Source organism: Aythya ferina, assembly GCF_964211825.1.
Source record: "Aythya ferina genome assembly, chromosome: 12".
Taxonomy (NCBI): domain Eukaryota; kingdom Metazoa; phylum Chordata; class Aves; order Anseriformes; family Anatidae; genus Aythya; species Aythya ferina.
The window spans coordinates 2,697,407-2,768,171 of NC_140308.1; the positions used below are offsets into that span (position 1 = coordinate 2,697,407).

Here is a 70,765-nt window from a genome sequence, read left to right on the forward strand (position 1 = left end):
CAGCCTCACCATCAGAGGGGTCGTTCGTTTTGCTCTTTCCACGAAGCCTGGAGAAATTTGGCATTCCCGAGGCTGCTGACCAGGTTCGGCATCTTCCGAAGTCCCGGTGGGGCAGAGCAGAGGCGGGATGTTCAAACCACTCCTGCCCCGCACCAAACCCCAGGAGGCAGCTCGCCTCTCCCACTCTCATTCAGCCCAGCTCTGGTGGAGGCGATGCGGTCGCTGCAGCCGCTGTGCTGCTTGCTGGCTGCCTGGACCCCCACCGTGCGCACGGGAACGTGTTTAATTGAGTTAGCAGTTAATGAAGCATCCTTTCACATCCCATGCTTTTATTTCGCAGCCTTATTCAGTAGATTCGGGGAAACCTTACTGCACCAGACAAGCTGCAGGGATGGGGAGAGTGTTTTTTTTTTTTTTTTTTTTGCCATCTGAGTATGACAATGAATGAGGGATGCGTTTCCTTTCTGCTGCCATTATTCATGACATTGGTCTCTTTTTTGTGTTGCTTTATTTTTTTTGCCATTTTTTGGCTCAGGAGGCTGCAGCACAGGGCGAGGCATTGACCCTTCTGCTTCTGCTTCTGCTCCTGCCTCGTCCTCGCGCCTGCACCGGCCCCGTGGCAGCGATAAGCCCCATCCCCAGGGATAAGCCATAAAAAATGAGAGAACTGGGTCAGAGATGAATCCAGCCCTCGGGGATTTGCAAAAGCGCTGGAAATCTCACCAGGCTGGGCTGCATCTCATGAGATTTCTGACACTTCCCACTTCTGGCTGGGCCAGAAATACCACAAGAACAACGCTGCGTCATCACTCTCGGCGCTGGCTGCTCTTCCCACACTCCCGGCATGGATCGTCCCTGCGAGCATCCCTCGGGCACCGTGAGCATCCCTTGGGCGCAGCCCCCAGCACCCCGGGCTGCCCGCCGCCCCTTCTCTTCCTTCGAGACCCATGCGCCGAGCAGGAAGGTATTTTTGGCCGAGAAATCAAATGAGTCATCTGTGGATCCGAAGAACTATTTCGGGAGGGGAAGGAGGCGCAGTCCCATGCCGTCGCCTGCAGCGGCTCCTCCAGCAGCCCCGGCTGGGCGGCTGCAGAAGGGACATTGCACTCCCAGCCTGCCCAGTCTCCCCAGATTTGGAGCCCCCGACGGCCAGGGAGGTTGTGCAATCCCACTGCACACATTTCAGCTCGGTCCTTACCCTTTCCGCCCTCCGGCCGGGTTTGTTATGCAGAGGAAGCTTGTTAGGAGCCTTGACAAACAGACAGGAAACCAAATCTTTCGCTGTGCGTACACATTGTCTGCCGGGGGCTAATTTTGAACAGAAAAAAAAAAAAACAACACACCAAAAACTAATTTATTTCTTTTATTTATAAATCCCGAGCCTTTCGCTTTGAAGGCAGACGCACACTCTTGTTTTGCTAGGAAGTGCACAGGGCAAGGGGAAGAGCAGCCTGGAGTGGCCGTACAAAATCCGGGCTCTGGCGTTGCTGCGGGGTCACGCCAGGCTCGGATGTCCCGTGGGACATCATGGGATGTCATCGGGCAGCACCAGGACAGCACAGAAAGGTGGTGCTGAAATGGTGCAGACGCCAGGGCTCAAGTTTGGATCTGCTTGAAGATTCTGGAGGTGGAGACCACACCAAGGACCTCACGGGCAACCCAAAGTGGTGGTGGTGTGAAGATGATGCTGGGCACGGACCCACATCACCTGCCCGAGCCCTAAATGCCCTTGGGGGGTTGTGTGATGGGGATGTGGCGCCTCCAGACCGCGGCCACCTGTGTGCCATGGTGGTGAGGTCTGGTGGCCACCAGGTCAACACCTGGGGACATCACCACTGGCCAAAGTCCATCACGGCTGCAAAGTCACTCAGGTTCCCCGTGGTGCCAAGGCCCTGGGGGCTTTGAGACACTCAGGAAGATCAGGGGCTCCTTTGGAGATGCTTTTTTTGTTTGTTTTCCCTGTGCTGGTGGGTATTTCCAGAGCAAGGTAGTGTGCCACGGGCAGGCAGATTATTAGTCACCGCAGCAGACTTTAAAAAGTGAAAACGCGAAGTTGAAAGCAAACGAACCTGCGGCAACTTCCCAAATCCCACCCGAAAAGGAGCAAAACTCACCTAAAAAGGCATAAAAATAAAAAAAGTAAAAGCTCCAGCATCACTATTTTTGTTGTTGTTGTTGTTTTTGGAGAAACGCCATGCTTTATTCCGAGAAAGGGGAAGCGCCGGGGCCATCGGATCTGCGGGGCTCTGCATCCCCAGCCTGATCCCCCACGTCCTTGCCCCCAGAAATTAAAAATGGGGCTGAGCCCCAGCACCCCGGTGGTGCAGAATGAGACATGTTGGTGATGGAGAGGAAGAGAAATGTCCCCTTAATCCCCTCCCTTGCCCCAGTAGGGTTTTGCATGGACGGAGCTGAGCACGGGGCTGCTCCATCACTGCACAGTGATGTCCCACCGCCCCGCTTGGTCTCAGCTGCGCCCAAAGTCCCCCTCCAGCCGTGGTGGCTCTTTTCTTTATTTAACCCTCCCTGGGCGCAGGATCGAGGAGCCACTTCCACATTTCCCCCCACCCCAGGCAGGGCTGAAAAGCCCTGGAGCCGTTTCTGCCGCTCTTGCCTGGCCGGCCTCGCTGCAGATGCTCAAACCACACTGCGTGCCTTCGCCCATCCCGGCCCCGGCAGCTGGACACGGCTAAAAATACCGCCCGGCCGCAGGGTTTCCATTCGCCTAGCCAGGGTCCTGCAGCTGGGACCGAGAGGACAGGCTAAAAATAAGGGCACGGCGCGAGTTTCGGCAGGTGCCCCGCCGTGAGCTGAAACTCGGTCCGGGCAAACGGAAGGGCTGAGCCTGTCGAGGGGCTGATTTCTGCTTGGGGAGGCTCAACGGGAGAAATAGGGGAGCCTGGGTGGTTCTCGTGCATGGATTTATTAGGGCCATCACTGCTACCTCCTTGCATCACCAGTGTTTGCAATTTGGGGCTCACGGCCAGGCCAACGAGCTGCCTTATTGGGGAGCAGAGTTGCTAAATCTGTGCCGTACCCACAAATCTCTCATTGGGGGTGAAAACCTCGGGGTCTGGCCCCTTTGTTGCAGCCCTGCAGCATTTCCCAGCTCTTTGCCTCATGCACCAGGTGCAGGCTGGTGACTGTATAACATCCCCCCATAACTGCGTGCATGTTTTAAGAGCATCCTTGCAACCCAGCTGAGCCCCGTCCCACCTGAGAGGATGCTCCAGCCCAGCAGCCCTTTATCAATTTGGTGGAACATCTCTCTGCTATTTCCAGCCGGGAACACGAGCTGGTGGCATGCCTGAAGCTGTGTGGTCACGGATGGGTCCCCTCTGCTCGCCACCGAGCCCGGGGGGAGCCCATCACTGCGCTGTCCCCCTGCCTTGCACAAGCCCCGCTCCTTCTCTTTCCTCACGCCGGGTGAAATCAGAGCTGTTATTTCAAAGAGCAGCTTGTGATTTATCGCTGTAATCTCAACCACAAGTTGAGCTGGCAGGAGTTAGGGGAGCCACGAGGAATAAGCGAAGGGTTAGCTATTTATTTCTGCATCCTCTATGCTCTTGAGGTTTTTATTTCTTCAAGACAAGAGCAAGGAAATATGGGTTTCTGCTGAGTAAAGAGGAGAAAATTACAAGGAAAAAAAAAAATGCCCGGGATTTGTGCTGAAGCAGCTCGCATTGGGCAGTTTCTGTGCATGTTGTGTTTTTTTTTTTTTTTTTATTTAAAAAAAAAGCAGCTTTCTGAACTCTGAGAAGCAAGGTCATCGTGGGAAGCAGAGGCACCGGCCCCTTCTTGGCAGAGAAATGCCCTGGGAACGAGCGCGGGGCTGTGCTGGTGGGATCAGGAGCAGATTTAGGGGCTTGCCTTCTCCCTTCCTCCCCTCTCTACTGCCCCATAAGTTACTTTTATGGCTCTCAGCTGTGAGCCTACCGCAGCCGTTTTGGGAAAGCACAGCTTTGCGCTGATGTTAATGGGTCTTTAAATCAAGGGCGCAGCTGAAGGGGGGAATTTGCCAAATCTCTCCTTGCTTCTCCTTCCAGGAAGGGCTGGGCTGTGGGTCTGCAGCCCAGTGTGGCCGAAATTGAGAAAGCTCACGTGCAGGTCAGAAAATCCCAAACACCGGCAGCCTGTGAAGTGACAGTGTTGTCATCTTGGTTATTACTACCGTTATTTATTTTGGTCTTTATTTAAGACTTGAAATTCTATTTTCCCCGGTTTTTCTTTGCTTGGTGGAGCCCCGGAGGTTTATTTTATGCTGAACGTCAGTGATAGACACGTTATCTCATGTGATGTCAGAGCCTGGAGATGCAATAACCCCCCAAATTTCCCAGCACGGGAGCTGGTAGAGCCCTTTGCACGCAGGGCTCTGAGCTCCTGACCTGCTCAGAAGAAAACCCATCGCTTCCTGGCTCCTTTTCCTTATCTTACAGAAGGGAAGGACATTTTCCAGGCCTGCTGCAGACCGCGGAGGAGGCAGACAGCATTTTAACCCAGGCTGAGGAAATGACAAAGCACTAACTCCCTTGCAAGGTACTGGAATAGTTTTCATTAAATGCAATCTTTGCAGCAGCCCTGCAGTTATTTTCCGAGCCAAAAAATAAAGAAGAGAAAAAAAAAAAAAGTTGCTCTTTCTTGGCCTTTCTGGTTTGCTAATCTACTTTGACATTTATTAACAATTATTTATTTCCTTCCCCGTTGGCTGTTTGTGGTGCAATTTTTCAACCAAATAGGCATTACTCAATAATAACCTCTGCAGAAGGCAATTATGAAATGCGAAGGAGTGCATTGCAGGGGCTGGGGAGAGGGATCGGGGGCCCCTTCTCCTGCACGAAATCTCCTCTTTTGGCACCGACAGAGCCACAGAGGCAGGGTCCGGCCAGGTTTGGTGCCCTGCAGAGCTCAGTCCTTGTCACCATCCCTTCTGCAAAGGGCACGGGGGCTTCTCCCTGTTATCTGCTGCATTGCATGGAGCAGGATGAGAAAGGCAGGGTTAGAAAAACCTATTTATTTTATTTTTATTTATTTATTTTTTTTTGGCGTCTCCTGGGTAATAATTCTCTTTCTCCCCCTTGGGTTTGTTGATGAGGAAGGCTGTAAGAAAACAGGACTCTTCTTCCTTAATGAAAACTCTCCGTGCTGGGAGACTCCCACGAGTTCCCAGAAAGCCACGAGGTAAGGCAGAAATGAAAACCAAGCCCGGGCATCACCCAGCGCAGCTTGGCAGGAGTGTTCCCCATTTCGCCCAGCCGCGGGGCAGAGCTGCTCGCCTGCCCTGCAAATTCCCTCCCCCCGCACCCCTGATGGTGACTTTCCTTAGAAAAGATTTCATACAGCCCCTTGCATGCAACAAGCCACAGGTTGAGGGGGGGAAATAAAAAGCTTTTTGTTGAAATATTTGGGTTTGCTAGGAAATAAAGCTGGCATTTGCACGCGGCGCCACCACCACGCACCTTTCCCAGTGGGTGCTGATGGGGATTTTGGGCATGTTGCTGGGGACCATGCTGGGGGCAACGTTCTGGATGATGCTGGGGGCAATGTTGGCCCATCTCATCCCACCCAGCTGGGGAAAAAGATGCAAAACCCATCCCAGAAGCAGCCAGGGTGGGGGGAAGGCAGGAAGCAGCCAGCGAGGGGTGCGAGCACAGCGTGCGCTGCTCGAGGGCGGGGGACAGCCCACTCCTGGTTCTGCTTCGCTGCAGCTCTCACCTAAAATAATCAGCCCCGCTGCAGTATTTTTTGCTGGTTTGGGCAACTTCATTTTCATTTTCCGAGCCATTTCCTGGCGGGGACCCACGCCAGAGCTGTGCACGGTGGCGGTGCTGGGTTATTCAGCACCAGGCGCTGCAGAGCTGCAATTTGGGCTGGTTTTGCTGCTTTCACCCATTTCCCTATGCCAGATCTGTCAGATCCATACAGGCTGGAGATGGAGCACCGCGCTGCTTGCTCAGCACTATGAATTCTTACACCGTGCATGCTGTGGGACCAGCATGGCTGATGCGTATCCAGCAATAGCACGGCGCCAATTATGTAATAAAATCCCTCTGGGTTATGATAAGCTTGTTAAATTATCTGCGCTCCGGCAGACAATATGCCCAAACCTTCTGCAGGCACCACATGCTCTGTGAGACGAGCTGGAGCTCACCCACGAGCAATCCCACGGAGCTGCAGCGATGCGCACGAGCCCTCGAGGACTGCGGGGCCATTCCCTGTTCCTTTCTCTCCATATGCCACGGATCCTATAATCCCCAGGGCAGCACACGTACTGAGCCAACCCCTGTTTATATTCCAATTTTCTCTGCGCTATAAAGGTCTGAGAACATTTCCCTTTGGATTTGTGGATTCTTTTAAATTGTCCTCCCCAAACAACTCTTTGCATCAGACAAAGTGCGAGCATTTGAGCCAGGCATCCTACAGATAGCCTAGGATTCATTTCACCATTATGAATTTTTCTAATTTCTTACCAGATTCAAAAGGTCTTAATCTTAATATTGCTTCAAGTCAGAGCTGAGATACGAGTAGCTTGTTTAGTGCCTGGATTTCTTTCTAGCCAATTATTTTTAGTAACTGCCGTTGAAAAATGTGCTTTTCTGCCTGTACAAAATATAATAAGAGGAAAAGGTGGCTTTTTAGCAAGCCAAGGCAATCCCTGAAATTAGGAATGTCAAATCCTGCTGGAAGGTGTGCCTGGGGAAAATACCCAAATGCTGTGGCTTGGAAAGTGAGCAGTGGAAACATTTGTGCGTATGAACAGGAAGAATCCACAGCCATCGAAAGGCTTCGTGGTGTTAATTAGGGCAGATTGACTAAAAACTGTGTCCGGCAGGAGCTTCGCTCCGCTCACAGGGCTGGTCGGGGGCCGGGACTGAGTCAGTGTGAGAGCCACGTGCTGCAAGGCTAGAGGAAAAAGAGTAAAGGTTAGAGGAAAAAGAGCATTTAACGGCAGGTGGGATTTTCCACGGCGCTGGGTGATGGAGCAGCGGGGCTGCCAGCATTTAATGGGGACCTGGCTGCCTTTTCCCATGCAGGGATGGCACCAGCACCATCTGCAGCTCCTGGAGGATGCTCGGTGGGGTGGGAGCCGCGCAGACCTTGCTGGGGTTGCTCTCCCAAGGGCATCTCAGGAAATTTGGAAATACAAACATGGATGGAAAAGCCACTGCTGGGTGAAGGAGCCGGCATCCTTGGAAGGTGGAAAATAGAGAGGGTGGAAACCCAGCCTCCTCTGTCCTACAAGGGGTCTGGCCGTGCCAGGGGTGCGCACCTTGGCACGGCAGCGAGGAGCCCTGCCTCGGGGTGCTCGGCGCTTCGGAGAAAGTTTGAGGGCCGTGCAAACCACTTCCTCAAAATTGTGACTGCTCTGTCACCATTGGAAGTGATGAAGGCCCCTGCAAAAAATAGATGCGTGCACCGGTTGTTACTGGGGGAAACACAGGGAAAGCGGGGCCGGGGCCTGCCTGCCTGGAGAGGATGGTGCCCCCAGGTCCCCACGTGTGGCTCCATCTCCTTTGGGTATCTTGACCCGTTCCTGAGCTCTAATTAAGGAGCTGCATCCTCCTGATGCACTTGGGATAAAGAAATAGGAAGGGTCCATACATCCCTGTGCCATCAGTGCATTTGGGGCACACGAGGCTGGCTGCTGGCTGCTCTAGCAGTGCCTCCCTTAGCCCTAGTGCTGCCCTGCCTCTTGCTCTGAACCTCAGCATGTCCCTTATCATGCTCTTTCCATGGGTTTAATTTGCTATCATAAATTCAGGTGGCTTTGACAACCTCGCCAGCGAGAAGAGCGTGCAGCCCTGGCTGGGTCTTACGGAGCTGCTGCCTTCTGCAGGGAGAGACGGGGAGCTGGGGCAGTGCACGAGGGAGCATCTCTAGCACCCTGCTCTCATGGCCAGGAGCTGGAGAAAGCAAATCCCCACTGCCTCTTGCTGCATTTCTTTGCAATGGTGTTTTTGGGACCCATCGCTGCCTGCCATCCAGGAGTGTGCTGGAGCTCCCCTCCAGCAAACCCGGTCCCGTGTACAAAGGACACAAACGGCAGGCGCTTTGGGCTCGGCCACAGCGGGTAAAAGCCAAAGGAAACCCAGCTGCACCTTGGTCCTTGGAGCAACCCTTCCCTGCCCTCTGTGCCCAATGTGCTCGGGGAAGGAGGTGGCTTTTCTCCACGGGCACACAGGTTGGGGTGCCGGGGCAGGAGCACGGCTGCAAAGGTGGCTGGCATCTCCCCAGAGGAACAGAGAGCACTCTGCATTTAGGAAGTTAAAGGGGTTCCCTAAAGGAGTGGCCTGAGAGCAAGAAGAAGGACAGAGTGGTGAAAGCTTGGGGCAGAGCTGCAGGGGCTTGGGGCACCTCTGTCCCCGCTGTCCCCAGGGCCAGGAGGAGCGTGGCCAAGGCACCCGGGGCTGCCGGCACCCAGGTCATGCCGAGCCACATGATCTGTGGGGTCGGAGCAGCGACAACAACAGGAACAATCTGTGGGAGAGGAACTTAGGATGAGCCCAACTTCCCTAAAAGTATAAAAAGACCCCGGGGCCGCAAAGGCATCAACTGCACGTCCCCTCCTCCCCTCCGCTTGCTGCCGCCTCGCAGCCCTGACGGTTGGAGCCGGCGCTGTCCCGGCGTTGTGCAATCTCTCTTCTCTGCTCTTGGCATTGGCTCGCCCCGCTGCTCGCCTTCCCTCCCCGAAAAGGAAACGCAACCGCACCGATGTGCGAGCGCCCGTGGCCAGGGAGCAAACGGCTCACGCAAAAAGGAGGGAGCGAGCCTGCTAAAAAAAAACCCAAATCCCATTAAAGAGCGTCAGGGAAGGGAGCTGTGAGGGGTACCTCTGCTTCCCATCAAAAGGTACTCAGGCAGCTCAAGGCAGGAGTGGAGCCAATTAATTCTGCCTGCTGAAAAGTCAAGCAGGTTTTTGGCACCTTGCTGGTTAGGCAATTGCTTGCAGCAGGTTTTCCTGCGGTGAGCGCTCTTTTTTTGTAGAGAAATCCTCCCCCCCCCCTCCAGGTAGTGAACCAGGGAAATGACAGCCTGGAAAGACCAAAAAATCCTGTCCTTTGAAAAATGGAAAAGCGATTTTGCTCTGCTGCTGGGTGGAGATGAGAGGGAGAGGAGAACGGGGAGGGGTAGCGCATCCGAGCACCTGCAGCATGAGCCGTGAGCTGCTCCAAGAGGGAGAATTTCCTTTTGGCTGCAGAAGGAAGGGCTGGGAAATGCTCCTGGCTGGGTTGCTGCAAGCCCCGTGCTTGTGTGTGGAGTTTTTCCTCCGTTGGCAAGAGAGGTGCAGCCCTCGGGAGCTCACCTCGCTGCCCTCCCTCTTGCTCAGAAGCAAGAAGGGAGCAGCTGAGGTCCCTCGGGCACCGTGCCTGCAGGGTGACGGCTCTGCCAAAGACCGTGCATTGGCACCAGGTTTGCATTTTACCCTTGAGAGAAAAATCTTTCTCTGAGCAGGCAATAACGAGGTGAAAAACCTTGATTGTGAATTCTAGCTTACATCTGGCGGCGAGAAAACTGGTCCTTGCCATGGAGGCAAAGTGATGAGAGCAGGGAGGAGAAAACCTCAAAACGTGAGTGTGATTTCAAACCGTAGCCCACGGCCACAGGCGAGGCAGCTGTGGCTTGTGTGTTACAACACTCCTGCTCCTCCTGGTGAGTCACTCGAGCCAGGAGCAGAGATTCCAGGAATTTGGGTTTTTAACTGATAGGAAAGGGAGAAGAAGCAGGCAGAGGCTTAAAAATGACCTAAAAATACCATTTAGAGGTGGACATCTGCTACAAAAATTTGAGTGGGGAGGTCCCCAGCGTTCGGGCTGCTCTCCTCCAAGTGCCACCTTGGGAGAGGTCCCAGGACCGAAAAGGAAAGTGAAAGGTGGCAGCCGTGCCCCTTTCCCCCTGAGCGATACATTTTGCCCTGGCCAGCTTGCAAAGAGCAATCGACTGGAAAGGAAACTTCATCTCCTGGTGGCGGTGCCAGGACGGGGACACCCCGAGCTGCCCCACGTGCTGCTGCGTGACCGTCCTCCTCCCGGAGCCCCCTGCCTGCATCTGGACCCGTCCCAGCTGCCGGGGGCCCCCGGGGGATGTGGGGTTTGCCCAGAAGTATGAGCAGGCATTCATAAAACTACCGGGAGGTGGGGGTTGTGAAAACCCAGCACTTTTTTTTTTTTTTTTTTTTTTTTTTTTTCATTTTTTCATCTAACAAATGACCTTTTTCTTTCCTTTTATTTTCACTTTCAATCTCTCGCCTTCCAGAGGTCAAGTGCTTTAAAAAAAAAAACAAACTTGGCAGAACTAAAGAGGCAGGATTAATCCCCCTAATTACTTTATCTTCCTGGCCACCACGTCATCTTCCTCTTGCCAAGGTCAGTAATTTTCCTAAACCATCCTATTCCAAAATAACACAAGTCAGCCTCCGGAGAGCCCACAAAACCGGAGTTAAAAAGCACAACCTTTGCACGAACACCCTCATGTCTCCTCGCTGTTGTCTCTCCGTTCGGAGAATCTTCACAGTTCTTGTTTTTTAAAAAAAGGAAGAGCGAGTCTGATGTAAGGGCAGGACTCTGGGAGCTGGAGATTTATGGGGGAAAAAATAACGAGTATCATACAACCCCTGGTAAAGAAACCACCTTGCTAACAGCCCTGCGGTGAGCATCCGTCACTTTGCTGCTTGAACATGGCTCGTTTCATAGGGTTATACCCAGCTGGGGCAAGGAGCAGGCCATAAACCCACCAGCTATACGTGCTGCTCTCATTAATTAGCCTGCCCGCCGCCCTGATTAATTAACCCCTGCAGTAGGATGTGGTGCCTCTTATCAGGGCTCGCTGGAAGCACATCCTCCCCTCTGCAGTTAAACAGTAACGAGCTGCCTGGGCAGTGGATTTCCAGGAATCTGACGAGCTAAGGTCATCCCGAGGGATGTGGCACAGGGCTTCTGCTCCGTGCCATGGGACAAGGCTCAAGGGGAAGTTTTGTGGGGGTACCAGCTGTGGCTGAGCTCCCCTAAGGCCAGGTCCTGTGCAGGGGATGCACCTCGGGCTCCTGCCTGGGGTCTTGCAGCCCCATGGCTACATGATTATAGGGAAAATCAAGACGCCTGTAGCATTGAGTGGAGGGGATTTGAGCCTCCAGGTTTCTGAAAGCCCTTTTGTTGCTCCTAATGGGATGGCAAGTGGTGTCCCCATCATCCACGTGAACCCCTTCAGGTCGTGCCTCCAGCTCAGGGCCAATGGCAGCGAGCTCTGCCTCGGGAAATGCTGCCCTTCAGGGTTATTTTCCCATCCATCCCTCTCCTTTCATGGCTCCTCATGCTTGTGAAAACAGCTATTAATCTCCCTCCAGCCTTCTTCCAATTATTTAATACCTGTATTTTATTCCTTCTCGTTTGTCTTTGTAACAACCCTATTTTTTTTTTTCCCCAGTCCCTCTCATCAGCGTTTTCCCAAGCTCTTGATTGTTTTCTGATTGCTGTAATTCTGCACTATCTTCTGGCCCTGAAGCACGGCTCCCCAGAGGGGGAGGCTCATGAATTTATACAGCGACATTACACAGGCTGTGTAAAGCCTGGGGCAGGATTTTTGGAGGCTACAAGCTCGGTGTCCCCCAAGTTTCCCCCTCCCTGCACCTCTGACTCGGCAGGGCATTTCTCTCTTCATTCGTCAAGATGAGTTTCAACCTGGGAGGAAATTTTCCCCATGGTATTAGTTTCTTCTTCTTGCAACTGAAGCACGGTTGAGAATTTGTTCCCGAAACTTCCTTGGTTCTAATTTTACATGACGGGGCTGTCAGAAAGAGCGCGCAGAGAAACGAGCTCTTTGGGTGGCTGCTCTGCCTTACAGGGGGTTTTGGGCAAAGGGAAACTCAGCGCCCGCTCCCCTGATCATCAGCCCCACCTTTCCTACCTCGGCTCGGGTGTATTTGTGTGCCACAGACTCAACCTGGGCCCAAAATGATGTCATTTTGGTTCTCCCCAAGCAGCTCCTCCACTCCTGTCACTTGGCAAGGACGCTGCCTGCAAAGCAAACAAATGCTTCGGTGAGCTGGTGTCCGGAGAGGCATCTGAAAAGCAGTCAGTATGAGGAAACGCACCGGGGTGCTGGGAAGGAACAAGTTCCCTGGCAGCTTATTCATCTCACGGAGACGTCCCGGACTGAGGTTTGGGATCGGGTGAGGTGGGAGCCAAACTTAGCTCTATGACAGGTCCCTTCAAGCAACCCATTGTTCTCCTCCAACGATTTGTTCCACTTTCTGCCCAGGATCAGAATTAAAAGAGTCACAAAATATAACGAGAAAGCTCGTTTGTGAAATATTCTGCATTTTTTGAAGGGCAGAGCTGTGAAGCAAATACCAATGGCTGGATTGAGATGTATGCACCCGTGTCAGGTTTGGCTGTGGGTCAGGGCTCTGGTGGGGTTGCAGGGATCCAGAATTTGGGCTGTGGCCACTGATTTGTCCTGACTTCTTCCCCTAGTCCATCCCACTTGAAAAGACCAGGTAATTGCAAGTTCTGCTGCTGGTTAGAACAAAAACCAACACTCCCTTAACAGGTTCCCCAGGAAGGATGCTCTAGGTCAGGATGGGAAAGTGGTTTCCTCCATGACTCATTATTTATCAGTCTCATCTACCTCCCCTCGGTGTAGGATAGGGCAGCTCTCTCGCCGAGCAGCAAAGACTGATGTGGGCTGGTTGGTTGGCCATCAGGAGAGGCCCAGAAAAATCAAGTGAAGATGCAAACATCTCCTGAAGGGTTTGGCACCTGGAGGTGGAGTTTGACCTCTGCTGTATGATTTCTGCAGCATGAATTACCTGGAGAGCCCCATCCCTCTGTGCTGGGCTCAAGTCCTGCTTGGAAGGTGTAAATGCAACTTACTGCCTGCAAACAGCAATCAGTGTCTGTCTGCTCCCAAAATTATGGGTGGAAGGAGGAACTTTCCTCATTTGGACTGCGGTTTGGGGTGATGGTCAGCATTTTTCCCCCATGGCAGTAGCATGACAACACCAACATGGATCTGGCTCCATTTTTTCAGCCCAAATCCTGCCCACAGGAGATGTCCCCTCCTGCCCGATGAGTTTTGTCCCCTTTCCTGGCCCCGTGGTGCACCAACAGTTCAGGTCATGGGATGACCTGCCACAGAAGCATGCCCACGGCATCTCCTTGTGGTCCAGTTTCACCTTTTATTTTTTTTCGGAGAGGGCAGATTATGACCATAAAAGGGAATAACGGAATATCGGGTGCAGAGCCCTGCCTCGTTTGGCCGAGCACCAATTCGCGATGGTTTCAGGGGAAATAACCAGGTCGGAGTCATTTTCCTCTCCCCCCCAGGCCGAGAATGAAAACCATGCGACAAAACCGCGTGGTTCACCATTGAAACCAGGGCAGGACTTTTTTGTGTCGGCACCTCCTGTTGTTCTTGGTTCCACCTGCCTGAAACTGCAGCGGGGCCCTCACTTCTGCCTGGGCACGGCCGCACGGAGCCGCCGGTTCCCATAAAACCAGCTGGTGCTATCTAGGGTGACATCTCCCAGTGGTGAACTGGGGGGGTCTGGTGGTTGGGTTGGCCAGGAACCACAACCTGGTGGCCTTGGAGAGCCCATGAACCTGCTTCTTGTGCTTGTGTATCCACACCTCCGTGTCCTAAAGCCAACAGAACAAATTCCCTTCGTGCTTGAACATCCCTTCCACCCAGCTGCCTTCTCACGGCCCTCACCAGACCATTCTTGCGGTTAAAACCAGAACTTTAATCTCTTGAGGTATTCGCCTAAAACGTGCCACCGGCACTGAATTACAGCCTTTAATACACCTGATAAAAAGGGCTGAGAGGGTTTCCTGGAAACCTTGACAGCCTTGAGTTGGGAGCAGCTGTTGGCGGCCAGCAAAGCCCTGGTAAGCAATAAAGCCTTTTTCCTGTTTAATGATTACCCTTCGAAATCTCACAGCCGACTGAGAGCACTTGTGACCGGGAGCTTAGCTAGGTATCAGCTTCACCCTTCTGGGAAGGCCGCACCCAGATAAATTCCTCACTCCTTGCCTTCTCCTGCTGAGACCGAGGTGGCGTTAGGGCCCATGCTGGGTCCTGACTCGTTTCCAAGAGGACAACCCCGGCACCACCCTGAGCACACAAGGCAGGGCAGGAGATTGCCACTCCCTGCCTGGGAGATGCCTCCGGGGATGAGGCAGCAGCCGCCAGGCTGGTCTGGCTGCTGAAGGAGGTTTGTGTTAATCACCCTGCAGAAGAAGTGGCTCTGGCAGCCTTGGGTTCCTTCCTTAAACTGCAATGGGATTTTTTGCCCCCCTTTCCAGGCAGCGTCGTGCTGATCATCTGCTCCTTTTGGGATCAGCGAGGACGGCCGGGATCAAGGGAGATGCACCGTGCAGGCGGCTCATGTGCATGTATAACACATCATATATAATACATAACACACAATATAACCCAAATCCTCCTTGCCTCCACGTTTCCCTCCCCTTCTCCCTTCTTTCTGGGCAGCTCCTTGCAGAAAAACCACGGCTGCTGGTCCTGCACCATCACCCCCCCTCTCTGCCAGGCACCTTCCTCTGCTCTTGCCCCGCTCCCGGGTACCTTTGCTCTCCCGTGGCAGCAGTGCCCCGCTTCTCCTCGCTCCACCACCCGCTACGATTCCTCTCACCGTTACCACTGCAGCTATTTCTTCAAGCGGCGACCGCAGCGGTGAGCCCCGGGACCTATCGCAGCATCGCAAGCCATGGCCCCACAAAACCCGAGGGGAACCACAGCACCTTACTCATTGGCACCGGGGCGGTGGTAGCTCATCGCCTCCTTCCCGCTGGGCAGCGGTTTGGGGAGAGGAGGAAGAGATGGCTGTGCTCATTTTGGGTGTCTGCTCTGGGGGATGCTCGTCACCGTGGCCACCAGCGCAGCAGCTCGGGTTTCTGGGTTATCTGCCCAGGTTGTTTTTGGAGAGCCAAGATTTGAAGATAGCATCTTTTGCACGGGAGGGACAAAGGTGGCGTTGAATGTTTGTTATCAGTGTGGTTTGGGGTAACACCGCTGGTAAAGTGGCTCCGAAAACTGCAGCAGGAGGCTGGGGAAGCCAACCTGACCAAAGGTTTGTGCGGTGGTTTGCTGCCGGCTGCATTTTGGTATGTAGAACTGAGTCATCAGGTCTTTGGGTTTAAGCTACGCCGGTCTGCAGGATGCATGAAAACACCTGCTGGGAGAGCAGCTGAAGTCCTCTGGGAGTTTTGGATACATGCATGTCCTCACAGTACGCCTGGGGTAGGGCTGTGCTGACGTCCCCACTGCGCAGGCAGCAAGACGAGGTGGGAGGACACAGAAGGGTTCACCCACGGCTGCAAAAAAAGCCCATGGCAGAAGCTCAGCTCCCCCTGTAACCGGGCTCCAGTCTCCCAGACCATAGATTTCCTTCCCAACCCATTGCTCCTCACCCCAAACCCGCTGCAGGGAGCAAGAGGGGATTGCACAGATGCCTCGGCTGCATTTTGGAGACCCCCCAAGGATGCCTGCCTTGGTGCCCCGTGATGCCAACAAGCCCAAGCCCTGAGCACAGCCCTGGTCCCACCAGCACAGCAGCTTTCAAGGGTAATTCAGAGCTTGCCAAGGACAGCACCCTGTTGCAATGGGTTGCTTTGCCCTGCTGGGATGGAGACATCGCCACAGCCCTGCACTGACAGAGCTGAGGAAGCAGCAGCAGGGCAAAGTACAACAGGCAAATGAGCGTCGAAAAAAAAATAATTAAAAAAACAAAACCCCAAAGGCTAACTACACGACAGCGCGGCTGGGCCCCTGTTCCTGTATTTGCCTCGCTGGGGGCTATCTTTACAAGTCACCCCCCTGCCAGATGTTCCCCCATTTGCATGCGGGGTGAAGGGAAGGGATGCTCGCAGGTCCCAGGGGTGCTGGTGCCGGATGGCGATTGCCACCCAGTGGCTGTGCCTGTGCTGGCTTTCACCCTGCGAGCTCCCTAGGAAAAAAAAGCCTCATTTCTGCAGGCACCGGGCTTGGGGCAGCTGATTCCCTCCATCAGGGATCTCTGTGCAGGGCTCAGAGCTATCTACTGCATTATTGGGTTGGTATTACCCATAAAAAGCACGCATAATAAAAAGATTTACTCCTTTTGCCTGCAGCAAAGCTGTTCTTAACCCCCACAGCAAGCCTTCTTCCCCTTGTTTCCCCTATTAAATGGTAAACAAGCCTCACCTTCACACAGACACCTCCCCCAACATGCTTAATTGACCGTGGCCCCTTTCAAATCAGTGGGCTGCACCCTGCTCTCGTTAATGAAGCTCATTAAGAAGAGGGTGCTGGGGAAGGAAGTGCTTTTGCTGTGTTTATCTGATGCTTCAGTGGCTGGAGCTGAAGGTCGTGCACCTTGCAGGTCCCGTAACCTACATGCTGGGGCTGTGTGTGTTTACCAAGGGGCCGAGCTGCTTGTTTGTTCCTTTTTATCATTTCTGCTCTAGCTATGGGGCCAGCCTATTCCATAATGTGGTTTGAGACGTCTGCACCGCATCCCTTGAAAACGGGCTGAGTGGGCTGTAGCTGTCTGAGCCTGCCTGCAGAATTTCTGTAAGGCTTGCTATTGAGCAGAAATTACTCAATTCCCCAGCTGTGGAGAGACATCTGGGGAATCGAGCAGTCTGTTCAGGTGCAATATCACCTTTTTTTTATTTCTTGCACAGAATTTGAGAGGACCCCGGTGCTCTGTGTGGGTTTAACCCCATGCCCAGAGCCACGAGGCTCAGCTCTGCTCTACCTCCCAGCCCAAACCCTGACGCTGGTCCTGAGGGGGCTCTGAGCAAATGCCTGGATAAGATTTATTTATTTTTTTTTTTTTTTCTGTGCAAAGCTCCCTGTGCTCTGCAGCAGAGCCTGGTCCTTCCTGCAGGACAGCGTTCGTGGGAACAGCTCAGCCACTGCTAAACTTTCTCTCAGTGCAAAGCTTCTTCCCTGTTGCTCCTTCATGTCAGCATTTAGTTTACACTTGGTTCATCTGGAGGAAAAAAAAAAAAATAAAGACAGTAGCAGTCTCCAAACCATTTCCTCTTTCTGAGATGCGTTGCTGAGCCAGAAGACAAACACTGCCGGTTGGGTTCGACAGAGCTCTGACCACGCATCTGCTCCAGCTCCTGCGGGCTGGGTTTTTTTTTGGGGGGGGGATGAAATGAGGATTTTTGTTATATAATAACCCAGGGCTGCTAGAAATATGAACCAGAGTGATCGTGAGGAAAGCAGGAGTCCGTGCGTGCTGGCTGTAGCATTGCTGCTGGGGAAATGGGACCCAGGCACTGTCCTGTGCTCACTGGGGAGTTGCTGGAGACATCTTTTTGTGCTCTCCAGGCTCAGCTAGATTGTCCCAGGGGAGTGAAAGCTCTTTGGTGGCTGCAGAGGGAGCCTGGGGTAACTTGGCTGGGGTGCACAACAAGCTGGTGCTGGCCACACTGGGACCAGAGCTGGCAAGGCTGGATCAGTGCACGCACCCCTGTCTGCCTCGTGCAGAAGGATTTATCTGCCTGGGACAGGCTGGAGGAGTTTGTGTTTGTCTCAAAAGCAAGCTCCTTCGCGAAGCCTTTGTGCCAAAGCAAGCATGCAGCAGTGCTTAAAGCAGGGGGATGTGGGCGAGACAGAGAGTTGTGGACAAAGTTGGGTGAAAAGATGGAGAAGAACATAGGGAGAAAGCTAGGAAGGCACCACTTGGCTTGGATGCATGTCTTGGAAAGTCTCTTTCAGCAAAAGAGCTTCTTGGGCATGGTGCAGGCTCTAAGCAGGACAGACTGGGCACCTCGGGCAATATTTTCTGTTGCGCATGGCCAGGAAGGCAGCCCCGTGTGGGTGCACAAGGGTAAGGATACAGCATCCCCAAAACATTCCTCTGCACAGGGACAGCACCACCATCCTCACCAGCAGCTGGGGTTGGTGCCTAGAGCAGCAGAGGGGAGATGGCCTCGTGAGGCTGGACCCAATTCCCAAACCCCGTCCGCATCGGGAGCCCTGCACCATCCTCTTCCCATGGGACACGGCTCCTGCTCCAGGGGACGGGATGTGAGCTGGTTCAAAGAGCTGCTGTGGCCAAAAATAACCCTTCCAAAAAGGCCGATGATTTTTTTCAGGGGCTGGATCAGCTCCCCAGGGTGGCTCGGAGCAGGCAAGGGGATGGGAATGTGGCGCAGATGGGCTGTGGCAGCCCAGCTTCAACTGCAATGGATTAAGTTTATCAGAAACCACACCCAAAGAGAAGCTGATTTCCCTCATTTGATGAGTTTTGCTCCAAAAGCCTTTTCTGGGCCTGCACCTGGAGTTGGGTGACCAGTGATTTTGGGGTGGGAAAGTGAGGGGCTACAGGCAAGTGTGGAGCAAGCCCTGCTTGGGTTCCTCCTGGACTTCTGCCCCAAAATACCCCAAATTGAGCCAAACCTCTGCTCAGAGAGATAACACCCTTCACAGCCAGGAGACTGAGCCTGAATCCCCTTTGAATTTTCAGAGCTGTTTATACTCAGCCCTGCCTGTAACAGATGGATGTTTAAATGCAGTGATTTAGGTGAATATTGCATTAAAATGCCTCGGGAGCCAGAAAGCGCAGCTTCTGTGGGAGCCCCTTGTCAAGACTAAATCATATTTCCCCACTTAGTGTTGGTGGTTAGCACTGCCACGTTTCCAGCCCCTCTCTCCCAGTGAGATATTTGGGATGCTGGATATGCAGGAGATTTGCTCAGGCACCTCCAAGCTGGGGGGGACACAGCCCTCAGCCTGCGGAGACGCTGCCCCAGCAGCTGAGCAGCAGAAATGTCACCGAGTGCTACTGAGAAAGCAGAAACTCAGCTTTTTCCCCTAAATCAGCCTAAGGAAGGCTCTCCGGGGTTTCAATATTGAACCTTTTCTCAAACTTCCTTAAAAAACTTAATTTAATCCCTCACTAGACTTTCTTTCCCTAAGGCGAGAGGGGAAGTGGAACCACCTACCCCTATCGATTTCAAAGTATCTGTTTTAATTCCAGATTATTTTAGAAAGCATCAGAAAAAACCAGAGTTTAGATGCAAAGTTGAAAGTTTAAGAAAATGCTTTCGGACCAGGTCTTTGTAGCTGTTTATGCTGCACCCTCTGGCGTGCCTGTCTGTCCATCAGGTAATCATTAAATGGTTCTATAAATTTCATCACCTAAGAGTATTCTTCTAAATACCTTAATATAGAGATTATACTGACTTTTAAAAAGTGTTCCCGTAGGCTTAAAACTCTGTTAAGAATGGTGACATTTATGTTTAATTTATATTTCATTTCTAGGCACAGCTATGCTGTTTGTATATGTCTGCCTCTTTACCTAAAATCTGCAAGCATACAATGTGGGTCTAACTAATGCTCCTCACAAATACACGAAACTTTAAAAATGTTATTGTCCCAGATAAAACCCATCCCAAATAAAATTAATTGGAAGGAAAAAATGATGAAAAAAAAGCCTGAATTCACTGCTTTTCTGCCTGTGCTGCCCTCGGTGAGTGCCCTCTGCTCTCACCCCTTACTTTTTCTTACAGGAAAATAAAAAAAGTTTTTGTTGTTGTTTTTTCCTACAGAAAGTCCTGGTGCAGCAGCAAGGTGCATTTATCAATTCAATTGATTTATCAATCAATGCCACTCCTGCTTGCCCTGCCTTGCTGTTAGCAGAGGGTTTTATGCCAGGGTGAGCTGGGTGCACAGCTCTGTGATATCAGCCCAGGAGAGCTATTATCTTCTGTGCTGGTGGAAACCAAACCTGAATGGCCGGAGAAAGGTCCCTTTGTGCACTATTTGCACATGCTGGGATGGGGGGGATTAACCTAGGAGGGTGATTTTGGGAGGCAATCCCACCTGAGCCCAGCCATCCACACAGAGCTGGAGCAAGCCCAGCTCTGGAGAGATCCAGATTTGGGCTGGTAGAAGGGAACTGCCTGTGCACAGGGAAGACAGATCCCTTCAGAGCCTCAATGCAGAAAGCTCTGGCTGCCCAGAAATATCCTCGGCCGGCTTCTGTTGGAGACTGCCTCCCTCTAGTGAGGGCGAGCGCAACCCGCACGCACGGCGCGGTGCCTTGGTCTCTGCGCTGCGCGAGCAGCGGGTGCTGTGCAGGTCCTGGGTGCTGTGCTGCCTGCATCTTGGGTCTTATTTTGCATGTGTCTTGGGTGTTATTTTGCATGTATTTTGGATGCTGCGCTGCGTGCATCTTGGGTGTTATTTTGCATGCATCTTGGGTGCTGTGCTGGGTACATCTCGGGTGCTATTTCGCATGCGTCTTGGGAGCTGTGCACACCCTGGGTATCTCCTATTCCTTGGGCGCTGTGCACACAACGGGCACTGGATTATCCATAGCCCTGTGCTGCCTGGGGAGCCGTGGCGATGCCCGAGGCAGTGGTGCAGACAGTTCCTGACCTGGCACGAGATCTGTGTTCTCACAAATGGGCAGCAGGCAGCAAGCAGCCTGGATCCCTGGATTTGTACTGAACTAGCGCTTTTTTAAGTGGCTGCTGTGTTTTTCTTCTAATCCTAGGTCCCTCAGGCGGGATTTGTTGTGCTGCTGGGTTCTCCTGAGCCAGCAAGGCTATGATTTCATCAAATGAGCTGTATAATTTCGCTGCATCCTCCAGGGCTTGCCTGCAGCTTGAGCTCCTCCAAGCTGCCTTAGCAGCTGGTGCAGGCACAGCAGAGCCTCAGCACCAAAGGGTGCTTTATGCCCACAAGTGCATCACCCCAGGGTGCTGGGATGGGCATGTAGGCATCCTGCACTCCTGCTCCTTGCCAGGGGCCCTCTGCTTCTAGCGTGGCCGCTGGCTCCAAAGGATCTGGATGCAATCCTGGATGTGCAGCAGGCAGGGGTCCTGCTGGGGATGTGCAGGGTTAAGGGGAAGGAAAGCAGGGTGGCAAGCTGTAGGCCCCCTCGGCTGGTCCTGCAGGCTCCCAGTCCTGCTGTGCGGGCATGAAGACTGGGGAGATTTGGGTATTTGGAGAGAGATTGATTTCCCCAGCAGCGAGGATCACGCTTCAAGCTTTTTGCTCACCAGAGGAATGAAGGCTGCTGATCCTGGGAAGATGCCTCACGCACAGAGCTGGTGGGAGCAGGAAAACAGCGACAGCAGCTCCCTTGCTTATCCCTGCAAAAATTCCCTTCCCGAGAAAAAAGATTAAGCAGTCATTTTTTGCAGCATCCAGGCACTGCTGCGCGCAGGGGAATGGGAGCAAGGGGATGAATGCTGCCCCTGGGTGCACAGCCCCAGCTCTGCAGCTCCTGGCCCGGCTCCTGGGTGTTGCAGGAGCCGTGTGGGTGCAGGCACCCAGCCGGTGACCCCGGGGCAAGCAGCACACTGCAAATCCTGCTGGCGGCCAGGAGCTGTGCCGGGGTCAGCGGCACTGACGTGCACGCTGCAAATCTTCCAGCTGTGGAGCGTACGCAGGCACGGCAAGCAAGAGCAGCGAGGGGGGGTTATTTCCAAGCCCTCCTTGCAGCCGATAGGGATTTGCAAGGAAAATGTTGCTGTTTTTGCATGCCTGAAGTGGCAGGTTTGTGCCCCTTGGAGGGGAGGGTGGCAGCTGCAAAGGGCCCCCGGGCAGGGGGGGAGTGAGAGATGTCCCACGGGCAGGAAACCTGGGAACGGCAGCAGACTGCAGCGTCTGTTTTGATCACACTTGGAGAATGAGCAGGATTTATTGCACCGACAGCGATAATAAATGGGCTGAGTGTGGTAGAAAAATGAAGTCTGCGGAGAGGAGGAGATGCCAGATCGTTGTGTTGCGGGGTGTATGTGGGTAATCGGGCTGGTTAGTGAGAAAATCTGTGGTGGGGCAAGACCAGAATGCAGCTTTGCTATTTTCAGGGCTTTGCATCATGAGATGCTCTTCCCCCTCCCTCAGGATTGGGCTTATTTCTGTTTCGCTTCTGCCCCGTGTTGCTACGGGTCCAATATCAGTGTCTCAGGGGTCACCAGCCAAGCAGAAGGGCTCAGTGCCAGCCTGGATGGACCTCGGGTTGTGCTGCACCAAAAGGGGTGGCAGCGACCCACAGCCCACCACCAGTGCATCCCAGTGGCAGGTTTCCATCCCATCCCATCCCATCCCATCCCATCCCATCCCATCCCATCCCATCCCATCCCATCCCATCCCATCCCATCCCATCCCATCCCATCTGCTCCCCAGGCCACCCCCAGCCCTCCACCAGGATCAGCCAGAGCTTTGATTTCAAAGCCTTTTTTTTTTTTTTTCTTCCTTTTTTTTTTTTTTTTTTTTGCTGAATTTCCTCCCTCCTTGAAGATCCATATCTCCCCCCTGCTCTTATATAGCACCTATTAGGCTGCTACCTACATGTCACCGGGGGGGAGCACAGCTGTGCCGCGCTGACCCCCACTAAATCTCCCGGGGGCTCGGCGAGGTCTGCAGAGCCGATAGCGACGCTTCCCGGGGGTGCCATATAACAGCGAGGGGGCTGTTTGCACCAAAGGGCCCCTGACACGCAGCAGAGACCATACATCAGCTGGGGGACTTTGATTCAGATAGCGATCTGCACAGGGCTCGCCTTGATTTGGGTTTTACGACCCTGCTTTCCCCCAGACCAGGGCGCGTCGGCATCCGAGGGGCGGCAGCGGCCGTGCGGGGCCATGGGCGCTTGCAGGAGGTCCTGGAGGAAATTGGGGGTGCAGGGAAAGCAGGGCAGGTTTTTCCTTTTTCTCCTTCCCTCCAAGAAAATAGGGACAATTCCCATTTTATTTAAAATTCAAGTAGAGACCAATTTTATTTAAAATTAATATAGGGACCAATTTTATTTAAAGATACAGGGGGGAATAGGAATGGAAGGAAAAGCCAGATAAAGACTATTTTTGGCATGCATTATTCCTGCCTTTCTCCTTTCCTCACACTGGGTGGACTCCAGCATGTGCCTGGGCTTTTGTCCGCAGGGCAGAGCTGGCGTAGGGGATGAATGAGGAGAAATTGGCCGTTTTTTTTTTTTTTTTTCAAGAAAAAGCAGCATTATGTCACACAAAAGCGCAAGCGTCTGCTGTGTTATTCTGCACACCGGCACGGCGTGGATGCTAAGTGCACCCCCTGAAGGATTAATGGGGATGGAGGCAGGGAGCATCGCTTGGCTGAGCTGCCCCAGGGTGCTCCCTGCTCTGGGGGTGCGCACCCCAAAGCACCCCTCAGCACACGGGGGGGATGTTGTGCATCCCTACCCCACACCTAGAGCCCTCTTGGTGCATTTCAGTGCAGATTTGGGTGCGTTTGGGGTTGCTTGCTTTGTTCCCACTGGAATCAAAGCTCCAGCCAACCCCCTGAGCATCCTTGTAGGAAGGTTTTTGGGCTCGGAGCTGCACCTGCGTGGCTTGAGGAGCACCTCCAGGTAGGGGAGTTGCAAATCCCATTACAAAGCTGCGCTGCTCATCCCCGCGAGCATCACTGAGCACTCCTCCTCCTCCGCTGAGTGGTAGCCAGCCGCGTTCCCAAACAGTATCTGCTGCTATTGCATTAATTACAGTAATCTAATGGGAAAAGTAAACAGGAAGGCTCGGGGGGAGATAAGGGGTGCGGGCGCTGTGGGACGCGAGGCAGGGCTGCGCGGCTCCCTCTGGCGCAAGGAATGGGGTTCAGAGGAAAGTTCACTCTCCAGCTCGCGGCTGGCCACCGCTCAAAGGCGTTAATTAGGGCGGACCGATAGCAATCGGGGCAGCGTCCCCATCCGTTTCCCCTTTTTGGTGACAGTCTTATTCCTGAAGTTCAGCTCTGGAGGCATAACGCCTTCGGTGCAGCAGGAGCTGGGACTGATGTGCTGCTGTGTGAGAGATGTATTATTTTTATTTTTCATCCCCCGTGGTTCAATCCCACCTGAGCTGAGCTGCTTCCAGTTCTCTCCTTTCAGTTCGGGCACAGGCTTGGGCGGGGAAGCAAGCAGGATGGCTGTGAAGTTCCTCCTTTTATTCCACCTTCTCCTTTTATTTCATTCTCCTCTGATTCTCATTTTCGCGTCCAAAAATCAGTTTCTTTAGCACTTCCCCCTTTTGAGGCTCCAGCTTCCCCTTCTGCCCCGCTGTGCCTGCAAACGCCGTGCCAGAGGGAGAGGTGTGCCACAGGGGCTTTATTTTTGGCTCTGTAACAACCAGGGAGCATCTCAAAAAGCCCTTTCACATATCTCCCCAGTGTGCCAGAGACTTCCAAGCTCAGATCCTGCTGGCGATGAGTCCTGCGGGGAGGCAAAAGCCTCTCCTGGCATCCCTCTGGCTGGAAGCTGTGCCTGGCCCGGTGTCCTCCCTTGTTTTTTTTGGTGTTGTGATGGAAGAGAAACACAGTGTAGTGACTTGGTGGGGGGAAACTGTTTTGCTCAAACCAAAAGAAATCTTGATTTGTATTCTCAACCTGCTTTGCAAGCAGGCTTTGTTTCTCTTGCAGAGCAAGCCTTTGTGTTTCCATTCGGAGAGGGGGCATAAAATCACCGATACTCTTGGCAAACAAATTCCCTCTTCTTGCTCTTGCCCCGAGCCTGACCGCATTGCAGAAATTCTGCTCATCTCCTGTAAAAATCTAAATCAAATGAATTTTATAGATTTTAGAGATGTTGGAAGTGAGAATCTGGTCCTCTCCCCACCCTTGGTGGAAACCCACGGCATCTCTCCTGCTAAGCCTTGAGTTCATCTGGATTTATATCGGTGCAATTGAGAGCGTAACGTGGCTCCGAGCCCCTTTGAACTCCCTTGCTGAGAAAACAAGGGAAGCGTGTAAACCCGGCTATTACAAGGCCTCTCTCCTGTTGCTGCTCAATTTAAGATACATCTGGAACAATAAAAGCAGCGCCAGTGCCAGCGCCGCGCTTGTGGAGCCGTGGCCCCGCGGTCCCTCGCCGCTGCCTCTGCCCTGTTCTCCTGGCTTTCAAGTCACCTCCTTTATAACGAGAGAAAAGCGACGCGTCTGCCAGCCTGCTCTGCAGCTCCCAGAAGGTGGATTTGTGAATGGTTGGCCGGTCATTACACGCCTCGGGGCCGTAATTTTTTTTTTTTCCACACCGGTTTGGGGAGGAAGTTTGCAGGATGTTATCAGCATCCTGTTTCTGTGACCTGCTGAGCAATAGCATGTAAATATGTCTCCCCTTCACCACACCCCAGTGTCAACCTTTTGGCTCCTGTCTGCTGGCCATGTTCTGCAAGATTAATGTGTTGGTCTTTTTTTCTTTTTTCTTTTTTTTTTTTTTTTTTTGACTGCAGGCAGAACCATGTCGTTAGAGGGGACGGGTTTTTGTTCTGTATTTCTGCATGTGCAGAGAAACGCCGTGCTGTGTTTTCACCAGCATTCATGATATTGGCCATTATCCATCTAATTCTGTCGCTGGAGCTCGCCTGGCAGCACAGCTTTCCATTGGAAATAGCTGGGCCGCAACTGAATCCTTTGCAGGAAATGCCTTCGTTTCATTGAAAAATGTCAAGAAAAGAATATGAAAGGGAGACCCGCTTGAGCCTTCTCGTTCCATATTGATGTTCGTGTAATTCTATAATCACACGGTACCTCTAATATTAGCATAATATTTCAATCTCCCTGGAACAAAACATTCCGATGGTTCCAAATGCATATATTTAGGCATTCTTGTTCCAAGGGGAAAAAGAGAAGAAGGTGAAATGCCAACTGCTCAGACTGCCTCGGGGTGAAAACAAAACTCAGAAACTCCTCTCAGAAGATGGATTTGGCTTTTTCCCCATCCCATGCCCTGGCCCATCCTTCTCCTTCCTGGCCTGAGAGCAGGGCTGGTCCCACGAGGTTGGTTTTTCTATGGAGGCACCCCGTGGGGATGAACACAGCCCCCGAGGTACCTGCAAGGGAAGCAGGAGCACAAATAAAACATCAGGAGAAGGTTACGGGGTGGCAACAGCCATAAAGGATGGGGTCTGCTGGAGTGTGAGGGATTGCACCCATGGGTAGGCTAGTGGTGATGCTGATTTTTGGCTCCCCCCAGGTTGGTACACCCGTACCACAGCTTTAGCCACTCGTTTGTGTTTCCCAGGGTGAAGTCAATGGGCCAGTATGGAAAAAAAAAGTGGTTGTAGATGTCTACAAAGCCATGACCAACCTGGAAAAGGTAAGTACAAAGTACCCCATCTCTTCCAGTGCAAGAACAACCAGGAGGAGGTGGCTGTTCCCAAACATGAGTGTCCAGGGGACGCTGGGGTCCCTGAGAGATTTACCCGATGGGTCACTGCTACACAGAAACCTCGTTTGTCCCAGCAAGTCCATGGGCTGAAGATTAGGACCCTGCTAGGTCTATGATTGCCTGCTTTGTTGGAGACAGTGCTGTCTATAAGGTCTCACCCAGTCTGGTTTCTGTTCTAATTTTGGGGTTTCTACGTGCCCTGTGCTGTCAGGTGGTCCCAGCAGAGTTTCAAGCAAGCGGGGGGATGCCACCTCTGAAACATTGGTGCTGCCTTGCCTAATTATGCTCCCGGGGATCCTTCACGTCCGTGTGTCCTGCTGCCACCCTGCCTGGGCTTCCCAGTGAGCTCCCCATGTCCTCACCCCGCTCCCAGCCTCCCGGCTCAGCTCCTCTCCCCCGGCAGCTGTCTGCTCATTGAGAAATTACTCCCCAAGGCTGCTTGGGAATACAAACGAGCATGCAACAGCAACAATAAATTACACTGACTGCCGCGGGTCCTGCCAGGAGATGCAATAGCCGAGGCTGTTTCAAACAGTATTAATTCAGCATGCTGACAGAGGAGCCGCTGGAGTTATTGTTATCGCGGGGGCTTGACGGGGCTGTCACCTCCGTGCCAGCTGTCGGGGGGACACGGTGCGTTTAAGGATACTTCCTCGGGAGGGATTTGGTCATTCCTCCTTAGCCAGGGGCGTGGAGTTTGGCAGATGCAAAGCTGGTGGGTGATGTGGGTGAGTTGTGCGGAGCAGCCCTGAAAATCCAGCCCATGACATCCCCGTGGATGGTGTGAGCCTCCTGCCTGATGTTTTGGCACCGAGGTTCTTCGTCCTCTGAACTCGTTCTGAGCTGGTGGGATGGAGCTAGGGTTTGGATAAAAGGGTCTTCATGGGCTGGAGGCTCCGACGTGGTGAAGGACAAGGAGAACAACTGGAACCGCTCTGGGACCTTGGAGAATCCAGCCTCGACATTTCTCATCCTGAAGCCTCTTGGTGACATGCCAGCTGGATGCCTCGAGGATGTGACATTGTTTGTCCGAGGCCCTTCCTATTCCCTGCAGAACGAGCTGGTGTTCATCACCGGGCAATAAGCCTCCAGCAGGATGGCTGCTGCTGTAAGGTCCTGCATGAGCTGATCCTCTTAGGGCACAACAGGGAAAAGACACTTCTAGTCCTATTATTATTAAGCAGCTCCTTTTTCCGCAGCTGGATGATGAAGTGGCCGAGCTGTTCCCATCCCCAGCCACCCCGGGTGCTGTGTGAGCCCAGCACCATGCAGGAGCTGCCAAAAACATCAGCTGCCCTCTTGTACCCTGTGCCCAGGGGGCGGTAAATCTGTAAGCAGCCATTAGGTCTTCCTGAAAAGTCTGGCTTTGCAGGGAGAAAATAAAAGCTGGAGGAGGATTTTTATTATCTTTCTCCTCATTGTCTTTTTTTTTTTTTTTTTTATTGCCTTCTGGAGTCACCCTGGAGAGCAATCTCCTTCCCGCGCCGTGGCCCTGCCAGACTTCCTCTGCTGTCGCTGTGACCTAAGAAATGTAGGGCAATGCCTTCCTCTGCTCAGAGCGTTAACGAGCATGGGTCCTCGTTATAACCCTGAGCCTTGGAGACCCTTCTTGGCATTGTCCAGGGCTGCAGCAGCACTCCTAGGCTTTTAGCCTCTGCCAGAGGAAGAGCAGTGCCTGCATCCTGCATTGGGAAGGCTCCAAGGGCAGCCTGCATGGGGCACGGAGCCACCCCCTGTTAGTTTCCTGAGCATTTCTCTCCGTCTCCCTGGTGGCTCCTGCTTTTCAGGAGCTGGAGCCAAGGAGGTAGGGGCACGGCAGATGTCAGGCTGTGATGTGCTCGTGTCCTAAAGGAGAAGGCATCAGTGGGATACCGCTGCTGAGGTTGTGGGGACTCCTGGCCCTTATCTCACTGAGGAATTCAGCCCTGCTCCTGCTTTCCTGGGGAGCCAGGAGGTGAATAATGAACGTGTGTGGACACACAGCCACAGGAAGGAGCAGGAGAACCCCTCACTTCGATCTCCTGGTGGCAAATCCCACTCTGGATCGCTGCTACAGCACTAGCAAAGCGAGCCTGGGTGCTATTGCCTGTGGTAGGTTAGTCCCCTCATGGGTCTTTGCCTGCCCTTATGTGTGGAGATGCAGGACGTGAGAGGTGGTGGGGGCGAATGTCCTGACCCAAAGGTTCTCCAGCAGCCCCCCAGTAGTGGCTGGGGTGTCCCCAGCACCCACTCCGAGCATCTCTGCAGTCGGTGGGGTTTGAACCAAGCGATAAAACATGCCTGGTTGTGTGTTGGGGAGCTTGTGATGTGACAGTGATACCCTCTACATCCATAGAGCAACTTCCCTCTGCTAACCGAGGCTTGGCTTGGATCTATTTTTTGGGTTTTCCACTTGGAAAGGGAAGACATACCCCCCCAAAATATTTTCCACAGCTCTTCCTTCAGCAATGTCATCCAAACCTGTAGCAAACCCGAGCCCAGGCAGCCTTTATTCCAACGCCTGGGCTCTGTGTGAATGGCAAATTTAGGACACATATTTGTTAGGTCTGAAGTTTCTCCCCTAACTGTGACTGAGGTCTAGCTTCCTTCCCTATGTGTTTTCGTACTAGAATATAAATTCATTAATAGCACACTTACACACCTGTTTCTGCGGATGGAGTTTGTCCAAAAATGAGCTCCGTTTTGCCAGATCATTTCTATTTTATTTTTTTTGAGAAGCGTTTTCCAGCCAAAAAATTATCAACAGGCTGTTCTTTCTCTGCTGCAAACCACCAGGCGCTGGGCTAGCTTCTTCAACACCTTGCAAAATGCTGCTAAAAAGACAAAATGCTCTTGCAAAACACCCAGCCAACCTGCTCCTCGGCGCTGACATGTTCTGCAGATGCTTGGCCCTGGGGCTGAAGGCGCAGGTTGCGGCTGCGTTTGGCTGCAGCCCCGTTGCGGCGGAGCCGTGGCCTCGCCGTGCTGCTCGGCGCCGCAGCCGGGCTGCTCGTCCCTCCTCTGACGTCCGACCACATTCCCCTCGTACTTCCAAGGTCACGATTTGGGCTGACTCACTCAGGACCAAATGGGGGATTTCCAGGAGCAAAAGCCATATGAATTCTTCTTTTTTTCCTTTTTTTTTTTTTTCTTTTTTTTTTTTTTTGTTCTTTTCATGCATGCCCTCGGAAAACTGTCTGGCCTGATTCTGCCCAGCATGGTGGTGCCTGGCTGAGATACTCCAGCTTTTTCACCCCATCCTTTTCCTCCTAGGAGGGGTTAGAAGAGGTGCTGCTTCCTCCTGGAGGTGCCTGGGGTCTTCTTGCACCTTGGGGAAGGGACATGGGGAGGCTCGGTCGGCGTGAAGCTAAAAAAGCCCAACACCATCATTTTGCACTGTCAGAGTCCTGAAGCTCCAGATTCAGGGAAATGGTGAGTGAAATATCTACAAGTACAGGCTGTGAGCAGCCCCCATGGGATAACAGCAGGGACTTTGGTGTAAATATGAGGGAATTCTCTGCTAAACCTGATTTACTTTGGCTTTGGCTGTGCTGGTCTTCAGAAGCATCTGAGATGGGGTGTCAAGAGCGCACCGCACTGCCAGGGCTGGTTATGGTCGTGTCCAAACTTTGCACATCTTCCCCCAAAACCTGGATAAGTTCTTTGAGTTCAGAAAAAATGAACAAACAAACAAACAAACAAAAAGACAGTAATCCAGATTTTCTCTCCAAACTTGAACCTGAGCATTGCGACTTCCCAAAGCCCAACATCCCTCTCTGGCTGCAGAAGGACATTTTCCGCCATCCCAATTCCCCCCAAGGCTCCAAACCAGAGACACCACTTGGAAAACATCCCCAGGAGTGGGGGAGGCACTCAGACTGACCGATGCCCCTTCGTTACTGGAGGGAGCTGACTGAGCATTAATAGGGGACAGGAAAAAAACATTCAGCTGTGGCATTTGCTGGTTGCGTGCAGCCGCAGGCAGGAACTGCTTCCTCTGTTTGCAGGCTTTTAGGGAAAGGGGAGCTCCACGGAGTTGCTAAATTAGAATGAAGTGAAAAAATATTGCTGTGAACAACAGAATGTTTGGCCTTTTTTTTTTTTTTTAAACAAAAACACAAAACCTTGGAGTGATTTACATGGGAAAGGGGAGCCGGAAACAATTTTAGAGGCTGTTTTCCAAAATTGATGAATAACAGAAGATACAATGGTTAAAGCAAATGGCCCAAATTTCCTGCTCTTTTAAGCAGCTGAATAGATACTAAAAAACAAGGGTGCCCTGTTTTTCTCCTTATAGAGCTGGCAGAGAGGTTTTCCCTGGGTTATTTTGGTTCTGGAGGGCTCGGCAGAAGCTGGTGGCTGGGCAGAGCGGGTGCCGGCTCCGCGCAGGACGCACGGGAATTCGAGAGGTGGGGAATAGCAGCGCGGGCCAGAAGCGTCGTTTTGAATCATTTCTGGTGAATAATGCTGCAGGCATGAGTCATGAGGAGGGATCTGAAGCTTCCTTTTGTATTTTTTTTTTTTTTTAATAATTTCTGCGGGTAGCAATCCGACTGCTCTGCCTGAGCCTTGCTTTCCTCCAGTGCAGGGTGCGTCTCCCTTCTAAAGCTCACCCCTCTCCGGCCCCGCTGGATGAGGATGCAAGGATGGCTCCAGCCAAACATAAATTGGAAGCATTTTCTTCTTGCAAAGGTTTTTGTTGTTTCCAGAAAGTGTTCTTGTTGTCCTTAGAGAAATAATTACTGAGCATGATCCCTGCAAAGCTGTTGTCTTCCTTGCCTTTAGCCAAGGTCCAGCAGCTGCAGCGCTTGTCTGAGACACTGCAAAGGATGACTGTGTGTCTAATTGCTTATCAGTGCTACAACAACCTAGGGAAGCCTCCAAACAAACCTCTTTGCTACGTCTTCTTGCAGCCTTTCCACTCTATGTGCACAAAAGCATGAAGCAGGGAAAGATTTTGGATGGTTAAACAATTTTGTAAGGAAAGCGTTGGGAGCAGTGGTGCTGGCCAAGACCAGGAGGCGCACCTTGAACATGAAGGGCAAGAAAGAAAACAAGAGAAGGGAGCTAAAGCTTTCAGCTGGGGCATAAATCCTGAGGTTTGAGGGCATGTCAGGAGCCACATGGTTAGCTACGAGGTCTCTCCAGCCTGCCCAGGCTGGCTCAGGAGCACTGCTGGATGATGTCCTGGTGACTAAGCCAGCAGCTACGGCCTCGCCAGCAGGGGCTGATGTCACTTGTGGTGGAACAGAATAGTTCAGTGGGCTGGGACCTTCAAAAATCATCTCGGTGCCAAAGTCCAGCTGGTGTGTTGTCATCACAGAAAGACAAAGGGGGAGCAGCCCTGTTTTCTGCTCCATCAGTTCCTGCAGGCTGCAGTCTCACGGCTCCTGGTTCCAGCACCTTCAGTGCTCTGCAGACCTGGGCACGGTAAAGTCAGTGCCTTGCTTCTTAGTGAGTTGTGCAGTGACACAGCAGTGGTCATCCCGTGTTTTTGGGACCTTGCTAACAGGTTTCTGCTGTCTTGTCATGGATTATTTCCTCTCAGTGAGTATTTTCTGCTTCTAAATCGATTTATGCAGGGAAATTTGAGGGGCATCATGTACGCTGCTGAACTGACACCTTCCATCCTGTTGGGCTCATGAGCATGCCTGCAGGGCTCCTGTGCCTTTCTGGCTTCTCCAGGTTACTTTAGGCTCAGAGCACACTCAGGATAATGAATTGCTTTCCTTGCTCCCTTTTTCCATCTCTGCAACATCTCTTCCTCCCCAAAACCTAGGAACTGCACCAAGTGGTTGCAGACACTTAATCAAACAAGTAACCACAGACAAGTTGGGTTGCTAATTGCTCACACACAGATCCCTTGCGTTTCACTGCTGGGACGTATGCTCACCCCTCCCCGAACACCTCCTCTTCCCCAGGCCTGTGAATCGGACAGAACATACATTAAATGCGTAATTGCAAAGCCACAATTACAAAATCCCTTTCTTGGGTTGTTTCCCATGTTAACCAAGGCCTGATAAATCATGTCGTGTATTTACGGACTCCGCGAGCAAACCATCAGTCGAAATGCCACTTGCAGCTTTCAAGCCCGAGTGAATTACTGCGTTTGTGATACACACCTCTTCCTTAACAACACATTCAGATGTCAGGATGCTGAGAAGCACTTTCCTCTCGAAGGCTCATTCAGGCCTCAGAGGAAAAAGAATTCAAGCCACTTTGGCATTTTTAACCAATTCTTTCCCAGTGGTGGGGGCCGGCTCAGCTGAGCCATCAGCCCTGCAGCTCCCCTGGCCCTGGAGAGACATCATAAAAGACCCACAGAAGTTATCAAATTTTATAAAGCGAATGAGAATTTTTAGGAAGCGTGTGGTCTCATCCTTGCTTGCAGTCGTTGTGCTTTGGTTTGTCTCTTTAGACTTGGTCTGGGTGCTCGTGGCCAAGCTCTGTGAGCTCTTGCAATTTGTGTTACTGCACATGGGCACTACTTCGTGCTGCCAGGGGGCCAGGACAATGCTGATGCCCTTGGAGAGGCTGATGTGGCCTGGGTTGGCAGCTAGTTGAGCTGAAACAGAGGTGATTGTCCTAAGAAAATGGGGACTGTGTTTCACCGAGCTGTGCCACAGTGGTGCAAGGTGTGCTTGGTAGAAACCCGGTGTCTGGAATTTACATGGGGGACCATGGCAGCAGCTTTCTGATTTATCGTGATTTATTTAGGATAGAGATGCAACCTCGACATGCGAAAAGCTTCTTCAGAACTGGGTTTATGAGGAACACTGATGTCTGGGAGGAGGGTGGGAGTCCTGCATTGTACAAGCCCCCAGGGAGGATGTCTATGTCATGGGGCTGATGCTGCCTCCAGAGGCGGTACGCGCTGTTCCAAAACTAATTACATACATCCACTTAATGTCATTTGCAGAGCCTGGAGTGGGCGTGGGGTTGCAGACAGCCCTTTGTTCCACGGGCCGACGAGCAGATGGAGACCAGCTCTGACCTCAAGCTCAGGATGCCCAGGAGTTTCACGAGCACCCAAGGACAAAGGCTGGCAAGCGATGAAAGGGCTCCTGCACTCGTTTACTGCACCGGTGTCCACGAACGTTACGTCGGTGGGGATGGAGCCTGCTGGCATGGGAGGAGATGGGCACGGTGCTCCCGACGTGGCGGGGCTGCTCCTCCAGCACCAGGAGGGATGTGGGTATGGGGTCAGTGATGGAGCTCAGCAGGTTCTGAAGGTTTATGGGATCTCTGCATGGGACACAGCATTTCGGAAAGTGAGCTCCGACCCAGAGTGGCTGGTAAGCTGAAAAACAGGGTCGGTGTGAGAGCCTGCTGGGAAGGGGAAGGCAGCACGCTGAGGAAGCCCCACCGTAAGCATTTTTCCTGCCCTGGGATGACCAACGTACATCCTGAGAAAAGGGTGCCTGCATTGTGCGGCCTGCCGCTCTGCCCATCCTGCCAGGAACAATGAAGCGGCTCTTAAAAATAAAAAAAAAAAAAAAGGCATTTTCAGGGTTGTGGGAGAGAGGAGCAGGGGGCATCGGGGAGGATGGGTGAGCAATGAGGGGTGAGGCAGAGGCAGATGTGCCTTGGCTGTGCAGCTTCTTGGTGAAGAAAGAGGTGGCATCTGGATCAAGCATCCCTTCCCAGATCCATCTTCCCTCTTGCCTGCCCTTTCTGCACCTAAAATGCCTTTTCTTCCCATCACCACAGCTGGATTAAAACCCTTTGGGGCCACTGCTCTGACAGCAGCTGAATTTTCAATCAGTGGAAGCTTTTTTGGAGCAGAAAGCATCTTTTTATTATTTTGGGAGCCCAGGAGGGCCCAGAACGAGGACCCAAAGGCAGAAAGAGGCATTTTGGTTTTTCAATTATCAAATGGCCTCAGCTGGTACAAATTAATGTCACGACCCCTTGGTGGTGTCCCAGCTCAGCCTGGACGAGGGAATATAGCCCGTGTAGGAGGGGATGGGGATGCTGGAGGGGGAGAAGCCCCACGGAGCCCTTCACCCGGGGCCACGGCCTCAGCAGAGGGAGCTCTTCCTCGGCAGCTTGGGGTTCCCTAAATCACATCAGGGCCGGCGGGGAGGATCTGAAAGGATATGGTCAAATTTTGCTGTCGTCGTCAATTAGCCTTTATAGCTGGTGCCGGCATTCCCGGCTTCCGGCAATTCCCCGGCAGCCCCAGGACTGAATGCCTTCCTCGGCTGGTTGTGCTGGGGCTGATTAGCCCTGGCTGGGGCTGGCAGGGCAACACCGCTCATCCGGAGCTATTTCCAGCACGCCGTGGTCCAAACCTCCTCCTGGAAGCCCTCCATCTACCTGCGAGATCTTTAGGGTAAATTTTAATTTGGGGCTTTTTTTTTTTTTTTTTTTTTTTTTTTTTCCCCCAAGAAAGAGCCATTTGCAGGCAGCAGAAGGCTTTAAAGATTAATTTTTGTGAACGCACAGGAAATTCAGAGCAGCTGGTATCTGAGTACCTCTCTGCCCAAGAATCTCGTTCTGTATCTTCTGCTAAGTCGGCTGCACTAATTAGCACTAACCCCTTGTGTCCTGCTCCCAGCCACCAGCTCTGTCCCCATTTAGGACCAGGAACAAACCGCAGCAGCAAGGGCTCAGCCTCGGCTTCAGTGCAGTGAGCCTCGGCAGGGCTGGGATTTTTCGGGCCAACCCAGGAAAGCTGAGCTTGGCTGGGGCAGAGCCAGCCCTGCTGAGCGAGTGGAGTGCTCCAGGAAACGTCAGGCTCTGCTCTCCTTGCTGGCTCCCAGTTTAACCATGCAACGAGATGGCCAGCAAGCCCCACGGCCACATGGTGTGCAGTCATGGGCTGGGGACCAGTGGCAGAAACCATTCAGTGGCTATCTGTGAGCCTTGGGTGCTTGAATTCCTCATCTCCAGCTCCGGGGCACTGCTGCTGGTTCGTGTCCCAGGTCCCCAAACCTCTCTTTGCACTAAAGCACCGCCTGCAGTGGGAATTGTGTGTAACCATCATGGGAGAAAACCATCACTATCTCTACCCAACCTGTCCAGTTTTCCTGGCTGTCTTCAAGGCATCTGCTCTACGGGCTGTGGGTGGATACTGTTTGGAGTCTGGACAGTGGTGGTCCATGGGGAAGGGGTGCAGGAGCAGCTTGCCATGCTCTGAGAACCCCTGCCCGTGGTGCTAACGCCATGCTCGCTGGCTCACAGCAACAAATGATCCTCCCCGTTTGGCAGGGCTGTGAGCAAGGGCAGGCCCTGCTCCGAGGATCCTGCCACAGAGGTTATTTGAACTACCTGAGGATTTTTTTATTTTATTTTTGCATTATTTTTTTTAAGCCCTAAACTATGCGGGACTCAGACTAAACAGAAAATACAGCTAAGAAAACATCGTGTTATAGCGCTGGGAGTCAGACTGTTGCAGCGTGCTTCTGAAATCCAATTGTGGTTGTAAGGTGATCCCAGGAACCGAAAGATTACAACTGTGAGACACTTCGCAAATACCAGACCGTTAGGGAAGGCATCTTGGTTACGGAGGCCCGAATAATTTTCAGGGTGCCATTTGGTGCATTTCGCATCCCTGCAGGCTCTGAAGTAGAAGTGATGCACAGGGGATGCTGACCCAGAATACTGGAAGTGGAGGCAGAGGGTGCTGAGCTGGGAATTTCTCTCCTGTAAGCCATCGTGGTCTGCCCAGGCTAGTGTCCCCCCCTACATGAAGATAGTCCCTTCTACTCTAATCCTTCATTAATTGCATAAGCTGCTCTGACAGCTCACTGCTTGGCCTCCTTTGGGCTGTATTCCTTGTCCTGCTTTTCCTTGCTAGCTAAATCTCGTACAATGCCCATCCCTTTATACATTCAATCCATTTAGCTGGCAATTTCCTCTTAATGCTAGTAATCCACTAGCCAAACGATCAAATTAAAAGGAGGGAAACAGTGGTATAGCCTGTACTGTGTCTGGTGGAGGACTTCCACTTCTGTTCAAAGACAAGCTGGTGCCAGCACGCCTTCCAGTGTGGAGGTTTTGGCTTGAATGTCTTCTCCATGCTGAGTGCAAAGGGGGTTAATCAATGTTTTATTGCCATTCATAAAAGACAAGGATCACCATTCAGCCTGGGGCAGTGCCTCGGACTTTGCACACTTCTGCCTCTGGCACTGCTGCCTTTGGTGGTTCCCGTGGTGCTGGTGTGTTCGTCTTTTCTGGGGTGCCTGGGGGATTTCAGCCGAAATCAGGATGCACAGAGTAAAAAATATAAAATGTTAATGAAATCCTTCTCACTGCCTAGGACTGAGCACATCCCAAAGTGCATGGAAAACTGGATATGGAAAAAAAAGGAGCCATAATCATGGGGCAAGGAAAGTAATCTCCTTGAGAACATCCACCGGCCAAAATGGCCCATTACTGAATTTACATTACAGCTCCACATTCAGCTACTAATTCCACCCCATACCTCCAAGAAAGATGAGCTGGTTGAGCATAGGCTTACATTATAATATTTTTGCCTTGCAACATTGTTGGTTTTCAGCGCTAAAATTTCCTGTTTTTGCAGAGCTGAGCTTTAGGGAAAAAAAGTCCTGGTTACATCGAAGGTAGTGGCAAAACTCCCACAAACTTCTAGGAGCCAAGGTTGCCTCCCCAGAGAGTCGTTTTTCTCCAAAGTGATGAGCAGCCACAACTCAGCCTATAATTAACGGGAGCTGGAAGTCCTTGGCGTCTTCAGAAGTGAAGTTCAGGGTGTCCTGAACAAGAAATCCCATACGCCAGCACCTAAAAGCAGAGGGTGTTTTTCACCCTCCCGAATTTTAAAATCTCCCTTTCAAGCCTGATGGACGCAAGCCTGGGAAATCATGGGATCTGACTCTGCCTGGCCAAGAGGCAATTTCTATTTATATTGTGTTACAGGAGGATGAATCAGAGAGATGCTGTCTGTTTGGTTTCTTAAGTTGGTCTTCAGCATTTCAGAGGTCACAAAGCATTGCAGGATTGCAGGGCAAGAAATTGCCCGCTGCAGCTGAGCGCACCACAGCAGCTCGGCGCAGGCACTTAGCTTGGACAGCTGACCCGTTTGTTCCACATCCTTGTGGGCTGATAAATCAGAGATGTTTTTTTTTTTTTTTTTGCTTTGCAAAGCCTTTGCCTTGCCTTTCGATCCCATCCAGCAGGACAAGTAGCTGCAAACTCAGCTCGTTCACGCGGGAGAGCAGATGATGCTGCGGAGTCCTGCTGCCAATGTGGTTTGAGTTACTATTCGACACGGCAGCGCTGCTCCCAACCTGCCCAGCGCAAGCAAAAAGTGAGAGCGTTTGTATAAATTCTGACTCTGCTGGGAGACAGGTCCTGGTTTGAAAGATATTTTCCAGACTCCGTTAAACTGCTTTCCAAATGCACAGCGTGTTTCCTCAAGACAACCAGCCCTCGCCGTAATAGGCTGGACCAAATAGCTGATGATTTGAAATCAATTCGACATGGATGGTTTTAAAGCTGGCGTTCGGTTCATTTCCAGGCAGCTGCACATTGTTGTAATTTGCTAACAGTGTCACAAATGCTACTTTTTCCTTTCCTTGTAACAGCTCTTCTGAATTACAATAACTCCTTTAATTTCTGAACAAGTCCTCTCTCTTGCAGCCGCTGCCACCTCAAAGAGCAGCGAGAGCACCTCCCCTTTGCAATTTCCCTTTCCCTCTTAACCTTGACCTGTAATATGCTGAAAGTTGTTACTGAGAACTACCTTGATCAGAAATGACATTACAAAAACTCACTCGACCAGATGCAGCAAAAATCCAGCCACGATAAAGATTCCCAGAGCCAACAATTTTGAGTTATGGACCTACCCTGCCCTGGAACACAGCACGAGGAGCCAACCGCTTCAAGGTAGTAGCTATTAAGTTTTGTTTGCTTTCTTTCAGAGCGACTGGGCTTTGTAAAAAGAGGCTTGGCTGAGCCCTGTTATGCACAAAAACACCGAGCAGAGAAATGTTTCCTGTGCTGGACTGGGAAAGGAGCACTGGGGGCTGGACTCTGCCAAGTGCCCATTTGCGAGCAGGGTTGAGATTTGGGGACTGAGAGTCCGCGGTGTGCTGCGCACCTGAGAGCAGAGCCTGGCCCAAGCCTCCCGGCCCTTCAAGCATCATCACTTGTGGTCTGAATCCAGTTTGCACCTAAAACACCCCATTTACACAAAACTGGCTCTGAACTGCATGGCTTCATGGACCGAGACAGCAAAGGGAGCCTGGACACGAGGCTGAGCAGCGCTCCTTGTGTCACCATTCTGCAAAAATTGAGCAGGACCTGACCTCCACAACTCAGCAATGCTCTTGAAAATCATTTTTTTTTTTTTTTTCCCTTGAAATCTTTCTTGTTTCTGGGAGCACTTTTCTCAAGCCTTTTCCAGACTGGGTGGCAAATTCACAGGCCCCATTAGTGGGAGACCCTTGACCCAGAAGGTTACGATGAACCTCTGATTGCTTGAGTCCTTCTCCCACCCAGCCAAAGAACATTTGTGTATATTGAATTTTACAAGAGTTAACTTTTGGAAAGCCTGGAGCCTGGAAATTGAAACCACTTTAATGGGTTCTGCCTGAGACTTTTATTTACCGCAAACTCCAGTAGAGAAATCAAGGTCCAAAGCTGTTCCTACTGCAGCCAGGGAAAGCAGTGGACAGAGAATCCAACCCCGAGCTTGTGCTCAACCTGAACTCCTGCAGCCTGCATGCGCTGGCAGTGAATGAGCTGCTCTCGGTTGCTGCTCTTCCAGCTCTGGAATTCTTTTCGATCCCGGAGATAAGAAAAAAATCTTCTAAACAGATGCGTCATGGCTGCTTAATTTTCCATTAAAAACAGAGGAGATGTTTAACTCTGTCCTATCGGGGTGAGCATGAAAAAGCCGTGCTCCCCTGGCGGCCAGGTCCATCCTGTTTGCAGAGACGTTGTGGACACCTCGGAGTAGCTGTGCCCATAAACACCATTAGCTGTGGAAAAGCCATTCATTAGGAACAGGCAATATGCTCTTCTATCCTCTCCCCTGAAGAATAGGCAGTGCTATCTAAATAAGCTGTTTCCTGAGAAGTTACTCAAAGTTACTGCTGGAGCTGTGGGCCAGCTCTCCTCCCCCAGGAGCCCAACAGAAACGATGCTCTCGGGGAAGGAAGAGCTGCTTTTTCGTCCAGCAGACCGTGCCGTTCCTCTGGAGTCCTTCCTTTCTCCTGAGCCTCCAATCCCATCTTCAGATTCCTCTTGCTGCCTTCCCATGACCTCCTGCAGTCACTCTGCCTTCCTCCTCCTTCAGCATCTTCCTCAGCACCCCGTGACCTGCTGCCCTCATCTCCTCCCTTGTGTCCCCAGCTGAACAGCCACAGGAAGAATCTTCTTGCGGGTTTCATCCTGGACCACCCTAGCAGCAAGGACCTGGCATGGGAAGGGGGGAATTGGGAACAGCCTGAGTGACAGCAGTGCTATGAAAAAATCCTTCCTGCTTGCTTCTTGGCCAGGAGAGACACCTCTGTGGGATGCTTTCTTCAGTGGGCTCCTGGAGACCTCCTCTGATGGAGCGGGAGGGCGCCCTTGGAGGAAGGAGCTTACATTTCTTTGATCTGTGCTCCCCGCTGCGTGTCACTGGCACTTGGTGACACCGTGAGGCTTAGACAGGGTTCCCTGCCCTCACCAGCCCTCATCAGGAGGTGTTTTGGGTGACACATCGAGCAGGAGAGACTCTCCGAGGAGAGGGCAGTTGTAAGGATGCAGATTTGTGGTCCTGCACTGCCTTTTAGGCGAGACCCGTAGCTGTGATTTTAATTTCTCGGTGTTATTAATTCTCTCTGTTTTTCAGAATAAGCACGCTGGCCTTTGAATGGTCAAATTCCAGTGGGAGTGAGTTGTTTTGGCTTTCCCTAAATGCCACCTATGATCTCAGCTGGCTATCGCAGCCCCTCCTGCCTTCCCCTCCAGCTGCTCTCCCATCTCCAGCAGCTTTGTACTGAGAGCAGTCTGTTTTGGGCTGTCAGGGTGGCATTCCCAGCCTCTTCTAGTTCATATTTCTAACACAGCTGAGTTTTCCAGACATGCAGAAAAATCAGAGTGCTAACTGGGCTCCCACCAGATGGGAGATGATGGGAAATAATCACACTTGGCTCAAGGCGTGTTTTGTAGCACCCATTCGGCGTTTGCTATAGGGTATCAAACGGATCCAAGATACAAATCCAAGCAGAAGGGGAATAAAATGTATTAGGTAAACCCCTGGACCACCAAGTGAAGAGGATTTAGTGTGTATAATAAACTGCCTGCGTATCATTTATCACGGCTACACAGTGATTGCCTGGGGGTGATGATGGACACCATAAGTTGCAAAAATATAATGACGTGTCATGTAACAGACCGCAGGTGTCTGCGCAGGGAGCCGAGAGGAAATCAACCTGACAGCCCTGAAAAAACCTCCCCGTGCTGGCATCTGCACGGACCCAGTGGCGTGCGGAGCCACCCCCTGCCTGCCCGCGCCCCCCGAGCCCCCCGGGAGGGCTCTGCTGAAAGGCCCCTTTCTTCCTTCTGCCCTGGATGATCCCACCTCTTCGGACGGCTGCTGTTTTCCTTTGGAAATGGAGCAGCTGGGGTAGATCTCTCCTCTGGAGCGCTCTCTGTCTCCACATGTGCCTGGCTGGATGCGTGCGCCGGGGATGGATGCGGTGCCGAAAGCTGCGTGGTGTCCCCGAGGGGACTGGATCCTCGCTCTGCTCCTGAGCATGTGAGGGTCAGAAAGCTTTCCAGAAGCCATGCATTTCCCCAAAAAGCTCCACCAGCCCAATTTGCGGGGGGATGACATGCATCCCCATGGGGTCAGCCTCATCCCAGGGTCTTGGGGACGAGTGTTTCAGCGGAGCCTCGGTCCGTCCCCTCGGTTATTGGAGAGCCCGTGACCTCCCCGGCAGGTTTCCCCATTGTCTGCCTGACCCCACCGTTATAAAGCATTTCCTACTATTTAGCCCAGTGTTTTTCTTTCTTAATTTTAAGCCATTAGTGCTTGTTCTTCCCAAAATTTACTACTGAACAGGACTCTGCCTCCTCCCTTCCTCCCAGCTGACAGATGGCTGTGGGGTGACCCTCCAGGATTTATATCTCCAGTGGCGAGGCAGGGCTGCTCTCCTACCTTAATCCCCTCAAGGCCATAGAATAATAAAGTTGTTGTCTTTAAATCCGAATCCTTCACAACCCCTGCCTCCAAGCAGCGATCTTCTCCACCTCGCTGGAGTTCAGCTGTATTTGCTTTCACAGCTCGGTCCCAGGAACACCAGGAATGAACTTCCAAAAGTGCTTAATTTTTCACTAGGGAATTTAGAAACGTGTTATGTTGCCTCATGACATGCTAGCTAGACATGAATTTATCTACTTTATTTTTCATTCATCTACTTATTTTATTTTAATTATTTTTTTCCTATGCATGTATTACAAAATCCGTTCATTTCCCAACTGGATAGATAGGGAAATTTTCTCTTTTCCCTCTTTTTCCTCTGTATGAATAATGCCTTTTGTGTGAGTTACATGAGGGAAAAAAAAGTGAAAAAGATATATAGTTTGGTGAATAAAACAACTATTTTTTATAGCTTTTCATTTTAGTAATCATTTTAATTCTCTTTGGCTGTTAAAATTTAGAAAATTAAAAAAAAATAATGTCCAAACCAACATTGCTGGTGCTGACGCTCAAATGGAAGATGTTTGTAAAGTTTTGTCTGACCTATCTGAGCAAACATCATCCTGGATCCTGCTTGGTACCATGGTGAGAGAAGTTATCCCCTGTGCTCCTCCCGGGCTTGCAAGTCAGCCGTAAGGAGAGCACTGCTCCACTGTGACCATGGCTGAAGTGCTAACAGCAGAAGATGAGCTTAAACATGGGGAAAAGTGACTCTGAGTGGGAGTTTTGGTGGTTTTGCACTGCAGAGCTTGGAGGGCTGCAACACAACCATGAGTGGCTGCTTCCTCAGCTCGCACAGGCTCCCTCCTTACCCCAGAGTTTCCTCCAGGGCTGCTCCAGATGCCCACCTCCCAGAGGCGTTTCCTCTCCTGGTTCTCTTGTGAGGAGTGATGGGGAGCGAGGAGGAAGCTCAGAGATGGGCTTTGAGGAGAGCCAACGACCCAGGAGCTGCTCGGGAGGCTGGAAATCAGGGCACCGGGACCGGCCACGAAGCACAGGGGCGTCGCCTACTTGCAGTATTTTCTCCTAAACACAGACGCTGAGGATTTAATGGAAAGAGAGGTCAGGCTTTGACCCGACCGCTGAGTGGGGTGACAGGGATGGCTCCTCCATGTCCTCGTGGAGGTCTTGTTCGTCTGAAGTCTGGTCCCGACGTCAGATGATGCATTTTCCAGGGAAGCTAATGGATTCGCCTGCACTGCGCCGGAGTGGTTGGCGGGGCTGGGAGGGGTGGCTCTCTCGTGAGAGACAAATGACTTCCTCTCGACAAGCAGCTATGTTTTAACTCCGAAAATGATGGATGAGTCCCGAGCAAAGACTTGCGCGGGCAAACTAACATGCGAACGTCACATTGTCAGGGATCCAAACACGAAACAAAACAAAATCAAATCCCAAACCGGCCAAGGGAAAAACCAAAAGCTCGCGATGGCGAGCAGGAACCCAAATTGGGCTGCAGAGAGAGACTTGGGCCAAGCATGACGTGCCACCCACCACCCGAGGGGACGCCTCTGAGCCCTGGAGGCCTGCTCAGAAAGGGGTTATGGATTCATCTCCACCAGACCCCGCTCCCGTTACACCAAAGCCTTCCTGTGGCATGGGGAACCGCAGCCTTATCCTTCCGCCCTGCCGCGGTCCCTCCCAGGCCATTGTTTGGATTTTCCTTGGCATCCTCCAGCGTAGCAGCAGAACTTGGCCACCATGTTTTGCCAAATGTTTCCCTCGCATTTTTCTTCTGCGCTTACCTTTACAAAAGAAAAAAGGCTTTTATTAGCAGTATTTTATTTTTTTTTTTAATTTGTGTATATAAGTACTTGGCAAGTGCCGGGCACAGCGGCTGCGCCCAGGTTCCTGTTGCTAGCTCAGGCACTGGTATATCTCCTGGATGCATCTGGGAGCCCAAATACAGACTCCACCACTCTGGGTGTGGTGCAACCATGGCTGGGAAAGATGGGTCCTGTCCGGAAGAGCTGCAATTAAATCCTGAAGGGCTCCTGGCAGGGGATGAGAGGCAAAAACCCCATTGCCCATCTGCAATGAGGTTGGTGTGCCCATTTCAAGGGCTTAGCTCAAGGAAGACTAATTCTGAATGTGGAGGGAAGGGAGTAGCTACAGAGAGTCTTGAGTTGCTGTTAAGAATATACAAATAGCCATGGCAAAAAAAATAAAAATAATTCAACCACCAATTTCAGTGACCAGTGGACTTTCCTCTGCAACGAGCAGGGCTGCAGGGTCTAGAGATGCAGCCAGGTACCCATTCAAAGTCATGATTTTTTAATGTTTTTAGTATAATGTTTGAAATATTGAGTCTGAGCTTTCAGTTTTCAGTACTATGTTTGAAATATTGTTTGAGACTTAGCTTGTGGTCCCTGCTGTTGAGATTTTAAATGCTTTGCATTTGCAGGGGTGGCTCAAACTGCATCTCTGTGGCAGGAGATGGTTCTTGGAGGTGACACAGGTCCCAGGTGATGCCTGAGAGGCAACACCATGGGGAAATGATGCCCAGGAGAGGAAGGCACAGGGATGGAGAGCTGGAGGAAAGACAGGTCCTCACCACCATGACTGTCCAGGCTGGAGATGCAGCACTGCAGCAAGGGTTTCTCCACCCCAGACAACTTTGCTGCTTGCATAAATCTTTGGTTCGAGAAAGCATTGATGTCAGAAGGCAAAACCTGAACCTGGAACCATGCAGGGACTTTGTGCAATGCCACGGAGGGCATTAACAGCCCTGCAGGGCTCTGAGCACCCCACACGGGGCCGAGGGCAATCACTGTCTGTGGCTCCCTTGTCTCTTCCTCCTCCTTCCCCGCCGCAGCCCCAGATAAACCCTGGATGTTTATAGACCTTAACACAATAGTTCCCACAACGGCCAGGCGATGCAGGGAGACGTAAGCCGCCTGGCTGGCTCTCTGGTATTGGAAAGCTTCCATGCTTCAGATCCTGTTGTCAGCTGCAGATCTCCTTATCATTTTGCTTCTGAGGATCCAGTGATTTGACCTATTTTTACCGAGGGTTTTATTTATACCAGCGGTTGGGAGTAAATAAGTGCATTGCCTTCTGTAACTGAGTTCAGGCTCGTTTTATTGTTTAATCCTGGAAAGCTTCTTGCCTGCCTGCTTCAAGCGTAGCTCTGCCTGTTTGTTTCCAGAATTAATTGCTGGTCTTATTGATCGCAAGCAGGACGGCTGGGATTGCAAGCTGTTTCCCTGCTCGACTGTTAAGTGTCGTCTTTGCAAGGGAAAGGCAAACTGAAGTGTTGAATCTGTAGGCTTGATTTATGGATATTAAAATTTTTATAGCATTTTTTTTTATCACTTTCATTCCTCTCTGCTCCTCCTTTAGGTTTTGGCTGAGCTGGGATGGGTGGGGTGGGGAGGAATGGGGAGAGAGCCTCAAACCACCCCGGTGGTGCTCAGGATGGGGGGCTGCTGGCAGCATTGATGGGGGGCTGGGTGAGGATTGCTTTCTGAGGAGGAAGAGCAGGGCAGCATGAAGGTCGTCAAGCACGGGAAGCTGTCACCCAGGACCCCCGGGCTCATTAAAGACCGGGTTTGTTTCAACCCGGCGTTTGGAAAGCTCTGCATGTGCTGCCTTTTAAAGGCTGTCAGCAGCTTATCTCCTGCCTGCCAACCTGCCGGGTGGGGATGGACTGACAGCCCTGTGCACAGATGTCTCCCATCCAGCATTATCTGCAGGCCAGGTACAGCAGAGCTGGCCGAAATGCAGCCCTTCCCCTGCCTGCCCTCCCAGCGACCCGCAGGGACCCCCCCTGATGCTCCAGCCCCCCTGAAACCCACCGAGCATCCCTCCCCGCAGCCACCTGCGTGCTCGGCCAGGCTTCTCCCAAACACATTTCTCTCTAAAAGCCCAGATTAGCCTAAAATTCTGCTGGAGATAAAGCCGGGCCCGTTATCGGGGGCCGCATCCAGCCCCCACGCACTGCCGGCGCTCTGCAGGCTCCTGGTTCCTGCGGGGAGCGGGGCTGCTCGCCCAAATCCATCACCAGGGGCTTTGGGAAGGGGAGCCATAAATCCTGCTGAGGCGAGGGGTGGGTGACACCCGAATTCTTCTCTCCCATCCATCCATCAGCCTGCTCCCCCGGGCAGCCCCTCTCTTGGTGGATTCCTGGTCTTTCTGAGCATCATTTATTTTTTGGGTTTTTGTTCTGTTTTCTCCCATGCTAAGGCTCCTTGTGATGCTGCAGTTGACACCTGAGGTGGTTTTCAGAGCGAGGTGTTACGGGGCAGCATCCAGGCTCCAAGGGCTGTGGTTTTCCTTAGGAATACTTACAAGGAGGCGTTAATTCATAAAGCCTTGGGGAAAGTCAAGTGCAAGGCACGGGAGGGAGCTTGCCTGCAGCCGGGCTGCAAACCCTCCTGGTGCAGCAGGCAGCGATGTTTCTGGCTTGGAAATGCCAAATTTGCTTCAAACTGGCAGGAAAAGAAGCAGATTTTAAACAGAGGCTGTTACTTTGTCTCCCAGCCCAGCAAACCTTGGTCCGTGGCAGCATGGGATGGAGCCAGATAAGACCCATGCCCACTGTGGTTCAGGAGAGGGTTTTGGGGCATAGGGATACTTCCGGAGACAAGCTGTTTTAAGAGCCTCAGGGGACAGAAAAGAGCAGGACCCCTAAATCTGCTGCAGCGTCTGTGGTTGGGATCTGTGGGTCTCCTCCTCCTCCCCGTTGTCACCACGGGTAGGAGTTGTCCCAGTGAGGAACCTGCTGGTGGTGATGTCCCCATGTCCCCCTGTCCCCAAATCACAGCGCCCGGGGCATGGTTTGGCACCGTGCATCACACGGGTGCTCTCGCCTAGCTGCTAACGTGACCCGCAGATTCTGCCCCTTTATCAATAAACAACAGCAGGCAATATTAAACCCAGCTGAGCCGTGTCACGGGGGTTATCAGGGGACAGACAGTAGTTCCTTCAGCCAGAACAGCCAAAGGTCCTTGGGTTAAAAGCCAAGGGTCAGCTCCGCCACTGCCTCATGTGGCATGGATTAAATCAAAAATTATCTTGAGTGGCATTGCTGCAAACTAGCTGGGGCATTAATCTGGACCCTCGGCTGCTCGGGGCATAAATCACTTGGGCTGGGTGTCGGGTGGGCTTGTGGAGGGGCTGCTGTGCCCGTCCCGCATGCAGCATGAAGCAATGCTCCCCCCCTCGTTGTAAATCCATCCCAGAAAATTGAGCTGTGGTTCACAGCTTAGGGAGAAATGTTAGTTTTTTTGGGGCACCGCTGGCTGCAGCTGGGAGCAAGGTGCTGCCCTGCGGTGCTTGGGGAACCCAGAAAGCTCTCATCCAGCTCCCCAAAAAGCAATGCCAGCCTCTGCCACCCCCAGCGAGATTTCTGACCACTCTCAAATTCACATCTCTGCCCCTTCAATAGATAAATTCATCACAGAAGAGACAACCCTGCATTTTATTTATCCTATTTCTCCAAATTCGATAATTTTCGTTTAAAGATCATGCACAGGAGGAAACTCCTCAGGGCGCTTTTGACCCTCTAAACTTCCCCTTGCTCCGAGCTCCCGTTCTAACTGGTGAAATTACGGCTGGGGTTGTATTTGATTTATTTATCTCCTGGCTAAGTTACTGGCACCGAGGGAGCCAGATGAAGCAAAATCCGTCAGAGCTCAAAGAATTTTTGCTCCGTGTCTCCAAGAAGCGAGCCAGATTTCACTTTGTTTTCAGCTAACTACGGCGAGCAGGGATGAAAAGCTGTGAGCGTGCCCGGTGGGGTGCAACTCTTCTGTGCTATGCCCCAAGAGCTCCAGCTGGGGGCAGCAGCAATATTTTTTTCTGCCAAAAAGCAAAACTCAGATAATACTAAAAATAAAATAAAAAAAAAAATCCCTAGAAATGATATGTACCAGCAATTTTCTGGAAAGCTCAGGTGTGTTTCTTGAAAATGAGATAAAAAGTAATTATTGCTTCTTAAAAATGAGGGAAGGAAGAAGGGGTGTAGAAAAAAGCACACCGTATTTAGATATTTAGGGTAAAAGCAAGGAGACCTGATAAAAGAGTGCCTTGGGACGGAGGTGTTGGTGGAGACGGGGTGTGCTGAAAGGGCACTTGAAGCTCCCTCGGAGCTATCAGGTGCCGTGAGGGTGTAATGACCCCCGGGGGACCCAGCTTTCGGCGGCTGCTCACGCCTCCCTGATGCTCCCTGCCTTGCAGTACTCCCCTGACCCTGCTGTGGGTAGGGTAAGACTTGGTTTTGGTTGGGAAACTGAGATGATGGGAAATGTGAGCCCTCGCTCAGGGGCTCATGAGCTCCTTGGGGCAATTCGCACCGACTCCTGCTCCGGCTGCCCCAAGCCCTGGTGGCCCCTGGGCACGTGTTGTGCTTACCAGGTGGATATCCTTGAAGATTTGGGGTTTTCCTTTAATTTTCTTTCGATCTGGTTCACGGTGGCACTGAAATGCTGGCACCTAGCACTGAAACCAGCGACTGCTGCCTACCTCTGCACTTTTGCAGCATGTGGCTTCAGGCTGAGAATAAAGGCTCTGCCTTTATTTTGGTGAATCCCTGAGCAAATAGCTATGAATCCTGTAATTTAAGTGATATTGTGATGGCGATATTTCAAATGGTGAAGACAAACACTGAAAGAGGGGAGCATTGTAGGTAGAATATTCAAACCACTTTCTTCCCCATCCCTTGTCTTCTTCCAAGCGTTTCTCATAAGTTTGCACCATCCTCTTCTCCACAGCAGCATCTTTAGATTTTCTCTTGGCCTCTGCAGCCATCTGTCAGAAGGTTTTGTGTCCATGGGATTACAAAGGAGAATGATGATTTTCCATCCCCACTTTTTCATTGTGGTAACACTGACCCCAAAGAAAAAAGAAAAATAATAACCTCTGATATAATGCAAGTCTGACTCCTCTTAAGGCTTAAAAATTCCCCAGAAGGACCATTCCTGAGCTGGGAACCACCACACCCCTGGTTCATTAAGCCCTTGGTGTCTGTGGTTTGTCAGAGTCAGGCCGGTGGGGACTTGGCAAGAGGTGACAGCTTGGTCCCTGGGACCCTGCTCTTCCTGCTCCCCCTTGGGTGCCTGGAAGCCCTGAGCAACCCAGAAGTGCCCTGCTCCATGACTTAAGGGAGATGCTCTGCGTGCTTGGTGTGCTTTTCTTTTATTCTTATTTATATATATTTATTTATGCGTTTCTTTTATTCTTCTTTTATTTAAATGCCAGAAACCTGGAGAGGATCCAGCACAGGTCTCCCACCATGACCATGGACCTGGGGCTTGTATGATTTGCATGGAGAGCCTGGGATGCTGGGCTTTTTGGGATGGGTTTGTTGCTAGCCTGCAACAGGAGTTATGAAGGTAAGGGAGTCAATCTGTGCTGGGAAATAGCAGGATCACAGCGTCCACAATTTCAGGATGGATTTTAGAAAGAAATTTGTCTTTGGGAATCTTTGGGAACAGCTCTGTGAAATAATGTTGCTTTCCTATTGGCACTGTTACACTGCCGGAGGAGATCGGGGTGAATTTTGGAGCTCTCAACATGCAGTCACAATCACAGCTTCTGTGATTGAGTCGTTTCTCTCTAAATAAGTAAATTAACTCTAATACCCTTATTTGCTATCAACCTTATAAAACGTAATAAAAGCCAGATGTCTCTTCCTTAACCTGATGTGCTATAGAGGTTCAATGGATTATTTTTCCCAGACTTTACAAAAGTGATTTTCCATTCTCCTTGTGAATTCATTGCAGAATCTGATGAAAATAAATTTGCAAATTTATTAACATGGCAAAACCTGGTGTCATACAGGTCTCAGCTGAGGGAAAACCAACCTCCTGCTGTGTCTTGTTGCAAGGAGAGAATTAATGATGGAGGAATTTCAATTTAAAAGGGTGTAAAAGGATTTTCCATATCTGTTAAGTTGCAGTCCTCATCCCAAGAGCCTCCCAGGCAGCCTGGCTCTTTCCAGCTCCCACCAGAGAAGTCATCCAGGTCTGGAGCCACAGAGAGCATTTGGTGCCTGACCCTCGCTGATTGATTTCAGTGACAGTTAGGGGCTTAAACAGTTTTGTGGTTTGAAGGCTGTGGTGCTTGGCAAGATTGGGGCCAAAATTATGAAAAATAGCAGCTCTATCATTTTCTGTAATTTCCTTTTCCTCTGGTTGGGTTCAGCTGGATCACAGGATGCACCTTCCGCAGGGAAGCGGCACCGCAGACCACAGGACGCTTCGTCTTCAGCTCCTCAGTGCCCAGATGCAGCTGAGGATCTCGGCTCAGCTCTCTGCAAACCGAGGACGTGAAGCTATTCAAAGCCCCCGGCCTATCTCATTTAACAATTAGGCCCTGGGAAAGCATGCAAAAACTCCAGTCGTGCTTAAAAACGCCACTCGGGTTTGGGTTACGTGCCCCAAAACTGCTACAGGCTGGAGAGGAGGGACAGAGGAGAGCCAAGGCACAACCACGAGGTCTAGAGGGATGGGTTGATGGATGCACCACGTGGATGTCTGTGAGGTCCCCCAGGATGAGCAGAAACCAGAGGATTTGGCAACGAGGGCTCTGCTCTCGGGTGAGGCTCCCTGGTCAGCAGGTAGGGGTGAGGGTGGCCAGCATCCCAAATGCTTGCTGTTTGCTTTATTTCTGGGAAATGAAAGGACCCTGTTCTGCAACTGTGCCCCTCCGAGCTTTGGGACTTGTCTATTGAGTAATTTTGACTTCCAATTAAACTAAATGTTGTTTCTAAGGAAATAGTTTTTTTCCCCAGCTGGGGTGATAACACAGTCGTGATGTTTGGATGAGGTTTCCAGTGAAACAATTTGGGTTTTCATGTCGTTTACTGAGAGTCAGGCAAGTCCCTCATCCAAAATCATAATAAACAGGCAACACATACCACATAGCTGCTCTCCCAAGCTCAAGCAGCATCCATTCATGCACTCTTCTTCAATAACTCATCCACACACAGCTTTTCCCGTGGGGTCCGTCGCCTTGACTGCACCTCCCAGATAATGCTCCAATTCATACGTCCATGGGCATATTGCAAAATGTGAGGAAATTAGGCCAGGACAGAACAAAGCCATCAGGTTTCCTCATTCGGAGCTGCTCTTTCTTGCTACGGTTATGTACCATGGGTGTCCCCAGAAGGGGAGGGCTGTCACCCTGTGCTGTGCACTAACATCACCCTTTAGGAACATCTAGACAGGCAGATTTCTGCTGGACACCCATCAGCCAGCAAGACTATATTCTTAATTTTCACCTGGTATATGAAAACAAGTCCAGGTAGAGACCAGAGGGCTGGCAGTGATTTGAGCAGCCGTCTCGAGTTTTGCTCGGTTGATGCCATAAGACAAAGCAAATCTCATCACTGCGTTGACATGAATCCTCTCCCTGTTTTGTCTTGCTCCAAGAGCAGAAACCAGGCTGCTGGTAGAGTTTCATACTCCTGATTTGTACAAATCATGTAAAGCTTATGAGTGTGTCAGATGGCATTATGGTAAGCCCCCTTGCCTAACTGATTTTTCTGCATGCTGCTGATTTCCCCGCATCCCTAAATCTGGACGTGAAATGCCAAATCCGGCCAGCGAACCTTGCTGAGCTGCTGGCTTTTAATTAGGAAAAAAAAAAAAAAAGAAAAAAAAAGAAAAAGAACGAACAACCCCTGCTGCTGCACTAAAGCTGCAGGTATCTCAGTTACTGCAGAGGCATTAGGGGCTTAATCCAGCACAGAAGGGCACAGTCCTAAAGCTGCCTGTGCAAAACTGTGCGAGATGTCAAAACAATTTGTACCGAAACCCCAGCACGGGTCCTGCTGAAGACGCATCGTCCTCGCTCTCCAGGAGAATTAGTGGGAATCAGTTGTTTTAAGCTATGACCCCTTCGCTCGGCACATGCTACTGTCTTACTTGAACCATGCGAAGCTCCATCCATGCCCGTGGCTTTTAAACACAACATTTATTATCCTTAGCCCCCAGATTACGGGGATCCCTCCGATCGCTGCGGACAGCCCAGAGCAAGGCTGCACACACAGCATCTGGTTTTCATGTTCAATCTCATCCCTTTGACTTAGCCGTGAGGGGAGGCTCAAGTGACAACAGAACAATGCTCGCCCTGCAGACTGACTAATTAGGCTGCATCTGGAGCTAATTAAATGTGGAGTCACCCGCAAGGAGAGTACTCTCCTTATCATACCAGCAGCAGGGGTGAGACAGAAGAAAAATCGCTGATGATATGGCTCGTTTTCTTGCAAGCAATTTAAATGAGGCAACGGGGTGGACGGGTATTTTCCCCTTGGAAAAAAACGGGAACAGGATTGATCCCAGGATGATGAAGCGTTTTTTTGGGGAGCTGGAGATGTTTCAAATGTAAGAACAATTAAATGAGATCATGTTTGAACTGTTGCTTCTGTGCATAATGTATGGCCATGAAGATACCTCTTCAGTGCGAATATCATTTAATATTCCACTTTCTGATACTCAGTGGCACACGTAATTAATGTAATATGACCTTTACCAGATGAAATATGCTCTGATTTCTTTTTCTTTAACTATGAAAAGGAGTTTTTTTTTACTAAATATCCTAATCTCATTTTCATTGGCTAAAGTTTGGAGAAATATGGTTTATCAGTCACTAATTAGGATGAAGCTGCAGAGTTTTAATAGCTGGACAGTTTTATTTTGTAACCTTGGGAAGCAAACGAATTCTTCCAAAGGATGCAGAGAAGCATATGGGCTCAAACATAAAGTAGCAGGGTTTATTTTTTTGTGCCTGTATTTTTCATTGTAACACTTGAAATGTTAATAAAGGGAGAGAAATCCTCCAACTTCTGCAGATAAATTTGTCGTGGGTTGGTTCAAGAACAGTAAATTATTTTCAAATCAATATTAGCTCCTCTCTTCTGGCCTGAAAACATTTGGCTGGCAGGATGGACAATGGATTTTCATCCCATAGAGATGTGGGGGCTTTTTTTTAAAAAAAATAATATATCTTTTTATCATCTTTTTTCCCTAGGAGCCATCACCAAGGGATCATACCCGGGAGCGGATCCATTCAGCCCTGCAAGGGGTGCCCACCAGCACAGCCCAGCTGCACCCAGGCTTGCTGCTGTTACCAAACCTCCACCGTTTCAGCCCATTTTGGTGAAATGAGCATTTGGGATGCTGCCAGAGCTAGCTCAGGTTCTAGACCCCAAGGGCAGGTGGCGTCCTCCTCCTTGTGCCTCCTTCAGATTTTGCTCTCCATGCTGGGAGCCTCCAACTCCAAACATTTCAGCTATCAGGCTGATGGAAATACCTCCCCCAGATGGGTGATTTTTGTATTTTGCTTTACATATTACACACTTAACTTTATTCTTCTGTATTTTTCTCTCACTACAGAGTCAGGAAGCACCCTGGCACTCACACCAAGCCAAGGGCACGTAGCAGGAGCAGGAGCTTGAGGGCTGCCAGAGGAGGCAGGAGATTGCCTTGGAAGTGAAGGAAACAACTTCAGTCTACTGAAAGCCTCCCCAGAAGACTTTTTCAGAGAGTTCAAGCTGTTGGCATTCACAAGGGGTGAACACAGGAGAAATGACAGCTCTTTTACAGCTCTTTACAGGCTGAGCATCCAGATGCTCCTGCTCCTGGAGAGGAGATGCTCTGCGGAGCCCCAGCACTGGGGAATAAACCCAGGAGGCTCCTTTCCCACCGGTTCCCAGCAGCCTGATGTCCAGCCTGTGGCGGAGGGAAGAAAATATTCCCATGAATATTTGCATCTCAGAAATTATCTGATCTTTCCCAAATATCAAGGCTTTGGGTTGTTCCTTTCCTTTCAGAGCAGGGGAAGGGAAGGGCAGAGGTGCTGGGCTGTCCTGCTGCCCGCACAGGCACTGTTTCCAGCCCTCAGCTCTCGTCCTAAAACAGAGAAGTGACATGTATGGGTGAAATGATGACTTGGTTTGTGGTCTGTGTGGTTTAACCAGCGGCTCGTGCAGATTGCTATTAACTAAGTGGAGAACTCAGGCAGGAGGCTCCGCAACTTTCTTTTTGATTCCCAGCCCCATTCTGCTTCAAAATGTAAGGGTTCTGGCACAATTCGGCATATTAAATCTATGAGGGGGGCTGCGAACAGAGGACTCAGGGATCTGACGGCTCAATTTTTAGGCAAATGGTGCGTGTGTTAAAGGTCAGCTTGGGCTTGTCTCTAAATAAACCCAGGAAACTCCAGATCAGTCCCTTTTTTTGTCCCGTGCAGTCTGGCGAGCTGGCAAACCAGTGTGAATGACTTTTTTTTTTTTTTTTTAACATACAAATGTCACCCACTGAAGCATGAATTCAAATATTAGCTTTCCACCTAGCAAGACCAGACAGGAGCAGGGAAAAGCCGTGTCTGTTCCTTATCCTTGATGCAGGGAAACTATTTAAATCTGCTATTTTTTTTTTAATATATTTTTTTTTTAGCCGCATGGGAGTGTTTACTTTATTTGGGGGATTCAGAGGGCTAATGAATGCAGGTTTTAGTGAAACCCCCCTCATTGTAATTTTCACAAACTCCATCAAAACATCCCTTTCTCTCTCTCTCCCTTTTCAGAAAGAGCCTTTTTTTTTTTTTTTGCCTGCCCTCCCTCCCCTGTGTTTCTGCATGTTGTGATTTCACTGAGGCTTCCAATGGTCTTCAACAGTTCATTTATGCCGGGAGCCTTCTATAAACTGTACAGCCACGGTCTCCTCGCCCGGCCACCCACCGAATCAGCCTGTCTAAACAGCATCTGTCTACGTCCCAGACACATCGAGCGAGCTCAAGATGGACCGAGGCCAGCTTCTTTCGGCTCCCCTTTCTGCCCCCCTGCCACGCGGGGCTGGGAGTGGGGGCAGCGGCGATGCAGCCCCGCAGGATGGGAAATTGGGGTCTGGGCGTGGAAGCCCTCCATCCCTCAAATGGATGGCCAAATCTCCCCGTCGCGAGCTGATGCATTATTAGCGACTGGGGCCTATTTAAAGTTAATCCCAAATGCATTACCTAGTGAGTTTTACTTGGCTTTTTGACTTAAGGTATTGGAGGTTATTACCTCTGGTATGCAGGGGCTGGTCTGAAGAATCTCCCCGGCGAATGGCTCCATTTGGTGAGAGGGCAGGGACGGATGGGGTTTTCCCTGCTCGGGCATTTCGGGCACATTTTTGAAAGATGAAGTCAGAAAACTTGCATCCCCAGCAAAATAAGCTACTGACTGCGTTGACCTGGAGTTTTCATCGGGTTTATTCACATCTGCATCAATGCAGAGGATGCAGCAGAAATCACATTGCCAAGGACTTGTTTAGGCTTCAGTCCTGGAAAAGTGTCCTGTCTTAATTGTGGGAGCTGTCCTTACAGGTTGGATGGTATTCTGAAGAGAAAAGGCCACATTTCTCAGCCAGCAAAGTCTGGGCTCAAAAATAGGAACCGTGATGAAATGCAAGGTTCAATTCTATCCAGGTCATTGCTGAATTCACCAGTGGGTTCAACAGAGCAGGGATGTCGCACTGCATTTCTTGAATAAAACCTAGAAGAGCTTTGATTTTCTTTAACATTTAGTTTTCAAGATAAAATGTAAACTTTTGGGCTGATCCATGCAACGGGCTTGCCTTTTGCCATCTATCAAATGCCAGCTCCCTCTGAAATAAATCAAACCTTCGGTTTCTGTATTTCTGCCCTGTTTGACCTAAGAAAAGATAACCCATAGAAAAGTAAAGGGGAAACTGGAGGGAATTCCCTGAAGTCAAAATGCCATTCTTTAAATAAAGCAGAAAAATGGCACACACATGAAAGGAATTCTAACAAATAAATAAATAAATAAAAGGAAAGAAAAAGGGAAGAAAATTACACTTGCAGCATTGTGCTGGGCTGTTGCGAGCAGTGCTTTGCCGGGGACGGGCAGATCAGCTCTGTGTTGCTCGCTGCAATCCCCAGAGAGCTGTAGGAAGAGTTTTATGGACTTTGCCTTGCCTTTCCCACATTCATTCCATCCATGCCCTGCCTTTCCCACATTCACTCCATCCATAACCGGCCGCGCTTTCAATTTACCCACAGTTCTGTCTACCCAGATGTGCCAGTGCAGCAGGCTCCAGTGGGTTGCTCATTATTACACTGCGTGCCGACCTCTCTGCATATCACAGAGGTGATTTATTGCCGATTTCAGGTGCCTAAAGAGGTTTGTGTTTTACTCTCAAACCTATCACTAGTTTTGATGTTGAACGGAATTGGTAATAAAATGATGCATGGCTTGAAAAAACGAAAGCTTGTGATGTGCTCCCCCACACTAACGGCACTTCATTGTTCTTGTGCCTCCTTCAAGCCCAATTCAGATTAGATTCACTATCATTCATGATTATGTAAAAGAAGTGATAAAACGTGGCTTTTAAAAAAATCATGTTTGTACAAGAATTTGCTGACATATTGCGGAGTGATAACACGATAGTGAAAATAGCCAGAGCCTGCCTGGCCTGGCGTCTGGAATCAGTAAAAGGAGGCAGTCAGGCATATTGCAAACTAACTTCTGTTCCCTTTCCAGCACGAAATCTGCACCTTTTATTATTTTTAGTAAACAGACCTATGCGATTTTCATTGAAAACTTGCCATGTTTCCTGGATCTTGGCTTCGGCCTGAGCTGCATTGTAATCATTTCACGCCACAGTTGAAGGAGGGAAGTTTCTGAACACGTAAAAAGGACAAAACCTCAGCGTTTCAACAGCAAGAGCCAGCCAGGCTTGCCAACCCAAACCCTAGCATTGCCTGCCGAGGCAGGAAGAATGCAAGCAGTGCGTGGAGAGGGAGCGGAGACAACCAGAGGGAACCAAATCCCTAAAACCTGGGTGAAAATAGGCACCTGGGGATTAAAAAATGGGAAAGCTGCAGAGCCCTTGGTGGCCATGGTCCATCTCAGGAGGTTGAAGCATCACCATGTTCCCAGACCACATTTACCCATCGAGGAAAAGCTCCTCCCTGAAGTCTGGTGAATTTTGCTTTATCATCAGCTGGATGCAACACACAAAGAAGGAATGTCCTGAAAGACCTGGGCTCTTCCACCGTAATTCCCAGGATCCTAGCCACAATCCTTTATTGCATGAATATTTGCGTAGTAGCTGGGCATGTTGTATGAAAGTTCAGGAGCACTCAAATTTTAATGCATTTTGGCACAAACTGCCCCCAAATCCCAGTGAGTGCTCGCTAAGCTCAGTGTGGAGGGGCTGTTTATGAGGCAGGACCCTGCTTTCAGCTGTCTGTTGTTAAACCCATGGCTTCTTTGGGCTGGGAGGAGAAGTCTTGATGGAAAAACAGCATAGAAGTCATGCGAGAAGGGGCAGGTCTCCCTTACCTATTTTCCTTTCACCATCCAGCAGGTTGGCAGTGACTCCAAAGGCTCCAAAAGAGCCAAAGAAAGAGCCAAAGGAGCCAAAAAGGCTCCAAAGGAGGGGGTCTGTGGTTAAGAAAAATGCAGCCACTTTCTTCCTCCTGTTCGGACTCCCTCTTCCCGAGCAGTCTCTGCAGAAGAATGAAAAAGGCTATGAAGGTGGACAGAAAGGCATGTTTTTAATAATAACTGTGTGGAAAGGAAACACGTGCGCATAATCTATTTTTTTGCTTGCTGAAAGTCTCCACTGAATTCGGACCGCGTGTCCTTGCGCCTATCAGTAACCACAGGAATTACTCACTATGTCCTCTGCCCCTTCTGCCAATGCTGTGATTTGTAGCGTGTTGGATAACTTTGGTAATAAGGCTTCAATCCCTTCTCCTGGGGGGCTGTGACAAGCCTGGATAGACTTTGCCATTAGAGAGGGATTTTCCCTTTGCTTAATTCCACCCCATTACTCTTCGTTTAATCCCTTTGTATCGCTCTCAGCATTTACTTCCCCTCCGCAGGACGCTGCCTCTGTAGGTATCGGATGGCCAGCTCTGGGTTTGCTTTGTAATATCTTATTTGGACACACAAATATAGAGATATTTGACAATTACGGTAAGCAGAGAAGGGAGGGAATGGCTGTGAACGGGGGGGTTGCACGCGTGTTTTCCATAAAATGCTATTTCTGTAGTTTTATGGCTGATGAGGCAGCGTGTGCCTAAAACTGGATGCTTTTGTATAAGGTGAAAATGTCATGAAATAGCTCGGATCCTCTCGCATCTGGAGGAATGTCCATGTTGCAATGGGGCTCTGTAAATATTTATACCTGATGACTTAGCAGCTGGCTATTAAGTGCCCTGATTGTTCCTGTGGCGCTGCTAGCAAATGGGGATCTGGCATTTAAAGGACGCAGCACAAATTGTTCTGTTGGCCTTAACTTTTGGTCGGAGAATTTACTCAGCGCTGGTGATATCACTGGGGAAGCATCCCTCTCGCCCCTTCTCCTCCCCAGCCACGCAGACCCAGCGGCGCTCGGGGGTCAGGAGGAAAGCGGGGCTGGCAAAACCGCCCCCAATCTGCTCCAAACAAATGATGTGGCTGCTGGTGGCTTGGGTGGCTTTGGTGCTACCTTGAAGGGCAGCTTCAGCCCCGGTGCTTTTCCTCCAAGCAGTGCTGGGCGCCCGCCAGGCCACCGCGACCTCCGAGCGCCGGTGACTCACTAATGCCACGGATCTGCTCCTTGCAAAGCCTTTCCTGTCGGGTCGTGTTAACCCCTTGCCGGATGGGCTGTTGCAGGAGTCCCAAAGCCCCTCGCAGAGGGAGGAAATGACAGCTCAAAGTAGCTCCAGCAGGGCCAAGACAGGAGAGGAAACGTTTGGCTGGGGAGCGGGATCCTTTCTCGGCGCCTTTGGGAGCTGGGGTGGGGTGTGTGTCCCGGTTGTCCAGCCCCGTTGCAAATCCACTTAAATACCAGGCATGTAAAAATGCCCTTTTATCATCACCGCAGCGAATGCCAGTACCAGGGAGACCTTTCTGTTTTATATAAATTAATACTTTGTTTGCACCTCTGGTTGGATTGAAATTATTAGTGAACTCACGCCGAGCAGTGACAGGGGCTGCAGCGAGGGACAGAAACCATCAAGAAGCCAAACAAACCACAAAGTGCTTCGTTTTGACTTTCAGAAGAAAGTAACTGCTTTCCAACTTCTCCCTTTGAAAAGATGTCTCATCGCCGGACTCATTTTGAACTAACGAAAAATAAATAAGGCCCCTCCGTGCCTGCCAGCAGAACCCAGTGTTTCGTTCTATTGGAAATGAAGCAAATAAAAACAAATCAATCTTCAAAAGCCAAACACTGGCACGGGGGCCGGCACGCATCAGGCTGCAAACAAGGTTTGCAGATGTGGCCAGGAGGATGCAGGTGATTCTCAGGCTGCAGAGCTGTGCCTGTAGAGAAACTGCGTGAGTAGTCCACCCCCCCCCTTTTTTTTGATCACTTTGAAAAGCTGCAGGTACCACTGAAAGCTGCTCCATCGTGTTTGTTTTAGCAGGCTGCACCTTCAAAGGGTTTAAATCATCTATTTTCTAAGCCTGCAAGTGCTGTATTCCTCCCTTTGTACCTGTGCTATGAAACCCAGCGTTGCAGCCCCACAATAAAATGCTTTGCAGCCCTCTGACCCACCAGCAGGGGATGCCCCGGGTGGGCTGGGGCTCTGGCTGGGCTCCAGCGTGTGTTCCCAATGCTGGGATATGTGGGGGTTTATATTTTGGGCCTTTCTACTTGGAGAGGAAGCAAATTTATGCAAAACATCATGGCTCGGGTTTTAAACAAAGAGGATGTGCTGTGCTCTGTGCAAGCAGAATATTTACAGTTATAAGGCAGGATGATATATGCCCCGTACAAATAATAAATAAAGGTTGAGTGTTGGGAATTGGATTCGTAAGGCTAAAACTAATAACGTAATAGTCTTTATTGAGGAAAATGAAGCAGTCTTATGCCTGGGATGAAATCCCAAAATAAATTTACTGTTTACTAAAACACTGTAGAGCGATTTAGATGTTGTTATAAAACCATTTTTATCGTCTGCACAGAAGATGTGGGTCAGTGGGGCTGTTCCAGCTTTCCTAGAAAACCTAAACGTAGTCCCAATAATCACAGCACGGTCCAGGCAGCTTAGCAGAGCTGCTCTCATTTCCAGCAAGGCAGAGGGGAACTCACATCCCCATAAAACACAGCGAATGGACAAAACGAGAGTGACCCTGAGTAAATGCTCCCAATTAATCGTACAGCCTCTAACACTGCTGCCTGTATCAGCTTCAGGCACCGAAAAATACAATTGCTGCTGCTTTCTGCATGTGGGCAATCGTGGTGGGGTCATCCTGCTGCGAAAAAGCTAAAATTAATGTTTTACCTTAAAACTCGGTGAAGATGCAGAAAGCTAAAAAGCTGAAAAGCATTTTCTTTCTTTGAGTCTTCAGAAAAGAAAGCTATTCAGCTATTGCCAACGTTTTTGTAGGCTACTGATTATGGAAATCTGTGTATTTGGAAGATATAAAGAAGCTAAAAAAGAGACACATGGGAAAATAAGATTATACACGTGCAAGTGAATCCAAGGATTCAGAGGGCAAAGCAGGCAGGACAGGTCCAAATCTTGTTGGGCACCAGGGCAGAGCAGCAGCTACCCAGTGGAAGGGAAGCATCTCATGGGAAAGGTTATTTTCCAGCCAAGGGATAAGGCTGCAAGTGGTATTTTAGTTGTGGACTTTAGTGATCATGGGGAGGGCAGGGAACAGCTCAGCTCCTCGGTTACTGCAATGAACTTAAAATTATCTTTAACCCCTTCATTTAATTAAGCTCAAAATTCATCAGTGGCCTGGTGCAAAGGAAATCCAGGGCTTTAAAACAGAGTAGTCAAGTGTGTCTGAGACAAATTCAAAAGTGAGGATGGAAAGAGCCTGGAAATGTGAAGAGAACTTTACAGATAAATTATATCCTCTCTGTTTTTGTGGGATTATATTTGCAGGTATGGGTGCAACCCCTCCACAAAATATTTCTGAAATTAAGTCTTTTTCCTGGATTTGGAGTTAGACTCAGTGCTTTAGCAACAGTTTATTTGACTTTCAGATGCAGGAGTAATGCCTCGGAGAAATGTTTCCTCCTGCTTTGGTGCTTGGGCTGGGCACTGCAGCGCGAGCAAGGATCTCCAGCAGCATGGTTGAATCCCATGTCCCTTACAAAAGCCCAGATAAATTCTCTGTAGCTCCTGACTCCCCCTTGGGAAATGCCAGCGGCTCTCCTGCTTGCTCGACCCAGCACGTAGCTTCCTCCCAGGGCTGAATTTTGCCCTCGCTGCACCATGCAAATAAGCACAACATGTACAAATTAGAATGGAACATGGCAATCGTCCTCCTGCCGACGTTACATTGCACAGCCCCACCACTAAAAGCATAGCTTAAGCTATTAGCCACCAAGAGAAACCTGATGCCTGTTTTGGAAAGTGTGTTTGCTTGCTAGGATGCCTGGAAAGACTTATGCACAGTCAACCTGGTGACCGCAGATGCTCGCAGCCCAGCCCTGGAATAGCCAAGTTTGGAGGGAGAACTGGGATCAGGTATGGCCTGGGAGAAACAGCATGAGCACTGCAGGCATGCTTTGCAGTCCTGCCCTCCGAATACCACTTCTGTCAGCCAAGAAACTGAGGCCTGGATACATCAAAAATGATGTGGACTGCCAGATCCGTGCAGAATAAAGCCAGGCTTTCCTTGTGAGGACAGATGGACACAGAGCAGGTTTACCCTTGGCATGCACAGGGGGTTGCTAGCAGCACAGTGCCACAGACCCGCAGTTGTGTGGCAAAACAGGGGTGACATTTGCTGTTGTAATACAAAGAGAGGACTTAAAATATCCTGCCTGATGCATTTTTTCCCCTCCCATGGTGAATGCATTCTCCTCTCTTGCCCTTTTAACAATTTCCCATTGTTTTTCCCAGTTTTCTCTTTGAGTCTCTCCCTTCATGTTCCCTCAGATTCCTCCTTGCGGTGGGATGTGCTGTCAGGATCAACAACATTTGCACTTTTCTCATGAAATCCACAATATATGGCTGGTAGAGCTTCGTATGTAGGAAAACCAGGGGAATTGGGTCTGGGAGAGATGGTCCTGTCCTTCATTGACCAAAAGAGCCCCAGAAAGTGGCGATGGGCCCAGAACATTCACTGGTTTGGTTATTTTCTCAGTCCTTGCTTCTCAAGACCCATATATCTATTTATCATTTATATCATTTATACCCCAATGCTTGAAAGTTGTGTTTTACGGCTTCTTTAATAAGCCCTAGGTGATTCCTTGTGCTATGTGGATAGCACGTGGATGGTTCTTTGGGATTTCAGGCAGTGACCTACACAGCTCTTCTTGTGCACGTTGTTATCCTACAGGCTCCCATGCATCTGGCCCCACTAAGACAAGCAGTGCCCTGTGGAGGAGGGAGACCAATTAGTTGCTCCTTAGCAGGAAAAATTTGGGAATTTCCTGAAACCTGGCTCCTTTGCTTATTTGCATTTGAGATTTCTCAAAATTCTGCTAACAAACAAAAAGGGGTTTGAAGACTGCGGTGACAAACTGATTATGGAACCCTATAGGAAGGACTGAGTAGGAAGAAAAGAGGATTGCAAGTATTTGTGGGCCCAGAAGGCCAATAATGCTCACAAAATAACTGCTTCTGCTGTGTCCTAAAGGGTCTGCCCAAGCAGCCAGGGTGCAGTGTGAAATCCTAGGACATGGGTGCTTTAGGTAATCATTATTTATCACCATATTTTGCAACTGGGAAAAAAAAAAAAAAAAAGAAAAAGCCGAAAGCTTTATCACGTGCTGGAACTGTGCTATTTCCTCCCTTTAAACCTTTGAGCAATAGAGATAAAAAGTGAGTGTTACTCGTGATACCGGGAGAAAGAATGCAATATTATATCTGTTACTGTCTGGAAGAGCCCCTATCATCTGGCCTTGCTTTCTGCCCTCCCAGCTCCAGGCATGGAGACACACACACATGCACGCATCGACTTAAGAGGTAGAAGCCAGTCATTTTTAACGTGCAGTCCTAATTCCTGGCGTTCTCTTTCCCTTTGGACAGGTTTCCATTGAGCTGCAGAAGTGACCACCATTTGGCACAACTAAACATGGAAACCTGGCCGAAAAATATGACAGGCAAGATGATGCAGCGCTTTAGGATTGGGCTCGTTCTGCTAAATTGTTAACTTATGTTGAACGTTTCCCCTCTGCCCCTTGAGTGCTAAGACTCTTCTTCCTTTGGTGGGGCAGTTAAACTGGGGACCCTGTGAGAGGAGATAAAAGCAGATCTGTCTTTTGTGAGGCCAAAGATGCATAGCCAGCATCCCTGCTAGGACGCGAGGATTAGGAGAATACGTAGAATTTCCAAATTTAGAGTGGAGGACTAGCTCCCTATAAACAAAGGCCGCTTTTTAAAATGAGATGTTAGCAAGATAATGCCAAAAAAAAAAGAAAAAAAAAAAGAAAAAAAAAGTTTGCCTTTTGTGACTAAATTCTGTTATTTTGCAGCCAACCTTCAAATGGGCTGTTGGTGCAAGTGAACAAACGCTTCCTGTCTGTCCGTCCTCATGGGTGGTCGCGTTTTAAAATGAAATATACAGGCTGACAAATGCCTTTACAAAGGCCAGATTATAAACTGTAAACCTACTGTCAGCTGGGTAGAAAAAAAAATCCAAATGCCTCTTATACCATTTAAAGATTTAGTTTGGCTTCAACACTAAAGCACTTCATCTTGAAGGAGAAAGGAGCTTAGAGTTTATAAATTGTTGTTTGGGCTCTAGTAAGCTCTGGATAAGGGAATCTATCTGCTAGGAAACAAATGACCTTCCCAAAATTTAGGGAGCTCTGGGTATTGTTACAAAGACAAAATGCCTTGGAAAAATGTCCCCAGAACACAAAGGGATTTGAGATTGCTCTGTTACTCTTAACATACAGTTCATACAGCTGCAAAGGGCAAATCTTACAGTTCCCATCTTTAAAAAAGGGTGGAAAAAAGTTAAACATATCAGGGTAATAAAGAACAAGCTGTTTAGATTGTTCCACTCTGTCTAAATCAACTCTAGACTTGCTCTTGCACATGGCTGTTGAATCCAGGCTCAATATCCACATTATCTTGGCCAAAAAGTCTCAAAATAGCCTACGTTCTCCCCAGTAATGATCACCAAAGGAAAATTCTGCAGCAAATGCAGTGGTTTATGGTAACGTGGTTGCTATCTTCAGCATTTTGAATGCAACGCAAAGGCAAGAGCAAGCTCCAGAAGTGATGGGCGTTGCACACCCATGTTTCCATTGCATGGAAATTTTGCAACTCCATCACACATCTGTGCTCACATCAACATTTCAGATCTGCCCTGACTTCTGAAGCACACTGAAAGCTCTCATCCTTTGTCTGCGAATGCCATCCACAATCTACGTTTCTCCAGTGGGATGAGTTTGCAGGTAGGCTTCTGCTGTAAGACAGGAGATGAACAAAGAGATTCAGGCCTATGTTTTAAAAAGACTTTGCTATTTATTTATCTATATATTTATTTTCACATCTGGCTTTTACTTTGAGGGTCTTGAAATGGAGCTGAACTGGCCAGAGGATCTGGAGGCAGTGACATGCATTTAATCTGCAAATCCTGGCTGCGCTCCCCTTGCCCAGCTCTTTGCTGGGAATGTTTCAGGTCATGCTGCACTTGCTGGAGGCAAGCTGAAATTTCACAGTTGATTTCACCAAATCCAGGAAGGTTGTGAGGAATGTGCTTGCTGGGTTGGGTGGGAAACAGAAAGCAGAAACATCTCTCCCATCGGTTGTAGACTGAGTTCCCGTCCACCTTGTGTGGATCAGTGCTTCCCCAAGGCATCATTTCTCATTCTCTTCTCCCCTTTATTACTGGTGTCCATAATGATTAGGAAAATTGTTTGACACTCCTTCCTTGGGAAATCCCTGCCTCCACCTTTGGGGATGCCCACTCTAATCTTCGAATCCACACTTTCATTGTGCCCTTGTGTTTTTAGAAGGCTTTTTATGTTATCTTTAAATACTGCATACCATCGCAGCAGTTATTTCATACAATATCCCTTTTCCAGGGCTCTCAGCAGGCTTGAAAGGATGTGAGGTAGAAGCATGCTTTATTTTCTACGCATGCCACATACTTGAGGCTACAGTACGTCAGCACTGAATTCTCTGAGACCTTCGGAAACGATGACTATTTCAGTGCCCATCAGATTGTTTTAATGCCTGGATGTGAATCACGCTGGGACTCGTGCTATCGCCTGTCCCTTCTCTCCTACCCAGAGACCAGATGACAGTTGTGCAGCTGCACAAAATTCTTTTTTAGAAAGGAACAAAAAGGAAATTACTGGAAAATCTTCACAGCGGATCTCCCTCCGCCCACAGAGTGGTGGGAATAAACATCACAACTTCAGATCTTGGTGAATGCAGATAAATAGAGGCTTAGCTGATAAGTTAATGACATACCAAAAACAGATTGCTTGAAACCTAAGACAATAAGGGGCCAATGAGCAGAATACTGGAATCCTGACAAAACTCTGAGCGTTGGGATGCTGCTGGCCCCTGGTGAGGGGGGATGTGGCTGGAAGTGGATGGAATGGGGAGCCCCAGGTCATTGTGGTCTTGGCTTTTCTATCCCCTTCTTGGCTTTTCCAAGTGCTATGAGAGAACTTCAGGTCTCCTGGTCTCATCATCTTTGTCTTAACCCCAAACCTCACAGGCTTCTTCATCGTGGCATGTCTGACAGCCTGAGGTTCTCCATGAATGACTTCTCCAGTGTGGCCTCTTCTGTCCATCTGTACCACCAGGTCTCTTCTCTTGGCTTCCCTTAGCTCGTGGCTCCACTATTGCAGCCCAGCAAATGTCACATTCTCACACCCACTCAGAAGAGAGTTTGATCATGTCTCATCTTCTTCTCAGTGATATCTAATATAAGCGACCTCCTTTCCTTTTCAAACCCATTCCCATCTTCCTCACACCTGCTCTCTTTCAAGATCAAACCGTGATGCATGTCTTCTGCTGGCAAATGAGTATCTGGTATCCTACACCTCTCTCCCAGTCTAAGCAATCACTACCCTGTCATGGATTTCTCTTGACAATTACCCCTTGAGGTCAGAACTATTCTTGGGGAAACTCAGGCTTGGAGAAATTAAGGAGTGCACCCAGCCACACAAGTACCCCCAGGTGGGCTGAATCCAGCTCCATCGCTGACCCATCTTTCCCAGCTCTTCCATGTCTTTCAGGCACCCGAAGTGAATGAAGTAAGTGAAAAGTTGTGAAAATTCCCCAAAAGTGTCTCCAAGAAGATATTTTGTAAATTATTTTCACCACAATACTCTTGTACATTGATGCATTTATACAAATTATCTCCGGGCTATGCTTTTCATGTGTGACAGTGACCGAAATATGCAAAGAAATCACCAAAACCTTCTCTTGAAGATCAACTTCACTCATGCATAGACCATGGCAGAATTTCTGCTCCCTTCCTGCAGCTTGAATAAAGATTTCATGGCTGAATATCAGGAAAGCTGCCCACTGGGCTGCTTGATGAAATTCTTCTTGGTCCTCCTTGTGCTCTTGCTGGAGCTCTGGCTCTGGAGGTGAGGATCCAGTTGCGCCTGGTGGGCAAAGCAGTGCTTCAAACACTGCTGTTGGCAAACAGAGCTGGCACATCCTCTTCCCTTGGAAGATCTTTTCGTGTAACTGGGGGGCTCTGAGATGTGTTTTCATCCATCTGGGGGGCTCTGTCTGTTTGCTTTGCCTTTGCTAGACCCAGACTCTCACATTCAGGACTGGATGGGGTAACAGGGATGAAGTCAATCATTGAATCACTGAATCCCAGAATGGTTTGGGTTGGAAGGGACCTCAAAGTGCATCTGGTTCCATGGGCAGGAACCAGAGCCCACTGCCCGCTGGATTTGAGGCACAAATGGCTGGTAACTGTATGACAGCTCCTCCTTTGGGGCTCAATCCTCCTGCAGCTGGCGCTGGTGGTGGTGGGCAGGTAGAAAGCATGGGGTCCTGAGTCCTGTTAGGAAGTCAGAAACTCCTTCTGACCATCCTGGGACTCTTGCATGTACAGAGGCAGATCCTTTGCTGGTGGAAAATGGATCCAGCAGTGCAGCAGGGAGCACAGCCCAGGATTCCCAGCATTTCTCAAGCCCTCCAGAAAAGAATCTGCGGAAGGAAAACCCATAAAAAAAAAAAAAAAAAAAAAAAAAAAGCTCATCTCCAAAACATTCCTCCAACTGCACCCATTGCTTTGCCTGTATTATTTTTTTTTCTTTCTGCACAGGCAGTTTCCCCCCTCCTTTTTTTCTTTTTACAGGCTGTCGCTGTTGCAGGGAAGGCTCTGTAATATAAATCTGTGCTCTCACTTGGAAATGCTTAGCATTTCACAGCAGCTTGCTCAAAATCCTGGTCCTGCAGCCTGCTTGGGACTGCTTGTCAAAAAATACAGCACAGGCTGCCCTTGGTCAGATGTGGATGCTGAGAGCAGGTTGCAGGGGCTTTGGGGGCTGAGCAGGGGGAAGCCACTGCCCCCCCGGCTGCCCCATTTATCCCTGCCTGCAGAGAGAGAAGGCTTGATCCAGGCAATTCACAGGATCGGGCCGTCGAGTAAATGGGGAATTCATCCAGAGATATCTAGTAAATACACGGAATAAGCTGCCAACCCTCTTCTCGAAGCCAACAGTTCACTAATTTTAATCAACAGCTGGATATTTTTATGGGGAGTGAAGGGACGGAGGGGTATTATGACAGAACAAGGGAGGTGGGATTAGACTAATCTAACCCAGGCCAAGTGGGCTCTTCCTGCTCAGCCATGTGCAGTGTCATGACTGTGTGATTTAGACTACTGCGCACTCACCAACACTGATAAGGAGGACAATTACGGGGAGCACACAGCTCTTTGGTGCAGCCCTCAGCCAGCAGAGCAGCGTGGATGTCAGCCGGGGACCATCTCCAGCTCTGAATCTGAGCTTTCCCCATGACGGGGACACGGTTGTCTCAGGGATTGTGCCCCAGGGCTCTCGTGATGCTGCTCCAAGACACCCTAAGGGAACCTGGTGCTCGTTCTGCTCTCGGATAGAGCTCACCCTTGCTCTGTCCTTTGCAAAAATTCATCAGGACCATTCTGATGAGCCCCTTCATCCTGCTGGGAAAACGTGGTGGGTGGCAGCTTCATTACGCACTTCTCCGGAGAAGGTTTCTCCATATTATGGCTCTGCTGAGTCCCTCAAGGGCAGTTTCTCCAGCGTTAATTGCCGTCTTTCCCTGTAACTTCTGGTTCTCTCTATGTCCTTCCTCACCTTCCGCTTACTCAGACCCAGTCGAGACTTGTGCCAGACTGTCGCTGCCTCAACATCTCCAACAAATCAAGGCGAAACACACAAAGCCACCTCGCCTAGCCCCGTTCAGTTGGACACTCCTTCTGGTGGGAAGCATGGGAAGAAGCATTCGGAGCCAGATTTTTTCCTTTTTTTTTTTCCCTTTTTTTGGAATAACCCCCTGATTGGCACATAGCAGCTTTTGTTGTTGTTTATTTGTGTAGCTTTTCATCTTAATGAGGATGTACGGAAACAATTACCACATGGTTCATTCACAATATCAACTCAAGCTTTTCCTGTCTGTGTGGTGATTGGAGTTAGCCACTGAAAATTATCTAGCCTTGCAGAAATCATGCTTTTTACTTTTTTTTTTTTTTTTTTTTTAATACATATTGTACAATAGGAATGGTTTTCCCTGTGAAATAATGTTTGGGTTTTGCACCAGGTGGCTGGAAATGTCACACTGTTTCTCCTTTTGGGGGGCTGAAACTCCAAACACTTTTAGAAGATGTACTTTTTTTTTTTTTTTTTTTTCCTTCTGGAGGGCAGAGGGAGGTCAAGATGCACTGACTAATTCAAGATTTCCTCCATTCGTTTCCATAACAAATAATCATTTTTCTTTATTTAGCTGCACTCACTGGTAGGTTTTCATTTGCATCAAAGCTTTGTTCTGCTCTCATTTGGGCTGCCTCCAGCGACCAAACAACATCACAGGCTGCTCCGGGCACATCCTCCAAAGACGTGGGCCAAAGTCAGAGCTGCAAGTTGGCTCCCAAGTGGAACCCTTGCGATACCGACCCTGGAGGGGCGAATCTGAGAGAGGTGTCTGGACATCAATTTGGGGATTTCCAGTGGAAATCAGCCCTAAAACTAAAAACACTTGGTTTCGGTATAATAAGGCGGATGGGGCAGCCATGCTATTATTAACTTGGTAACAACTACTCGAAAAGCTTTTATCTGGTTATTCATATTGAAATTTTAGCTCTTTGGGCTGCATCCTTCCATTCATGCGACTCTCGTCCCAGGCTGATTTAATATTGCCATTCCTCTTTAGGGAATTTCATTCCTAATAACTCAGGAAATGAGCCTTCAAACTCACCTCCAAAAACTGCAGCTTGCTTTTCCGCGTGAAACCCTGGCACCGCCGCGCTGGGGAAACGAAGGGGAATTTGGCAGGCGCTGGCTTTCCTAGCGGCCGTTTGCCCTTTTCCCGTCCCTGCGGAGAGCTGCCCCGGCGGAACGGCACGATAAGGGGCTGAAAAATGGTGTTGTGCATGGGAGATCTGCGAGGATTTGACAGCTAACTTCCCTGCAGATACTGGTCTGTGCTGGGTGCGCTCCAGCTGGGGCCGCGGGAGCTCCGATGGGACTTTGGAAAGGATGGGGGTCATGGGCATGAGACCCCAGAGCAAGGATGGGGACTCTCAGTCCTCATCTGGCCCCAAGCACCGTGGTGAAAGAGAAGGCCTGAACAACCCCGCTGCCTCATTTTGAGGTGTGCAACCACGCACGTGGACATTTCCATGGCTCAGACTGGCGCAGTTGGGTGGCTCCTGAGTGTGCACTGAAAGGTGCGAAATCGCATCTCGTGCTCAGGCATCTCTGCCCTGTCCTCATCGTAGCAAAAACATGGATGAGGAATTTCTCATGGCCCCATCCTTGGTGCTGCCCAATCTACGGACTTGCCACAGTGATGCATGCTGCATTTATATTTATCTGATGCGCGGAGACATCTGTTTATCATATGTTGCACGTCTGATAAGCAACTTTTTTTCTTCGTCCCAAGGCTCGATTAAAGATTCCGATTAATGTAACTTGCTGGAAGGTCCCGTAACGCAGCTTTTAAATCAATGTCATGTAAACTTTGCTGGGTTAATCCGGCACATCTGAATTCAGCTAAAAACCAACACTGCAAGGTCAGGCTGTACAAATTGATGGATTTTTATTCCTTTAACCTTAGAAGTGTTGCGGAGAGGGTAATAGCAGCAAGACTTGCTTCTTCCAATAGCTTCCATTTCCTACACAAAAAAAAGAGCCATCAAAAATTTTCCCTCCTCCTGCTATGTGCATATGTATGTAGTATACATATAAATATATGCATATATTTTACGCATTTTTAAATAGTGAGATTTTAAACCAGCAAAGCACTACAAAAAGTTGTTGCTTCTTTTCACGTGTAACTGTTTTCTCTCTCTCTCTCTCTCTCTCTTTTTTTCTTTTTTTTTTTTTTTTTTTCTTGTGCATTAATTTGATAAAGAAGAAAAGAATTCTGGTACTATAAACTGGTACTATAATGAAGAATATCCCTCCCATTTTTTGAATTTAGTTTGGTAACACCCTGACTAGTTCTAATAAAAAATCTCTTTAAAGATATCCCAGAACATTTTGTAGCTGATGAAGACGTTAATGTTGGCATAACAAATCAGCATGCTATTATGGGTTTGCAATGAAGAAAACAGTGTGCAATTCACGGACTTTTCTTGTCTTACTTCTAGCAGGAGATTTTTGCAATGTCTTTGCGACTCAAAAGTAACAATCTCTTATCAAAGCTCTTTAGTGCCTTTACACTATCATCAATACATATAAACAAAGGATAAGAAAGCTAATACTTTGTGTGGATAACTTTCTGCAGGAAAATGCAGCCTGTAAAACAGCCTGTGGTAGAAAATCTCTTTATCAGCCCTAAACTAAGGAGTGTATTTTATTTATGGAATGCAGCACTGCCTGCATTCTTGTTTCTTTGTTTGCCAATATTTTGCATGTCCCATATCCTATTACTCTATTTTGTTCAAGCATAAATGTTAGTATTTTAAATTGCAAATACCTTTTTGTTACTATTTAATTGTAAAGACCTGCTGGAGGCATTTTGCCTTTTGGCTTGGACTCCCGTGGCTTTATTTTCCCTTCTTAAATCTGAGAACTTGTCTGTAAGAGTAACTGTGAGCTTATGCTAACTGAAACATTTCCCCTGCACTTTCTACTTGCTTTTTTTAAAAAAAATGCATATATTTATCTTTCCTGTATTGGTTAATCACAGAATCACACACAGAATCACAGAATTTCTAGGTTGGAAGAGACCTCAAGATCATTGAGTCCAACCTCTGACCTAACGCTAGCAGTCCCCACTAAACCATATCGCTAAGCTCTACATCCAAACATTAAAGGTTAAAGCCAGCAGAGATGCCCTGGAGAGCCCTGAATGCCACAGCCCTGGCAGGGTGGGCAGGGGCACACGGCCGGGCTGGCTCTTGGCCCCATATGGGCCGCCAAAGTCCTGGCACCATGCAGCCTGCTGAAATC

General features: G+C 50.0%; 2 long non-coding RNA genes across 2 annotated transcripts; both read left to right on the forward strand.

The window, feature by feature from the left end:
- The first annotated feature begins 4,008 nt into the window (after positions 1-4,008).
- LOC311443214 lies at positions 4,009-6,327 on the forward strand. Its single transcript, XR_014697124.1, has 4 exons — positions 4,009-4,107; positions 4,437-4,536; positions 5,097-5,178; positions 5,904-6,327. It is a non-coding gene; the product is annotated as an uncharacterized lncRNA (long non-coding RNA).
- Positions 6,328-16,286: 9,959 nt separating this feature from the next.
- LOC311443219 lies at positions 16,287-16,742 on the forward strand. The gene is made up of 2 exons (XR_014697129.1): positions 16,287-16,560; positions 16,674-16,742. It is a non-coding gene; the product is annotated as an uncharacterized lncRNA (long non-coding RNA).
- Positions 16,743-70,765: the final 54,023 nt, after the last annotated feature.